The sequence below is a fragment of the Melospiza georgiana genome, chromosome 29 (genome assembly GCF_028018845.1).
Source record: "Melospiza georgiana isolate bMelGeo1 chromosome 29, bMelGeo1.pri, whole genome shotgun sequence".
In the NCBI taxonomy this organism is placed as follows: domain Eukaryota; kingdom Metazoa; phylum Chordata; class Aves; order Passeriformes; family Passerellidae; genus Melospiza; species Melospiza georgiana.
Window position 1 is genome coordinate 5,450,049 of NC_080458.1, and position 69,342 is coordinate 5,519,390.

General features: G+C 57.5%; 4 protein-coding genes across 5 annotated transcripts in view; 1 reads left to right on the forward strand and 3 right to left on the reverse strand.

Moving 5' to 3' along the window:
* Positions 1–350: 350 nt before the first annotated feature.
* Positions 351–6,537, forward strand: NDUFA4L2 (NDUFA4 mitochondrial complex associated like 2). Its single transcript, XM_058042201.1, has 4 exons — positions 351–422; positions 4,110–4,198; positions 5,678–5,738; positions 6,454–6,537. Exons 1-4 carry the CDS (start codon positions 366–368, stop codon positions 6,508–6,510), a joined length of 264 nt encoding a protein of 87 aa, XP_057898184.1. The 5' UTR covers positions 351–365; the 3' UTR covers positions 6,511–6,537.
* A 2,602-nt stretch (positions 6,538–9,139) lies between these two features.
* On the reverse strand, positions 9,140–23,669 carry SHMT2 (serine hydroxymethyltransferase 2). 2 transcript variants are annotated; one of them, XM_058042169.1, is made up of 12 exons: positions 23,571–23,669; positions 22,027–22,224; positions 20,946–21,025; positions 19,651–19,851; positions 17,621–17,702; positions 16,749–16,871; positions 15,992–16,131; positions 14,334–14,499; positions 13,200–13,299; positions 11,862–12,017; positions 11,331–11,438; positions 9,140–9,504 (listed from the first exon to the last, which is right to left on the reverse strand). In XM_058042169.1, the coding sequence occupies exons 1-12, from the start codon at positions 23,592–23,594 to the stop codon at positions 9,377–9,379; spliced, it is 1,506 nt and encodes a 501-aa protein (XP_057898152.1). In that variant the 5' UTR covers positions 23,595–23,669; the 3' UTR covers positions 9,140–9,376. The 2 variants fall into 2 exon arrangements, with proteins under 2 accessions (XP_057898152.1, XP_057898151.1); XM_058042168.1 differs by lacking the exons at positions 19,651–19,851; positions 20,946–21,025; positions 22,027–22,224; positions 23,571–23,669 and adding an exon at positions 18,711–18,785.
* A 5,104-nt stretch (positions 23,670–28,773) lies between these two features.
* Positions 28,774–50,753, reverse strand: NXPH4 (neurexophilin 4). The gene is made up of 2 exons (XM_058042188.1): positions 50,696–50,753; positions 28,774–29,541 (listed from the first exon to the last, which is right to left on the reverse strand). Exons 1-2 carry the CDS (start codon positions 50,744–50,746, stop codon positions 28,774–28,776), a joined length of 819 nt encoding a protein of 272 aa, XP_057898171.1. The 5' UTR covers positions 50,747–50,753.
* Positions 50,754–57,288: 6,535 nt separating this feature from the next.
* The window catches only part of LRP1 (LDL receptor related protein 1), a 129,138-nt gene continuing 117,084 nt past the window's right edge, over positions 57,289–69,342 (reverse strand). The window contains exons 76-89 of the mRNA XM_058042204.1: positions 69,312–69,342; positions 68,084–68,262; positions 67,265–67,371; positions 66,955–67,071; positions 66,679–66,855; positions 65,970–66,110; positions 64,472–64,645; positions 62,669–62,830; positions 61,662–61,836; positions 60,504–60,608; positions 60,259–60,323; positions 58,698–58,785; positions 58,459–58,603; positions 57,289–57,429 (exon numbers count right to left, since the gene is read on the reverse strand). The exon at positions 69,312–69,342 is cut by the window's right edge and continues 241 nt beyond it. Coding sequence (XP_057898187.1) covers positions 57,289–57,429; positions 58,459–58,603; positions 58,698–58,785; positions 60,259–60,323; positions 60,504–60,608; positions 61,662–61,836; positions 62,669–62,830; positions 64,472–64,645; positions 65,970–66,110; positions 66,679–66,855; positions 66,955–67,071; positions 67,265–67,371; positions 68,084–68,262; positions 69,312–69,342 — 1,807 coding nt within the window. The remainder of the gene's footprint in view (positions 57,430–58,458; positions 58,604–58,697; positions 58,786–60,258; positions 60,324–60,503; positions 60,609–61,661; positions 61,837–62,668; positions 62,831–64,471; positions 64,646–65,969; positions 66,111–66,678; positions 66,856–66,954; positions 67,072–67,264; positions 67,372–68,083; positions 68,263–69,311) is intronic.

Here is a 69,342-nt window from a genome sequence, read left to right on the forward strand (position 1 = left end):
GACGAGTGATTTGGATAATGTGTGGTTTTTTTTTTTGTTCAAATAATTTAATTATTTTAAATCAAATTAACGATTTGATTAAAAAATAATTTAATTATTCGAATAAAAAAATAAAAATGTCAAGATTTAAAAAACGCTTAAAATGAAATTTAAATATTAGTTCGTAGTAAACGATAAAATAGTTAATATTTTGTCTGGAATGAATTGGGTGCATCAGTACCAAGTTTGCCACGGCTTTATCAGTGTGACGTTCTGGGTGTCCCCTGGGTGTCCCCTGGGTGTCCCCTGCTGTCCCCTCCCGTCCCTCCCGTCCGGCCCAGCCTCGCTCGGAGCTCGGCAGCGGCCGCAGCGATCGCAGCGCGGCCATGAAGGGTCCCCTGAGCGGGGGGATCTTCTCCCGCCACGTCAAACGGCACCCCGGGGTGAGTCAGCCTTCCTCCTCATCGTCCTCATCCTCCTCATCCTCCTCATCCTCCTCTTCCTCCTCATCCTCCTCCCAGGGACCTCCTCATCATCGTCATCCTCCTCAGCCTTCCTACAGGGACCCCCTCCTCATCCTCCTCATCCTCCTCATCCTCCCCATCCTCCTCATCCTCCTCTCAGGGACCCCTTCATCATCGTCATCCTCCTCAGCCTTCCTCCAGGGACCCCCTCATGATCATCATCCCAGGGACCCCCTCATCATCATCATCCTCCTCATCGTCCTCATCTTCCCCATCCTCCCCATCCTCCTCATCCTCCTCCCAGGGACCCCCTCATCCTCCTCATCCTCCCCATCCTCCTCATCCTCCTCCCAGGGACCCCCTCATCCTCCTCATCCTCCCCATCCTCCTCATCCTCATCCCAGGGACCCCCTCATCCTCCTCATCCTCCTCATTCTCCTCATCCTCCTCATCCTCCTCATCCTCCTCATCCTCCTCACCCTCCTCATCCTCCTCATCCTCCTCTCAGGGACCCCCTCATCATCTTCATCCTCCTCATCCTTCCTACAGGGACCCCCTCATCATCCTCATCCCAGGGACCCCCTCATCATCCTCATCCTCCTCATCCTTCCTCCAGGGCCCCTCATCATCCTCCTCATCCTCCTCCCAAGGACCCCCTCATCATCATCATCCTCCTCAGCCTTCCTCCAGGGCCCCCTCATCCCCCTCATCATCCTCCTCCCAGGGACCCCCCCAGCCCCATTCCTGCTGCTCTGGGACCTTCCTCAGCCTCTTCTTCCTCCCCGTTTTCCTCCTCCCAGGGAGCCCCCGGCCCTCTGGAACACACTGGGAGCTTCTGTTCCTTGTACTGGGATGGACTGGGACATACTGGGAGCTTCTGTTCCTTGTACTGGGATGGACTGGGACACTGATCCGTGTACTGAGATGGACTGGGACATACTGGGAGCTTCTGTTCCTTGTACTGGGATGGACTGGGACACGCTGGGAGCTTCTGATCCTTGTACTGGGATGGACTGGGACACGCTGGGAGCTTCTGTTCCTTGTACTGGGATGGACTGGGACATACTGGGAGCTTCTGTTCCTTGTACTGGGATGGACTGGGACACGCTGGGAGCTTCTGTTCCTTGTACTGGGATGGACTGGGACATACTGGGAGCTTCTGTTCCTTGTACTGGGATGGACTGGGACACGCTGGGAGCTTCTGTTCCTTGTACTGGGACGGACTGGGACATACTGGGAGCTTCTGGATCTTGTACTGGGATGGACTGGGACACTGATCCTTTTACTGGGATGGACTGGGACACGCTGGGAGCTTCTGGGTCTTGTACTGGGATGGACTGGGACACTGATCCTTTTACTGGGATGGACTGGGACATTGTTCCCTTTTACTGGCACACTGTTCCTTGTACTGGGATGGACTGGGACACTGATCCTTTTACTGGGACGGACTGGGACATGCTGGGAGCTTCTGATCCTTTTACTGGGATGGACTGGGACACGCTGGGATCTTCTGTTCCTTTTACTGGGATGGACTGGGACACGCTGGGAGCTTCTGGGTCTTTTACTGGGATGGACTGGGACACGCTGGGAGCTTCTGGGTCTTATACTGGGATTGACTGGGACACTGATCCTTTTACTGGGACGGACTGGGACATTGTTCCCTTTTACTGGGACGCTGTTCCTTGTACTGGGATGCTGTTCCTTGTACTGGGATGGACTGGGACACACTGGGAGCTCCATCCCCTCCTCTCTCCCCCTGCTCCATCCCCTCCCTCCTTCAGGGAGGAACCATAAACCAAGAATTGCTCTGACTGGAGTCACTGGGAGCACTGGGAGTGCTGAAAATTGAGTGTTCAGCTCCAAATCCTTCAGGGAAGAACCATAAACTGGGATTCACTCTGACCAGGGGCACTGGGAGCACTGGGAGCACTGGGAATGGGGGGGTTCAGCCCCAAATCCTTTAGGGAGGAGCCCCAAGCTGAGGCTCAGCCCTGACTGGAGTCACTGGGAGCACTGGGAATGCTGGAAATGGGGTTCCCAAAACTAAATCCTTCAGGGAGGAGCCATAAACTGGGGTTTGCCCTGACCAGGAGCACTGGGAATGCTCGAAATGGGGTGTTGAGCCCCAAATCCTTTAGGGAGGAGCCACAAACTGGGGCTCAGTCAAACTGGGAGCACTGGGAATGCTGGAAATCGGGTGTTCGACCCCAAATCCTCAGGGAAGAACCATAAATAGGAGTTCCCTCTGACCAGGAGCACTGGGAATGCTGGAAATGGGATCCCCAGCCCCAAATCCTCTGGGGACGAGCCACAAACCGAGGCTCAGCCCTGACTGGGAGTACTGGGAACGGGGGGTTCAGCCCCAAATCCTTTAGGGAGGAGCCACAAACTGAGGCTCAGCCCTGACTGGAGTAACTGGGAGCACTGGGAATGCTGGAAATGGGGTTCCCAGAACTAAATCCTTCAGGGAGGAACCATAAACTGGGGTTTGCTCTGACTGGGAGAACTGGGAGCCCTGGGAATGCTGGAAATAGTGTCCCCAAAACCAAATCCTTCAGGGAAAAACCATAAACTGGGGTTTGCTCTGACCAGGGGCACTGGGAGCACTGGGAATGGGGTCCCCAGTCCCAAATCCTTCAGGAAGGAGTCACAAACTGGAGTTTGCTCTGACTGGGAGCACTGGGAATGCTGGGAATGGGCTGTTCAGGACCAAATCCTTTAGGATTTTAGCCTCAAACCGAGGTTTGCTCTGACCAGGGGCACTGGGAATGCTGAAAATGGGATCCCCAGCCCGAAATCCTTCAGGAAGGACCCACAAACCGCGGCTCAGCCCTGACTGGGAGCACTGGGAGCACTGGGAATGGGGTGCTCAGCCCCAAATCCTCCACAAACCGCGGCTCAGCCCTGACTGGGGCACTGGGAGCACTGGGAGCACTGGGAATGGGGTGCTCAGCCCCAAATCCTCCACAAACCAAGGCTCAGCCCTCACTGGGAGTACTGGGAGCACTGGGAATGGGGTGCTCAGCCCCAAATCCTTCACAAACCGCAGCTCAGCCCTGACTGGGAGCACTGGGAGCACTGGGAATGGCGTGCTCAGCCCCAAATCCTCCACAAACCGTGGCTCAGCCCTCACTGGGAGCACTGGGAGCACTGGGAATGGGGTGCTCAGCCCCAAATCCTCCACAAATCGCGGCTCAGCCTTCACTGGGAGCACTGGGAGCACTGGGAATGGGGTGCTCAGCCCCAAATCCTCCACAAACCGAGGCTCAGCCTTCACTGGGAGCACTGGGATTCACTGGGATTCACTGGGATTCACTGGGATCACCAGGAATTCCTCCCCCACCTCCTCAGCAGCCCAGCCCCGGGCAGCCCGAGGCTGAGGGAGCCAATTTCTCATTCCGAGCCCAATTCCTTTTCCGCACGAGGCGATTTTTTTCCTCTCGCCGCTTGCATTCCGTCACTCGGGCTGACAGCTCCAGCTGGAGCTCGGCACTCCTGGGCCACCTCTCCCCTGTAAATCTCGCGGGTGTCAGCTCTGCCTTCGCTCTGCCTGATAAATATTCATTTCATTGGGGCATTTTTCAATTCTCTTTCTCTCTTTTTTTTTTTTTTTTTTTTTTTATTTTTTTCTCTTTTTATTTATTTTTTTTCTCCTTTTTTTTGCAGCTCGTTCCTCTCATTGGCTTCATCAGCGTGGGGCTGGGCAGCGCCGTGCTGTACCTGGTGAGGCTGGCATTGTACAGCCCTGATGTCAGGTAGGGGTTGGCACAGCTGGGCACACCTGGGGGGTCACCTGGGGTACATCTGGGCACACCTGGGCATCCCTGGGCACACCTGGGGGGTCACCTGGGGTACATCTGGGCACACCTGGGCATCCCTGGGCACACCTGGGGGGTCACCTGGGGTACGTCTGGGCACACCTGGGCATCCCTGGGCACACCTGGGGGTCACCTGGGGTACATCTGGGCACACCTGGGCATCCCTGGGCACACCTGGGGGTCACCTGGGGTACATCTGGGCACACCTGGGCATCCCTGGGCACACTTGGGGGTCACCTGGGGTACATCTGGGCACACCTGGGATTCCCTGGGCACACCTGGGGGTCACCTGGGGTACATCTGGGCACACCTGGGCATCCCTGGGCACACCTGGGGGTCACCCCACACTGCCAGAGTGGGGGCCAGAGGTGCCCAGGATGAACCTGGTGAGGCTGGCACTGTACAGCCCCAATGTCAGGTGTGGCTGGGCACACCTGGGGGTCACCTGGGCACCCCTGAGCACACCTGGGGTACGTCTGGGCACACCTGGGCATCCCTGGACACACCTGGGGTACATCTGGGCACACCTGGGCACCACCCCACACTCCCAGAGTGGGGGTCAGAGGTGCCCAGTGTGGCTGGCACTGCACAGCCCTGATGTCAGGTATGGCTGGGCACACCTGGGGATCACCCCACACTCCCAGAGTGAGGAAATGTGGGGCCAGAGGTGCCCAGGATGAACCTGGTGAGGCTGGCACGGTACAGCCCCAATGTCGGGTACAGCTTGGCACACCTGGGGCATATCTGGGGCACACCTGGGGGTCACCAGAGCGAGGAAATGTGGGGCCAGAGGTGCCCAGTGTGTACAGCCCAGATGGCAGGTACACCTTGAGGTGCCCTGGGCACACCTGGGGGTAACCCCACACTCCCAGAGTGGGGAAATGTGGGGCCAGAGGTGCCCAGTGTGTACAGCCCCAATGCCAGGTGCAGCTTGAGGTGCCCTGGGCACACCTGGGGGTCACCTGGGCACACCTGAGCACCCCTGGGGCTCACCCCACACCCCCAGAGCACATCGTGGGGCTCAGCCCAATGGCCAGGCCCAGCTCCAAGCTGGGAAATCCACACACACACACACACACAAAAAAATCTTCCCACACGGAAAATTCTGCTCTTGGCAGCACCAGCAGAACAGGAAGGGGATGGAGAGATGGAAAAAAAGGGGTGGGGATGGAAAAAAGCGGGGGGGGGGAGGACAGAAAAGGGGGGACAACAGGAGCTGCTGCCCCCAGGGACCCCTCCCACGGCCCTGCCGCCCCCCCCCCTCAGCCCCTCAGGGACAGCACGGGACCAGTTTGGCTCCAAGGAGAACTGGGACGGGACTGGGGGCGCTTTTGGGGGGTCCCACGGGGTGGGGAGGGGTCTGTCCCCCCAATTCTCGCAGGTGTTGATGTCCCCCCCCCTGTCACCCCCTCGCAGCTGGGACAGGAAGAACAATCCAGAGCCCTGGAACAAGCTGAGCCCCACAGACCAGTACAAAGTGAGCGCTGGGTGAACTGGGAGGGCTGGGAGTGTCGGGGGGAGGGAATTTTTAGGGCGTTTTTGGGGTAAAACACTGAGTTTTCCTCGTGTTTGTGCTGAAATTTGGGGAGGTGGCGCTGGGTGACACCAAGGCCAGGCCGCAGTGACACTGAGGGGACACTTCAGGGTTTTCCAGAGGTAATTTTGAGGGGGATTCAGCCACTTTTAGGGCACTTTTAGGGTAAAATATTCAGGAAAGGGAAAGGGGGATCAGCCCTGGAGCAGAGACCCCAAAATGTTTGTGCTCAGATTTGGGGAGGGGGCTCCAAGACCACCAAGGCCTCAAGGCTGAAGTGACGCTGGGGGGACTCTTTAGGGTTTCCCAGAGGCAATTTTGGGGTAAGGGAGCAACTTTTAGGGTAAAACACTGAGTTTTCTTCAGGAAAGGGAAAGGGGGATCATCCCTGGAGCAGAGACCCCCCCGCAAATACTCAAATTTGGGGAGGGGGCACTGGGGGGACACTTTAGAGTTTCTCAGGAGGTTGGCAGTGTGTGGGGTGAGGGGGGATTCAGCCACTTTTTAGGGCACTTTTAGGGTAAAACATGGAGTTTTTCCTCACGTTTGCGCTCGAATTTGGGGAGGGGGCACCAAGGCCAGGCCGCAGTGACACTGAGGGGGCTGCAGTGACTCTGTGTGACATTGGGGTGCTGCAGTGACCCCCTCTCTCCCTCAGTTTCTGGCAGTTTCCACCGACTACAAGAACCTCAAGAAGGAGCGGCCGAGCTTCTGAGGCAGCGCTGGGCCGCAGGAGGAGCCTCCCAAAGCCTCCCCAAAGCCCCCCAAAGCTCCCCAGAGCCCCCCAAAGCTCCCTCAGCCCCCCCAATTTGGTGGTCCTGCCCCCCACCCCCAATAAAGCCCCCCTCACCCTTGGCTCCTGCGCTGAACTGAGCATGGGGATGAATTGTGGGGAGGGGGCGGCAAATGGGGGGGGTCCTTTGGGGTTTCCCAAATCCTGGGAGCAGCAAACTGGATCCTTTAGGGTTTCCCAGAACTTGGGGACAGCTTTGGATCCTTCGGGGTTTCCCAAAACCTGGGGGGGGGACAGCACCGGATCCTTTATGGAAGTTAGGGGCAGCAGACTTGATTTTTTTATGGTTTTCCAGAGCCTGGGGTGGATGGGGGGGGACATCACTGGATCCTTTATGGTTTCCCAGAGTTTGGGGGCAGCAAATTGAATCTTTTATGGTTTCCCAGGATCGAGAGGGGATAGCACTGCCTCTTTTGGGGTTTCCCAGAACCTGGGAGCAGCAAACTGGATCCTTTGGGGTTTTCCAGAGCTTGGGGTCAGCAAATTGGATCATTTGGGGTTTTCCAGAGGGGGGAAGCAGAAAACAGGATCCTTCATGGAATCATGGAGACTGGGGGAGCCTGGGAGCAGCAAATTGGATCCTTTATGGTTTCCCAGAACTTGGGGGGGAGCAAACTGAATCCTTTATGATTTTCCAGAGCCTGGGGTGGGAAGGGGCAGCAAACTGGATCCTTTAGGGTCTCCCAGTTCCTAGGAGCAGCAAATTGGATCTTTTATGGTTTTCCCAGAGCCTTGGGGACAGCTTTGGATCCTTCGGGGTTTCCCAAAACCTGGGGGGGACATCACTGGATCCTTTATGGTTTCCCAGAGTTTGGGGGCAGCAAACTGGATCTTTTATGGTTTTGTAGGACCTGAGAGGGGATAGCACTGGGTCCTTTGCGTTTTCCCAGAATCCAGGAGCAGCAAACTGGATCCTTTAGGGTTTCCCAGAGTTTGGGGTCAGCAAATTGGATCCTTTAGGGTCTCCCAGTTCCTAGGAGCAGCAAATTGAATCTTTTATGGTTTCCCAGAACCTGGGAGCAGCAAACTGGATCCTTTGGGGTTTTCCAGAGCTTGGGGTCAGCAAATTGGATCATTTAGGGTTTTCCAGAGGGGGGGAAAGCAGAAAACGGGATCCTTGATGGAATCACGGGGCCTGGGAGCAGCAAACTGAATCCTTTATGATTTTCCAGAGCCTGGGGTGGGAAGGGGCAGCAAACTGGATCCTTTAGGGTTTCCCAGTTCCTAGGAACAGCAAACCGAATCTTTTATGGTTTCCCAGAACTTGGGGACAGCTTTGGATCCTTCGGGGTTTCCCAAAACCTGGGGGGGGGGGACAGCACTGGGTCCTTTATGGAAGTTAGGGGCAGCAGACTTGATTTTTTTTATGGTTTTCCAGAGCCTGGGGTGGATGGGGGGGGACATCACTGGATCCTTTATGGTTTCCCAGAGTTTGGGGGCAGCAAATTGAATCTTTTATGGTTTTGTAGGACCTGAGAGGGGACAGCACTGGGTCCTTTGCGTTTTCCCAGAATCCAGGAGCAGCAAACCGGATCTTTTATGTTTTCCCAGAGCCTTGGGGGGACATCTCCGGATGTTTTCTGTTTTCCCAGAGCCTGAGCACGGGGGTGTTTGTGTGACCCCCCCCGGGGGACGCTCACAGCCCTGGCAGCAGCACAGACCCCGCAAAGCCCCCGAGCCCCCGGGGCCGGTTCCGCTCCCACGGCCCGGGGACCCTCGCGGCCCCTCCGGGGAGGGAAAGGGAGGGGGGTCAGAGAGACACGGGGGGGGACGGGCGGGACCCTCGCGGGGGGGGGGGCGTGACACGGGACAGACACGGGATGGAGACGGGACACGGGACAGAGCCGGGATAGAGCCCGGGACAGACACGGGATAGAGCTGGGATAGAGCCGGGACATGGGACAGAGCCGGGACACGGGACAGACACGGGATGGAGACGGGGACACGGGACAGAGCCCGGGACATGGGATAGAGCCGGGACAAGGGACAGACACGGGATAGAGCCCGGGACACGGGATAGAGCCGGGATAGAGCCCGGGACACGGGACAGACACGGGATAGAGCCCGGGACATGGGACAGACACGGGGAGGGACGGGTGGGACCCTCGGGGGGACCTGACACAGGACAGAACCGGGACAGAGCCCGGGACACGGGACAGAGCCCAGGACAGAGCCGGGATAGAGCCCGGGACAAAGCCTGGGTCATGAGACAGACACGGGACAGACAAGGGACAGGGGACAGAGCCCGGGACAGAGCCCAGACAGAGCCGGGACAGGGGACAGAGCCCGGCTGGACACGAGGAAAAGGCGGGGCAGGGTCCCCAGGCTGTCCCCCCATTGCACCCCAAATGTCCCAGGGCTCAGCATCACCCCCTGCCCTCAGGATGGGGAAACTGAGGCACCAGAGCCTCGCTGAGGGGTTCTATGGACCCCTCCCCAACATCTCCCTGCCCTCAGAGCCCACGGGGGCAGCACCAGCATGGGGAAACTGAGGCACGAGAGCCTGAGGGACCCCTCCCCAACATCCAGCACAGCCCAAACACCTCCAAATCTCTGCCCCCACTTTTATTAGCGACCCCTCCCCATAGAAAAGTGCAAGGTGAGGCTGCAGCAAGCCCAGGAAGGTTCTAGGGGGGTCTCTGTACCCCAATACTGAGAGCGGGACGCGCGCACAAAGACGCAGCACCCAAGGGTGACGAGAGGAGGAAAAGGACAGGCAGGGGTGGCTCTGAGGGTCTCGGTGCCCCCTCCCCAGCGGCCCCAGGCTGGCAGCAGGGCCGTGCCCCCCTCAGTGGTCGCTGAAGCCGGGCATGGGGAAGGCACGGGCGAAGGTCTCCACGCGCTGGCGCAGCTCCTGCAGGCGCTGCTGCGTCCCTGCGTCCTGCAGCAGGAAATTCCTGAAATCCTGGAGCTTACCTGGCGTGGGGAGGGCACAGGTGAGCACCAGGGCAGATCCAGACATGCAAAGGGTACCCACAGCACGGCTGGCATTGGGGTGGGGTGAGGGGTTGGGGGGGGAAATGGGAGAAATGGGGAAAATTGCGGGGAGAAATGGGGGGAAAGGGGTGGGGGAAGAAATGGAAGGAAATGGGGGGATATAAATGGGGGGGAAAGGAATAGGGGGAAAATGGGGGGGAAATAGGGGAAAAATGAGGAAAAATTGGCTGGAAATGGGGGGAAACAAATGGGGGCAAAAAATGGGGGGAAAGAAATAGAAGTAAATGGGGGGAAACAAATGGGGGCAAAAAATGGGGGGAAAATAGAAGGGAATGGGGGAAACAAATGGGGGCAAAAAATGGGGGGAAAATAGAAGGGAATGGGGGGAAACAAATGGGGGCAAAAAATGGGGGGAAAAATAGAAGGGAATGGGGGAAACAAATGGGGGAATAAATGGGGGAAACAAATGGGGGAAACAAATGGGGGGGAGATGGAGAGAAATGGGGTGGAAATGGGGAAAAATTGGGGGAAATGGGAGGAAATAAATGGGGGAAATGGGGGGAAAGAAAGGGGGGGGGAAGAAATGGAAGGAAATGGGGGGATATAAATGGGGGGAAAGGAATGGGGGGAAAGGAATAGGGGGAAAATGGAGGGGAAATAGGGGAAAAATGAGGAAAAATTGGCTGGAAATGGGGGGAAACAAATGGGGGCAAAAAATGGGGGGAAAGAAATAGAAGGAAATGGGGGGGAACAAATGGGGGCAAAAAATGGGAAAGAAATAGAAGGAAATGGGGGGAAACAAATGGGGGCAAAAAATGGGGGGAAAGAAATAGAAGGAATTGGGGGGAAACAAATGGGGGCAAAAAATGGGGGAAAAATAGAAGGGAATGGGGGAAACAAATGGGGGCAAAAAATGGGGGGAAAGAAATAGAAGTAAATGGGGGGAAACAAATGGGGGCAAAAAATGTGGGGAAAATAGAAGGGAATGGGGGAAACAAATGGGGGAATAAATGGGGGAAACAAATGGGGGGGAGATGGAGAGAAATGGGGTGGAAATGGGGAAAAATTGGGGGAAATGGGAGGAAATAAATGGGGGAAATGGGGGGAAAGAAAGGGGGGGGGAAGAAATGGAAGGAAATGGGGGGATATAAATGGGGGGATATAAATGGGGGAAAAGGAATAGGGGGAAAATGGAGGGGAAATAGGGGAAAAATGAGGAAAAATTGGCTGGAAATGGGGGGAAACAAATGGGGGCAAAAAATGGGGGGAAAGAAATAGAAGGAATTGGGGGGAAACAAATGGGGGCAAAAAATGGGGGAAAAATAGAAGGGAATGGGGGAAACAAATGGGGGCAAAAAATGGGGGGAAAGAAATAGAAGTAAATGGGGGGAAACAAATGGGGGCAAAAAATGGGGGGAAAAATAGAAGGGAATGGGGGAAACAAATGGGGAAATAAATGGGGGAAACAAATGGGGGAAATAAATGGGGGAAATAAATGGGGGAAATAAATGGGGGAAATAAATGGGGGGGAAATGGAGAGAAATGGGGTGGAAATGGGGAAAAATTGGGGGAAATGGGAGGAAATAAATGGGGGAAATGGGGGGAAATAAGTGGGGGAAGAAATAGGGGAAAATAAATGGGGGAAAATAAATGGGGGAAAATATATGTGGGGAAATTGGGGAGGAATAGGAAGGAATGGGGATAAATGGGGAAAATGGGGGGGAAATTGGGGGAAAATTGAGGGGAAATGGGGGGTAATTGGGTGAATGGGGGAGATGGAGGGAAACTGGGGGGAAAGGGCTCACTGGTTTTGCTCTTGACGTCCAAGGCCAGGGCGATGCCCTCATCAATGAACTCCACGACCTTCTGGAAATCCTCCTCACGGAACTGGCGGGAGGTCAGGGCAGGGGCACCTGGGGACAGCGGGGACAGCAGGGACAGAGCCCATCAGGGACAGCAGCACTGTGGGGGCACCAGCTCCACAAGGGGCTCCCTCAGTCCCAGACCCCCATGGAGGTCCCTCAGTCCCAGATCCCTCATGGAGGTCCCTGAATCCCAGACCCCCAAGAATCTCCCTCATTCCAAGCCCCACAAGAAGCTCAGAGAGTCCCAGACCCCCAAGAATCTCCCTCATTCCCAGCCCCCCAAGAAGCTCCCTGACCCAAAACCCCCTTCACTGGGGCTCCCCAAATTTGGGGACCAAGATGTCCCCAAATTCTCCCCCTGAGTCCCTGCCCCGCTTTTCCACCAAACCCACCCCCAGATTCCCACTCAGAACCAGCAGGGCTGCTATGGGGTGATGCCCCCCATGCCCCTGGTCAGGCCGTGCCCCTCACCCAGGCGCAGCCCCCCGGGGGTCAGGGCACTCCTGTCCCCTGGGCACGTGTTCTTGTTGGCCGTGATGGACACGAGCTCCAGCACCCGCTCTGCCCGCGCCCCGTCCATGCCCTTGGGCCGCAGGTCCACCAGCACCAGGTGGTTGTCGGTGCCCCCTGGGGAGGGAAGAGAGGGGTGAGGGGTCCCTGAGCGCCCCCAGACCCCTCTGCAGGGCCTGGTGTGCGCTGCTGGTTCTGGCTCAGCCTCACCTCTCTGCCCCCCCAGTCCTCCTGCTGTGCTGAGATTGGGCAGAGCCACTCGGCCCCACCATGGGTCAGCCTTGTCCCCAACCATGGCTCACTCTTGTCCCCACCATGGCTCAGCCTTGTCCCCCACCATGGGTCAGCCTTGTCCCCAACCATGGGTCAGCCTTGTCCCCAACCATGGGTCAGCCTTGTCCCCAACCATGGCTCAGCCTTGTCCCCCACCCATGGCTCAGCCCTGTCCCCCACCATGGGTCAGCCTTGCCCCCCACCATGGGTCACTCTTGTCCCCCACCATGGCTCAGCCTTGTCCCCCACCATGGCTCAGCCTTGTCCCCAACCATGGCTCAGCCTTGTCCCCAACCATGGCTCAGCCTTGTCCCCAACCATGGCTCACTCTTGTCCCCAACCATGGGTCACTCTTGTCCCCAACCATGGCTCAGCCTTGTCCCCACCATGGCTCAGCCTTGTCCCCCACCATGGCTCAGTCCTGTCCCCAACCATGGCTCAGTCCTGTCCCCAACCATGGCTCAGCCCTGTCCCCAACCATGGCTCAGTCTTGTCCCCCACCATGGCTCAGCCTTGTCCCCAACCATGGCTCAGCCCTCCCTGACCCCAAAAACAGCAGGACTGGAGCACCAGGGTGTCCCTTGTCCCCAAAACTGTGGGGTCAGAGCATTACCTGACACCAGGGTATACCTTGTCCCCACCATGGCTCATCCCTCCTTGTCCCCAAAACCAGCAGGACAGAGCCTCACCTGACACCAGGGTGTACCTTGACCCCAAAACTGACACCAGGGTGTCCCTTGTCCCCACCACAGCTCACCTCTACTTGTCCCCAAAACCAGCAGGACTGGAGCACCTTGTCCCCAAAACTGACACCAAGGTGTACCCTGTCCCCAAAACTGCGGGGTGAGAGCATCACCTGACACCTGGGTGTACCAGCAGGACACACAGACAGACAGACAGACAGACAGATTTACCTGACACCAGGGTGTACCTGGGACAGACAGACAGACAGACTCACCTGACACCAGGGTGTACCTGGGACAGACAGACAGACAGACAGACAGACAGACAGACAGACAGACTCACCTGACACCAGGGTGTAGCCCCTCTGCAGCAGTGCCTGTGCCATGGCCTTGGCGTTCCTCAGCACCTGCTGGCAGTACTGCCTGAAGGCCGGGGAGCTGGCCTGGGGACAGGGACACCGTCACCATGGGGACACCCCACAGACACCCCAACACCCCACAGCACAGGGGGACACCCCATAGCACTGGGGACACCCCACAGACACCCCAACACCCCATCAGCATGGGGACACCCCATAGCACAGGGGGACAGGGACACCGTCACCATGGGGACACCCCACAGACACCCCAACACCCCACAGCATGGGGACAGGGACACTGTCACCACGGGGACACCCCACAGACACCCCAACACCCCATCAGCATGGGGACACCCCACAGCACAGGGGGACAGGGACACTGTCACCATGGGGGGACCTCAAAACCCCAACAGAACAGGGGACACCATTGGCATGGGGACACCCCAATAGGACGGGGGGACACCCCTACAGGATAGGGGGGACACCCCAACACCCCATAGGACAGGAGACACCCCATCAGCATGGGGACACCCAATAGCACAGGGGGACACAGGGGGCACACCCCATAGCACAGGGGGACACCCCACAGACACCCCAACACCCCATAAGTACAGGGGGGGGGACACCCCAACTCCCCACAGCACATGCGGGACCACCCCACAGCACAGGTGACACCCCAACACCCCAGGGGGGACACCCCATAGCACAAGGGGGACATAGGGGACACCCCACAGCACGGGGGGACACAGGACACCCCATAGCACAAGGGGGACACCCCAATACTCCATCATGGGGGGACACCCCATCAGGACAGGGGGACACCCCAACACTCCATCGTGGGGGGACACCCCATCAGCCTGGGGACACCCCAACAGGGCAGGGGACACCCCATAGCACAGGGGGGACACCCCATAAGTACAGGGGACACCCCAACAGGGCAGGGGACACCCCAACAGGGCAGGGGGGACACCCCATAAGTACAGGGGACACCCCACAGCACAGGGGACACCCCAACAGGACAGGGGGCGCACAGGACAGCCTACAGCCGAGGGGGGACACCCCAACAGCCCACCCCAAACACAGGGGGGCACACAGGACACCCCGTCCCCAGCCCAGACCTGTTTGAGGGCCACGGCCACGGCAGCGATGGCGTGGTTGTGGGGTCCCCCCTGCAGCGAGGGGAACACGGAGAAGTTGATCCTGTCCTCCAGGTCGTAGAGCGTCTCCTTGCCCGTCTTCTTATCCACAGAGCGCACGCCCTTGCGGTAGAAGATCAGCCCCGACCTGGTGGCAAGGGTGGCAAGGGGACACTGTCACCTCTGCTGCCCGGGGGGACCTTCAAGGGGCTCCTTCATTCCCAGACCACCAAGGGGCTCGCAGCATCCCAAACCCCCATGGGGGTCCCTCAGTCCCAGCCCCCCAAAGGGGGTCCCTGGGTCCCAGCCCCCCAAAAGGCTCCCTCATTCCAGCCCCCCAAGGGGCTCCTTCAGTGCCAGCCCCATAAGGGGGTCCCTCATTCCCAGACCCTAAAGAGCTCACAGGGTCCCAGCCCCCCAAGAAGCTCCTTCATTCCCCACCCCCAAGGGGGTCCCTGGGTCCCAGCCCCCCAAGGGACTCCCTGAGCCCCAGCCCCCCAAAGGGGTTCCTTCATTCCCAGCCCCCCAAAGGGGTTCCTTCATTCCCAGCCCCATAAGGGGGTCCCTCAATCCCAGCCCCCCAAAGGGGTTCCTTCATTCCCAGCCCCCCAAAGAGCTCACAGGGTCTCAGCCCCACAAGGGGGTCCCTGGGTCCCAGCCCCCCAAAAGGCTCCCTCATTCCAGCCCCCCAAGGGGCTCCTTCAGTGCCAGCCCCATAAGGGGGTCCCTCATTCCCAGACCCTAAAGGGCTCAAAGGCTCCCAGCCCCCCAAGAAGCTCCTTCATTCCCCACCCCCAAGGGGGACCCCACATTCCCAGCCCCCCAAGGGGGACCCCACATTCCCAGCCCCCCAAAGGGGGATCCCACATTCCCAGCCCCCCAAAGGGGTTCCTTCAGTCTCAGCCCCACAAGGAGCTCATGGGCTCCCAGCCCCACAAAGGGCTCCCTGAGCCCCAGACCTCCATGGTGGTCCCTGAATCCCAGCCCCCCCAAGGGGACCCCTCATTCTCCACCCCCAAAAGGGCTCACAGGATCCCAGCCTGGGGCACTTTGGGGTCCCCTTGGGGTGCACCTGAGGCTCCCTGGGGCTCTTTGGGGTCCCAGTCCCCCAAGAAGGTCCCTCATTCCCCACTCCCCAAAGGGGGTCCCTCATTCCCAGCCCCACAAGAGGCTCACAGGGTCCCAGCCTGGGGCACTTTGGGGTCCCCTTGGGGTGCACCTGGGGCTCTTTGGGGTCCCAGCCCCCCAAGAAGGTCCCTCATTCCCAGCCCCACAAGGGGGTCCCTCATTCCCAGCCCCACAAGGAGCTCACAGGGTCCCAGCCTGGGGCACTTTGGGGTCCCCTTGGGGTGCACCTGGGGCTCCCTGGGGTCCCAGATCCCCAAGGGGCTCCCTCAGTCCCAACCCCTCAAGAAGCTCCTGGGGTCCCAGCCCTTCAAGGGGCTCACAGGCTCCCAGACCCCCCAAAAGCTCCCAGAGTCCCAGCCCCCCAAGAAGGCCCTTCAGTCCCAGCCCCACAAGAAGCTCCCAGAGTCTCAACCCCCAAAGGGCTCCCTCATTCCCCACTCCCCAAGGGGGTCCCTCATTCCCAGCCCCCCGAGGGGCTCTCAGGGTCCCACCCCCTGCCATGGGGGTCCCACCTGGCCCCCCTCAGTGTCTTGTGCGTGGTGCTGGTGACGACGTCCGCGTGCTCGAAGGGGGACGGGATCACCTTGGCGGCCACCAGCCCGCTGATGTGGGCCATGTCTGCCAGCAGGTAGGCCTTGACCTCGTCACACACCTGGGGGGGGACACCCACGGGGGTCACCTGCTGTCCCCAGAACCTCCCAAAGCCCCCCTGAGCCCCCCAGAGGCCCCCACGACCCCCTGAGCCCCCCACGACCCCTCCTCACCCTCCTGATGCGGGCGTAGTCGATGAGGTGGGGGACACCCACCAGGGACACCCATTGGGGACACTCACCTGGGATCACCCACCTGACACCCACCTGGGGTCACCCACCACGGTCACCTGCTGTCCCCAAAGCCACCCTGAGACCCCCAGGACCCTCCTGAGTCCCCCAGAGCTCCCAGGACCCCTCCTCACCCTCCTGACGTGGGTGCAGTCAATGAGGCAGGAGACACCCACCAGGGACACCCATTGGGGACACCCACCTGGGGACACCCACCAGGGTCACCTGCTGTCCCCAAAGCCCCCCTGAGCCCCCCAGGACCCTCCTGAGCCCCCCAGAGCCCCCAGGACCCCTCCTCACCCTCCTGACGTGGGTGCAGTCAATGAGGCAGGAGACACCCACCAGGGACACCCATTGGGGACACCCACCTGGGATCACCCACCTGACACCCACCTGGGTCACCTGCTGTCCCCAAAGCCCCCCTGAGCCCCCCAGGACCCCTCCTCACCCTCCTGATGCGGGCGTAGTCGATGAGGCGGGCGTAGGCGCTGGTGCCCGCGATGATCAGGCGGGGACGGAACAGACGCGCCGTCACCTCCAGCTGGGCGTAGTCAATGAGGCCTGTGGCGGGCTGGGACGGACAGACGGACAGGTCAGACAGTCCAGGGAGGGACAGACAGACAGACTGAGTGGTCAGTGAGCCCAGGGACAGATAGGCAGATGGGTCAGTGCAGGGATAGCTGTGCGGTCGCCTCCAGCTGGGCGTAGTCAATGAGGCCTGTGGCGGGCTGGGACGGACAGATGGACGGACAGAGAGGTCAGACAGACGAGGGAGGGACAGATGGGTCAGAGAGACCACGGATGGACAGGTCAGTCAGTCCAAGGACAGATAGACAGGTCAGACAGACAGGTCAGTCAGCCCAGGGATGGACAGACAGGTCAGACAGAGCCCAAGGACAGACAGACACATTGGTCAGTCAGTTCTGGGATACACAGATAGACAGACAGACAGGTCAGTCAGCCCAGGGACAGACAGACAGGTTAGTCGGTCCAGCGACAGACAGACACACACATTGGTCAGTCAAGGAACAGGCAAACAGGTCAGTCAGTGAAGGGATGGACAGACAGACAGATTGGTCAGTCCAAGGACAGACAGAGAGGTCAGTCAGTCCATGGACAGACAGACAGACAGACAGATCAGTCAGCCCAAGGACAGACAGACAGGTCAGTCAGCCCAGGGAGAGACAGACAGGTTAGTCACTCCGGGGATGGACAGACATACAGACAGGTCAGTCAGCCCAGGGACAGACAGACTGACAGACAGGTCACCCTGGTGACACCCCGGGCTCCCCCCAGAGCCCCACGTTGTCCCCAGCTCACATCCAGCTTGTAGGGCATGGACTCGAAGAAGATGGAGGTGGCCGAGATCCGCTTGGTGTCCGTCATGTAACCGTGGGTGAGGCTGGGAAGGGAACGGGGATAAAATAAATAGGGGAAAAATGGGGATAAAACTGGGAATAAAATCATGGGATAAAATGAGGATAACACGGGGAGAAATGGGGATAATATGGGGGGAAAATGGGGGGAAAATGCAGAAAAATGGGGGGAAGTGGGGGGAAAACAATGGGATATTCAGGGCAGTTGGAAAGAAAGGCTGGGCCTGGAAAAATATTAGGGTAGGCCCTGGGAAGATGTTCCCTCAATTCCCAACTCCCCGTTCCCCATGTACATCCCAATTCCCCCAATTTCTAATTCCCCAATCCCCAAACCCCCAATCCTCAATTCCCCAATCCCCCATTCCCCCAATTCCCAACTCCCAATCCCCAATCCCCCCAGTGCCCACGCACTGAGCCCCATCGGGCAGGTCCAATTTCCCAATTCTCCAATTCCCAATCCTCAATCCCCAATTCCCCCAATCCCCATTCTCCCAACTCCCAATCCCCAATCTCCAATCCTCAATCCTTAATCCCCCAATTCCCAATCCCCCAATTCCCAATCCCCCAATTCCCCATGTACTGTCCCTACATCCCATTTCCCCAGTTCCCAATTCCCAATTTCCCAGTTCCTCAATTCCCAATCCCCAAGTCCCAACATCCCAATTCCCAATCCCAAATTCCCCAATTCCCAATCCCTCAATTCCCAATCCCCCATTCCCCAACTCCCAATCCCCCCCAGTCCCCATGTACTGTCCCTACATCCCATTTCCCCAGTTCCCAATTCCCAATTTCCCAACGTCCCAATTCCCAATCCCCAAATCCCAACGTCCCAATCCCCAACGTCCCAATTCCCAATCCCTCAATTCCCAATCCCTCAACTCCCAATCCCCCCCCAATCCCCATGAACTGGCCCTACATCGCAATTCCCCAATCCCAAACTCCCCAATCCCCAAATCCTCACGTACTGGCCCTACATCCCAAACTCCCAATCCCCCCCAATCCCCAACCCCAAAACCCCCCAAATCCCCCCTTACTGTCCCCCATCAGGCAGGTCCAGCCCCATCAGGCGCTCGTGGGGCTGCAGCAGGGCCGTGTAGGCCGCCAGGTTGGGCAGGTCCAATTCCCAATCCCCAAATCCCAAACCCCAATCCCCAAATCCCCATGTACTGGTCCTATATCCCAAACCCCCAAATCTCCAGCCCCAAATCCCCCCTTACTGTCCCCCGTTGGGCAGGTCCAGCCCCATCAGGCGCTCATGGGGCTGCAGCAGGGCCGTGTAGGCCGCCAGGTTGGGCAGATCCAATTCCCCAATTCTCAACCCCCAAATCCCAAACCCCAATCCCCAAATCCCCATGTACTGGTCCTATATCCCAAACCCCCAAATCTCCAGCCCCAAATCCCCCCTTACTGTCCCCCGTCAGGCAGGTCCAGCCCCATCAGGCGCTCATGGGGCTGCAGCAGGGCCGTGTAGGCCGCCAGGTTGGGCAGGTCCAATTCCCCAGTTCCCAACCCCCAGATCCCAAACCCCAAATCCCCAAATCCCCATGTACTGGTCCTATATCCCAAATCCCCAAATCTCCAGCCCCAAATCCCCCCTTACTGTCCCCCGTCGGGCAGGTCCAGCCCCATCAGGCGCTCGTGGGGCTGCAGCAGGGCCGTGTAGGCCGCCAGGTTGGGCAGGTCCAATTCCCCAATTCCCAACCCCCAAATCCCAAACCCCAATCCCCAAATCCCCATGTACTGGTCCTATATCCCAAACCCCCAAATCTCCAGCCCCAAATCCCCCCTTACTGTTCCCCGTCGGGCAGGTCCAGCCCCATCAGGTGCTCGTGGGGCTGCAGCGGGGCCGTGTAGGCCGCCAGGTTGGGCAGGTCCAATTCCCAACCCCCAAATCCCAAACCCCAATCCCCAAATCCCCATGTACTGGTCCTATATCCTAAATCCCCAAATCTCCAGCCCCAAATTCCCCCTTACTGTCCCCCGTCGGGCAGGTCCAGCCCCATCAGGCGCTCGTGGGGCTGCAGCAGGGCCGTGTAGGCCGCCAGGTTGGCCGGGGAGCCCGAGTAGGGCTGGACATTGACACCCCAGCGTGCAGGGTCCAGGTCAAACGCCTCCAGAGCCCTCTGCTCGCACAGCAGCTCGATCTGGTCCACCACCTCGGCACCCCCGTAGTACCTGGGGACAGCACAGGGTCACCATTGCCACCCTGACCCCACGGGAGTGATCTGATCCATGGGACCACCTTGGCACCACCACAGTGCCTGGGGACAGCACAGGATCACCCTGACCCCATGGGAGTGATCTGATCCACCACCTCGGCACCCTCACAGTACCTGGGGACAGCACAGGGTCACCATTGCCACCCTGACCCCATGGGAGTGACCTGATCCACCACCTCAGCACCCCCATGGTACATGGGGACACCAGGGGGTCACCAGGGGGTCCCCACTTGTTGCGTTGTGATTTCAGGGTTTACCTCAGAACCTCGGGTCCCTCCCCTGATCATTCCCTGCCAGGTGTGTCAGTCACCTCTCCTTTCCCCTCCCAGCACTGTCTGTCAGTCCTGGCATTCCAGAATTGGCAGATCCAAAGGATGCCCTCTACCCCTGGAGGACATTGGGCCATCCAGGTGTCCTTTGTCCCTCCCCTCCTGTACCTGGTTGGTGGCTCCCTACCCCTTCCCTCCCCCTCTCCCTGGGGTTAAAGGAACAACAACCACAGGGTCAGGGAGTTCTGTTGGAGCTGGTGCTGCATTCAGAGTGGGCCACAACAAAGCTCTGGATCCAAACCCTCCAGCAGAACTCAACTCCTTTCCTTCACCATCGCCTTAAAGCTCCTCCAGTAGAGAAAAACCTGAGCTCCTGCACGCCTGGACTCGTCTCCAAGGGCTCAGCTGCAGCATCCAGCCAGCCAAAAGTGTTTTTGGGGTGAAATCACCACCAGTTGCTGCCTTTTGGTTCAGCACCAAGGGCCAGACAAGCTCAGGCACGTCCTGTCCAGCAACATTGGTAATATTCCAATACCCACTGCCAGCCTGACCCCATAGGAGTGATCTGATCCACCACCTTGGCACCCCCATAGTTCCTGGGGACACCAGGGTATCACTGTGATATGTTCTGACAACTCCTCTTTGCCCAAGGTGGATCTGTTGAGGCCTCTTAATAAATCCCCATTTATTCCTTAGCTCTGTTCCAGGTCAGCCCTCACAGGGCATCACCCCTGGGGAGCCCCCAGCCCGTCCCTGAACCCCAACCCACTCCCCACTTCACCTCTTCCCAGGATAGCCCTCTGAGTATTTGTTGTTCAGGCAGGAGCCCAGGGCCTCCAGAGCTGCCCGGCTGCAGAAATTCTGGAGGGGGGAAAAATGGATGGGAATCAGAGCAGGCAAACCCCCAAAAACAGGGGGCACCCCAAGTATGAGCCCACCCTATGGGCAGGGAACCAAGGCTGGGGACTTTGGGATGGACAGGGGGGACACACAACACCAGGATGGGGGTGAGGAGGAGGATGGGATGGAATTGAGACCCGCAGGGATGATGGAGGGTGGAGGAAGGGGCACACAGGGGGCACTGGGACCCTCCCAGTGGGGACAGGGATGGGAATCAGAGCAGCCAAACCCCAAAAACAGGGGGGTACCCCAAGCCTGAGCCCACCCTGTGGAGGGACCAAGGCTGCTGGTGGTGGCTGTCACAGCCCTGGGGACTTTGGGATGGACAGGGGGGTCGGGGGGGACACACAACACCAGGATGGGGGTCCTGGTGATCAGCCAGGGGTGAGGAGGAGGATGGGGTGGAACTGAGACCCCCCAGGGATGATGGAGGTTGGGGAAGGGGCACACAGGGGCAGAACAGGGCCACCAGGATCCCCCCAACTGGGGACTGGGACAGGGATGGGAATCGGAGCAGCCAAACCCCCCTAAACAGGGGGTACCCCAAGCACAACCCCAACCCTTTCACACCATCCCAACCCTACCCACCCCTTCCCAAGCCCCCCGAGCCCACCCTCACCCCTTTCTAATCCCCCCACGCCCCCAAACCCCTGCCCAACCTCTTTCCCAACTCCTCCAGGCACAACCCCACCCCTTCCCAAGCCCCCCAAGTCCCACCTTCACCCCCTCCCAAGCCTCCCAAACCAAACCCAACCCAACCCAACCCAAACCCTTCCCAACCCCTCCGGGCCTGACCCCACCCCTTCCCAAGCCCCCCAAGTCCCACCTTCACCCCCTCCCAAACCTCCCAAACCAAACCAAACCCAACCCAACCCCTTCCCAACCCCTCCGGGCCTGACCCCACCCCTTCCCAAGCCCCCCAAACCCGACCCCCCACCCCTCCCCACGCCCCCCAGCCCCACCTCGGACGCGATGAGCTCCAGCCCCCGGCACTGCCGATCCTTCTCCTTCTGCAGGAGGCTCCAGAGCTCGGGGTCGCTCTGGGCCAGGCTCTCCTGGCCCGTCCAGCCCGGGCAGTGCCCGGGGGCAGCGGCGGCGGCGGCTCCGTGCTGTGCCCGCAGGGTGCCCGTGCCCAGCCGGGACCCCCAGCGCTGCAGGGTCTGCACCAAATGTGGAGGGGGACACGGTGTGAGACCCCCTGGGACCCTCAGGATGGAAATGGGGAGGGGGACACAGTGTGAGACCCCCTGGGACCCTCAGGATGGAAATGGGGAGGGGGGACACGGTGTGAGACCCCCCTGGGACCCTCAGGATGGAAATGGGGACGGGGACACGGTGTGAGACCCTCTCCCTCAGGATGGAAATGGGGAGGGGGGACACGGTGTGAGACCCCCCCTGGGACCCTCAGGATGGAAATGGGGAGGGGGACAAGGTGTGAGACCCCCAGCGCTGCAGGGTCTGCACGAAATGGGGAGGGGGGACATGGGGCACATGGGGAACCCCCGCCATACCCATCCCGGTAACCCCCGGTGCCCCCCGGTGCTCGGGACCCCCCCGTTGTTGTGGATGCCCCCGTGCCCACCGGCGGTGCCCCCGGTTCGGTTCGCGGGTGATGTAACCGCGGCCGCCCCATTGCATCACCCGCGGGCACCGGGCAGGGGCCAAGGCCGGGGGTGGCGGGGCCGGGACCGGCCCCGGGGACTTTGGGACCGACACAAAGTCCGTGAGGGAGGGGGGGGGGAACCGGGCCGGGGTGGGGGGGGGCACACGGTACCGGGATGGGGGTCCCGGTGCTCAGAGGGGAGGAAGAGGAGCGGGATGGAATTGAGACCCTCCCGGAACGAAGGGGGACACTGAGGGGGAACGGGGGGTACCGGGACAACCCCCGCCGGTAACGGGGAGCGGGACCCCCCCCACACCGGGGACCGGGACCGGTTTGGGGTTTGGGCTGCCGGTGCACCGGGGGACCCCGGTGCGTGTCCCCCAACTGTGTACCGGATACCGGGACCGTCCCGCCGTGTACCGGGACCACTGTGAGCACCGAGAGCCACCGGGAACGGGACCCAGGACCCGTTTGGGGTCCGGGACTCTCCCTCCGGTAACCGGGACTTTCTGTGCAGCGGGAGCCACCGGGGGATGCGGGAACCGGAGATCTTCACTGGGAACCGGGATCCGAGCCGGGGTTCATTACCGGGGATCCTTACCGGGAACCGGGGATCATTACCGGGACCCCTTACCGGGAACCGGGGATCTTTACCGGGGATTATTACCATGATCCCTACCGGGAACCGGGGATCCTTACCGGGAACTGGGGATTCCTTACCAGGATCCTTACCGGGAACTGGGGATCGTTACCGGGGATCATTACCGTGAACTCTTACCGGGGATCTTTACCGGGAACCCTTACCGGGGACCAGGGATCCTTACCGGGGGTCATTACCGGGATCCATCCCGGTAACCGGGCCCCCCCCCCTCACCCCGGCCCGGTTCCCGTTCCCGTTCTCACCGTGCCCAGCCGGAGCGGCCACATCTCGCCCAGCGCCGCACGTGGGTCCGGCCGGGTCCCGGTTCCCGGTGCCGGTGCCGGTCCCGGCCCCCGCCTGGCCCCGCCCCCAGGCGCGCGCTGCCGGGAGGGCGGAGCCACCGGGGCCGCGGGGGCCGACGGGAAAGGGGAGGGGCGAGACCTCCCCCACCCCCCCACCAAACCCGGGGTCAGCCCGGTCCCTGCACCCCCACCCCCGAATTTTGGGGTCCCCCATCTTTGCACCCCCCCATCCCCAATTTTGGGGTCCCTGCTCCCCCATCCCAAATTTTGGGGTCCCTATCCCAAATTTTGGGGTCCCTATCCCCAATTTTGGGGTCCCTGCACCCCCATCCCCAATTTTGGGGTCCCCATCCCGAATTTTGCGCCCCGATCCCTGCACTCCCCATCCCGAATTTTCTGGTCCTTGCACCCCCCATCCCGAATTTTGGGGTCCTCCATCCCCAATTTTGGGGTCCCCCGTCCTTGCACCCCCCCATCCTTGCACCCCCCCCATCCTTAATTTTGGGGTTCTCCACCCCTAATATTGGGGTCCCCCATTCTTAATTTTGATCCTCTATCTCTGCATCCCTATCCCTAATTTTGGGGTCCCCTGTCCTTCCACCTTCCCTATCCCTAACTTTGGGGTCCCCCATCCCGAATTTTGTCCCCGATCCCTGCACTCCCATCTCGAATTTTAGGGTCCCCCATCTTTGCACCCCCCCATCCCTAATTCTGGGGTCCCCCTTCTTTCCACCCCCCATCCCTAATTTTGGGATCCCTCAACATTCCACCCCCATATCCCTAATTTTGGGGTCCCCCCATCCTTGCACCTCCATTCCTAATTTTGGGATTTTGCGCCCCCCATCCTTAATTTTGGGGTCCTTGTACCCCCCATCCCCAATTTTAGCGTCCCCATCCTTGCACCCCCCTTCCCCAATTTTGGGGTCCCCATCCCGAGTTTTGGGGTCCTTTCGCCTCCATCCCTAATTTTGGAGTCCCCCATTCTTGCGCTCCACATCCTTAATTTTAGGGTCCCCCACCCCGAATTTTGAGGTCCCCCCCATTCATGGCAGGACCAACAAACTCCCTTTTCATTTCCCAGCTTTTTTTTTTTTTCTTTATTTTTCCGCTTTTTTTCCATTTTCATTTTCTGTACAAAAAAAAAAAACAACCCCAAAAACCCCAAAAAGATGCAGAAGAAGCCCCCGAGAGGAGGGGGCACAAGGACTGAGACCCCCCCCAAAAAACACCCACATGTGCCCCCCCTGTGCCCCCCTAAAGGTGGCATCGCCCCCCCAGTGCCCCCCAAGCATGGGGGGGTTCCCCGAAGCTGCATTTGGGGTGACCTCGATGGGTGGGGAGGGGTCTCAGTGGTTTGGGGGGGGGGGGGTCGGGACCCCCAGCACCAGTTGTACCCAATGAGGGGGGGGCAGGAGTGGAGTTTTGGGGGGTGGGGAGGGGTCTCAAGGGGTTTTTGGGGGGGGTCTCAAGGGGTTTTTTGGGGGGTCTCAAGGGGTTTTTGGGGGGTCTCAAGGGGTTTTTGGGGGTCCGGGATTCCCAGTGTTGCAGTGATGGGGTGTCGGTGGGGGAAGGGGCTGGGACCACCCCCCAGAAAAGGTGTACCCCAATGATGGGGTCTCAATGGGGGACCCCAAAAAAATGTGTACCCCAATGATGGGGTCTCAATGGGGGACCCCAAAAAAATGTGTACCCCAATTATGGGGTCTCTGGGGTGGTGGAAGAGACCCCCAAAAAAAGGTGTACCCCAGAACAGGGGGCTGCAGTGATGGGTCTCAATGGGGGACCCCAAAAAAATGTGTACCCCAATGATGGGGTCTCAATGAGGGACCCCAAAAAAGTGTGTACCCCAATTATGGGGTCTCAGAGGTGGAGGGGACCCCCAAAAAAAGGTGTACCACAGAACAGGGGGCTGCAGTGATGGGTCTCAATGGAGGATCCCCAAAAACAGATGTACCCCAATGATGGGGACCCCCAGAACAGGTGTACCCCAATGATGGGGTCTCAGGAGTGGAAGGGACCCCCCAAAAACGGATGTACCCCAGTGATGGGTCTCAGTGGGGGACCCCAAAAAAATGTGTACCCCAATTATGGGGTCTCTGGGGTGGTGGAAGAGACCCCCAAAACAAGGTGTACCCCAGAATGGGGGGCTGCAGTGATGAGGTCTCAATGGAGGATCCCCAAAAACAGATGTACCCCAATGATGGGGTCTCAATGGGGGACCCCAAAACAAGGTGTACCCCAATTATGGGGTTTCAATGGGGGACCCCAAAAAAATGTATACCCCAATTATGGGGTCTCTGGGGTGGAAGAGACCCCCAAAACAAGGTGTACCCCAGAATGGGGGGCTGCAGTGATGAGGTCTCAATGGAGGATCCCCAAAAACAGATGTACCCCAATGATGGGGTCTCAATGGGGGACCCCAAAAAAATGTGTACCCCAATTATGCGGTCTCAATGAGGGACCCCAAAAAAGTGTGTACCCCAATTATGGGGTCTCTGGGGTGGTGGAAGAGACCCCCAAAACAAGGTGTACCCCAGAACAGGGGGCTGCAGTGATGGGTCTCAATGGAGGATCCCCAAAAACAGATGTACCCCAGTGATGGGTCTCAATGGGGGACCCCAAAACAAGGTGTACCCCAATTATGGGGTCTCAGGGGTGGAGGGGACCCCCCAAAAACAGATGTACCCCAATGATGGGTCTCAATGGGGGACCCCAAAACAAGGTGTACCCCAATGATGGGGTCTCAGGGGTGGAAGGGACCCCCAAAAAAAGGTGTACCCCAGGGATGGGGTCTCAATGAGGGACCCCAAAACAAGGTGTACCCCAATTATGGGGTCTCATGGGTGGAGGGGACCCCCCAAAAAAGGTGTACCCCAGGGATGGGGGCTCAATGGGGACCCTCAGAGCAGGTGTACCCCAATGATGGGGTCTCAGAGGTGGAGGGGACCCCCAAAACAAGGTGTACCCCAGAATGGGGGGCTGCAGTGATGGGTCTCAATGGAGGATCCCCAAAAACAGATGTACCCCAATGATGGGTCTCAATGGGGGACCCCTAAACAAGGTGTACCCCAATTATGGGGTTTCAATGGGGGACCCCAAAACAAGGTGTACCCCAATTATGGGGTCTCAGGGGTGGAAGGGACCCCCCAAAAAAAAGGTGTACCCCAGAACAGGGGGCTGCAGTGATGAGGTCTCAATGGAGGATCCCCAAAAACAGATGTACCCCAATGATGGGTCTCAATGGGGGACCCCCAGAACAGGTGTACCCCAATTGTGGGGTCTCAGGGGTGGAGGGGACCCCCAAAAAAAGGTGTACCCTAGAATAGGGGGCTGCAGTGCTGGGGTCTCAATGGGGTACCCCCAAAAACAGATGTGCCCCAATGATGGGTCTCAATGAGGGACCCCAAAACAAGGTGTACCCCAATTATGGGGTCTCAATGGGGGACCCCAAAATAAGGTGTACCCCAATGATGGGGTCTCAGGGGTGGAAGCGACCCCCAAAAAAAGGTGTACCCCAATGATGGGGTCTCAGAGGTGGAGGGGACCCCCAAAAAATGTGTACCCCAGAATTGGGGGCTGCAGTGATGGGTCTCAATGGAGGATCCCCAAAAACAGATGTACCCCAATGATGGGTCTCAATGGGGCACCCCAAAACAAGGTGTACCCCAATTATGGGGTCTCAGGGGATGGAGGGGACCCCCCCAAAAACAGATGTACCCCAGGGATGGGTCTCAGGATTGGAGGGGACCCAAAAAAAAAGGTGTACCCTAGAAAAGGGGGCTGCAGTGCTGGGGTCTCAATGGGGGACCCCCAAAACAAGGTGTACCCCAATGATGGGGTCCCAGTGGATGGGTGGGACCCCCAGAACTGCCTGTACCCCATTGTGCTGCAGGGCTGGGATGTCATTTTGGGGTGGAACCCACAAACCCTGGCCCCAACTGAACCCCAATGATGGAACAGCTTCGGGTGGGGTCCTGGACCCCCAGCACCAACTGTCCCACAACCCAGCACGGAGTGAGGAAGAGGAGGCTGCAGAGGGGGTGACAGGGACCCCCAAATGCCACCGAACCCCCCTGCCCTGCTGCCGTCGGCCAAAATTGGGATTTTCTTGCTGGAAGTTGTAACCTTCTGCACCAGCTGGTAGTCGATGCTGAGGAAGGAGATGAAGATGCAGATGGCCTTGAAGGGCTTGGAGTGATGATGAAGAGGAGGCTGCAGTGGGGGTGACAAGGTGCCAAGTGCCACCAAAGTGCCACCAACCCGCCCCTGTCCTGCTGCCATCAGCCAAAATCGGGATTTTTCTTGCTGAAAATGGGGATTTTCCTGCTGGAAGTTGTAGTCGGGACAGACCTTCTGCACCAGCTTGTAGTCGATGGTGAGGAAGGAGATGAAGATGCAGATGGCCTTGAAGGTCAGTGATGAAGAGGAGGCTCCTGTGGGTGCCACCAAAACCGCCCCTGTTCCCGCTGCCATCAACCAAAATTGGGATTTTCCTGCTGGAAGTTTTAGTCAGGACAAACCTTCTGCACCATCGATGCTGAGGAAGATGAAGATGCAGAAGACCTTGAAGGTCACAGTGATGAAGAGGAGACCCCCAAGTGCCACCACATTCACTGCCCCACTGACATCAACCAAAATCGGGATTTTCCTGCTGGAAGTTGTAGTCGGGACAGACCTTCTGCACCATCGGTTCTGAGGAAGGAGATGAAGATGCAGATGACCCTGAAGGTCACAGTGATGAAGAGGAGGCTCTCATGGGGGTAACAAGGACCCCCCAAATGCCCCTGTCCCACTGCCATCAGCCAAAATAGGGGTTATCCTGCTGGAAGTTGTAGTTGGGACAAACCTTCTGCACCAGCTTGTAGTCGATGGTGAGGAAGGAGATGAAGATGCAGATGGCTTTGAAGGTCACAGTGATGAAGAGGAGGAGAGGAGGCTCCTGTGAGGGTGACAAGGTGCCGAGTGCCACCAAAGTGCCACTAAACCCCCCCCCCCTGTCCCTATGCCATCAACCAAAATAAGGATCTTCCTGCTGGAAGTTGTAGTTGGGACAGACCTTCTGCACCTTGATGGTGAGGAAGGAGATGAAGATGCAGATGACCCTGAGGGTCACAGTGATGAAGAGGAGACCCCCAAATGCCACCAAACCCCTGTCCTGCTGCCATCAGCCAAAGTAGGGGTTCTCCTGCTGGAAGTTGTAGTCGGGACAGACCTTCTGCACCAGCTTGTAGTCGATGCTGAGGAAGGAGATGAAGATGCAGATGACCTTGAAGGGCTTGGAGCAGAGCCAGGCCGCGTGGCTCTGCGTGTGCTCGGTGAAGCAAACCTTGGAAGGGTCGTAGAGGCACGGCTTGTTCTTCCTGGCCCTGTTGGTTTTCTCGTACTCCACGTGGCAGTTGAGCGCCTTGGCCGGGCGCCCCTCGGGCAGGGTGCTCTGCTGGGCACGCAGAGCCGGCCCCGGCAGGGCTGGCACCACCACCTCGAAGCCCACGGCCTTGGAGGGCGGCACGATGCTGACGGAGACGTTGCCCAGGCTGGAGGAGTTGTGTCTGAAGTAAACGCTGAAGGTGCCGTTGATGTGGTCGACGATCTTGCCCGTCACCAGGAGGCTGAACTTGAGCGTTTTGATGTTGAAGTAGAAATCGCCCCAGCCGAAAATCTTCTTGGCGCGGCTGGATTTGAGGCTGGGCTTGCGGTGGGCGCGGGGGTTCGGGGCTTCCAGGGATGTTTGGTTCTTCTGCCAGTGCCAGGGGCTGTGGGAGGTGCCAGCCGGGACCCCCGTGCCCACCCTGGGGGGCTCTGCTGGGATCAGGTGCCCGGGGTGGAGCGCCGGGGGGTTCAGGGCACCGTAGGGCACGTCCTTGAGGAGGGCTGAGGTGCCCATCTCCAGGTAGCCCAAGGCTTTGGGGAGGTGGCCGCCGGCGCACACGGTCTGGGGAGAGGGGAGAGGGGGTGAGATGTGCTGGTGGCCTTCCTCACTCTGCCTGCACCCTCCTCATCCTCCCACCTGGACCCTCCTCATCCTCCTGCACGCACCCTGCTCATCCCTCGGCCTGTGCCCTCTTCATTTTCTACCTGCTCCTCCTTCCTCATCTTCTGCCTACAGCCCCTTCTGTCTGCACCCTCCTCATCCTCCTCCATACACCCTCCCCATCCTCCTGCATACAGCACCTTTCTCTCCTCTACCTGCTCCTCCCTCCTCTTCCTCCCACCTGAACCCTCCTGATCCTTCTGCCTGCACCTTCCTCATCCTCCTGCACGCACCCTGCTCATCCTCTACCTCCAGCCCCTTCCTCATCCCTCTATCTGCACCCTCCTCATCTCCTGCCTGCACCTTCCTCATCCTCCCACCTGAACCCTCCTCGTCACTCTGCCGCACCCTCCTCATCCTCTACCTGCTCCTCCCTCCTCATCCTCTTACCTGAACCCTCCTCATCCTCCTACCCACAGCCCCTTCCTCAGCCCTCTGCCTGCACCCTCCTCATCCTCCTTCCTGCATCCTCCTTGTCCTCTCCCTACTCTCCCTTCTCCTCCTCCCTCCTCATCCTCTCCCTACTCTTCCATCCTCATCCTCTCTCCTGCACCCTCCTCCTCCTCCTTCCTGCGCCCTCCTCATCCTTCTACCTACTCCTCCCTCCTCTTCCTCCCACCCGAACCCTCCTCATCCTCCTGCCTGCGCCCTCTTCATCCTCCTACCTACAGCCCCTTCCACATCCTCCTTCCTGCAGCCTCCTCATCCTCTCCTTCCTCCTCCCTCCTCATCCTCTCCCTCCTGCACGAGCTGGGCTGGGACCAGAGGCTCCATCTCCGAGTTGCCCCCCGTCCCTGGCACTGCCACCAGCGCTCAGACCCAGCTGCCAGCCCCACCGCGGGCCCCCACCCCCTGTCCCTCACCCCGGTGCCCCCATCCTCATCCTCGCGGGGTGCCCGCCGTGCCCTCGTGCCCCCATCCTCATCCTCCCACCTGCACCCTCCTCATCCTCCTGCCTGAACCCTGCTCATCCCCCTGCATGCACCGTGCTCGTCGTCTTTCCTGCACCCTCCTCATCCTTCTACCTACAGCCCCCTCCTCATCCTCCTTCCTCCTCCCTCCTCCTCCTCTCCCACCTCTTCCCTCCTCATCAGGGGCCTTCACCCTCCTCATCCTCCTTCCTGCAGCCTCCTCATTCTCCTGCATACAGCCCCCTCCTCACCCTCCTTCCTCCTTCACCCTCATCCTCCTTCCTGCAGCCTCCTCATTCTCTTGCATACAGCCCCCTCCTCATCCTCCTTCCTTCCTCCTTCTCCCTCCTCATCCTCTCCCACCTCTTCCCTCCTCATCAGGGGCCTTCACCCTCCTCTTCCTCCTTCCTGCACCCCCCTCATTCTCCTGCATACAGCCCCCTCCTCACCCTCCGTCCTCCTTCACCCTCCTCATCCTCTTTCCTGCACCCTCCTCATCCTTCTACCTACAGCCCCCTCTTCACCCTCCTCCCTCCTCCCTCCTCATCCTCTCCCTCCTGCACCAGCTGGGCTGGCACCGCACCATCCCCTCCCCCGTCCCTGGCACTGCCACCAGCGCTCAGACCCAGCTGCCAGCCCCACCGCGGGCCCCCACCCCCTGTCCCTCACCCCGGTGCCCCCATCCTCATCCTCGCGGGGTGCCCGCCGTGCCCTCGTGCCCTGCCAGCTGCCGCGGCAGCCCCGGGCTCGTCAATCACTGTCACCCGGAGCTGCTCGGGGTCACCCGGAGCCCCGCAGGGGGAGCGGGGAGGGGGAGGTGGGCACGGGCACCAGCTGGAGGGGCTGGAAAATCGAGGCAGGATCAGGGAATGGCTCCTGACATTGCTGGGGGTGATGCTGGCATCATGGCTCTAAAATGATTTTTTTTAATTTTATAAAATAAAATATTAACTTTAATATTAATTTTAAAAATATCATCAAAATAAATAGGATAAAAATATATGATAAAAATATGAATTTTTATAAAATAAAAATATTAATTTAATACAAATTTTAAAATGTCATCGAAATAAATACAATACAAATTATATAATAAAAGATCAATTTTATAAAATAAAATATTAATTTTAATATTAATTTTAAAAATACCATCAAAATAAATATGATAAAATTATATGATAAGAATATGAATTTTTATAAAATAAAATATTAATTTAATACAAATTTTAAAATATCATCGAAATAAATACAAGTTATATAATAAAAGATCAATTTTACAAAATAAAATATTAATTTTAATATCCATTTAAAATATAATAAAAATATATAATATATAAAATATTTAAAATAGATTAAAATATAATTAAAAATATAATATAATAAAATAAATTTATTATAAATAAATAAATATATAAAAATATAATGAAATTATTATTATATATTATTATATATAATGTTATATATATTATTATATATATAAATTATATAATAAAAATATTGATTTTATAAAATAAAAATATTAATTCATAAAAGAAATCATTTGATTTTTTTAAAGGAGGAGCAGGATGGCTCTAAAATAAATTTTTAAATTTTATAAAAGGAAAGATTAATTTTGATATTAATTTTAAAAAATAGAATCAAAATAAATATAATAAAATAGTATAATAAAATATTAATTTTATAAAATAAACTAATTTATAAAAGAAATTATTTGATTCGAGATTGTTTTATTTTTAAAGAATCTACAATAAAGATTATCTTATTTTTTAAAGGAGGAGGAGGACGCCTCTAAAACAGAGATGATTTTATTTTTTAAAGGATCTTGCACCTTCTTTCAATTGCCCCAAATTCCCTTCGTTACAGTGGATTTTTCCTTGGAGAAGAATTAAGAGTGAAGAGGCTCCATCTGACCCATGCCTGGGACCCCCCCAAGCTGTGCCAGGGTTCCTAAACCTGCTCTGGCAGTGCCAGGATGGGCTCCTAAACCTGCTCTGGTTGTGCCAGGCTGAGCTCCTAAATCTGTTCTGGCTGTGCCAGGCTGAGCCCTTAAACCTGCTCTGGTTGTGCCAGGATGGGCTCCTAAACCTGCTCTGGCTGTGCCAGGCTGAGCCCTTAATCCTGCTCTGGCTGTGCCAGGATGGGCTCCTAAATCTGCTCTGGCTGTGCCAGGCTGAGCTCCTAAACCTGCTCTGGTTGTGCCAGGCTGAGCCCTTAATCCTGCTCTGGCTGTGCCAGGATGGGCTCCTAAATCTGCTCTGGTTGTGCCAGGCTGAGCTCCTAAACCTGCTCTGGCTGTGCCAGGACGGGCTCCTAAACCTGCTCTGGCTGTGCCAGGATGGGCTCCTAAATCTGCTTTGGCAGTGCCAGGATGGGCTCCTAAATCTGCTCTGGCTGTGCCAGGATGGGCTCCTAAACCTGCTCTGAGAGAGGAACCGTGGCAGCGTGTCTGTGGGAAGGAGATTTGGGGTCTCTCAGCCCATTTGGGGTCTCTCAGCCCATTGAGGGGGGCCAGGGGATGGTGCAGAGCATTCCTGCGTCCCCAGATCTGTGCCAGGCTGAGCTCCTAAACCTGCTCTGAGAGAGGAACTCTGGCATCACGTCCATGGGAAGGGGATTTGGGGTCTCAGCCCATTTGGGGTCTCTCAGCCCCTTTGGGGTGTCTCAGCCCCCTCGGTGGGTGCTGCCGAGCCGCAGCTCAGCTCCATCCCATCCCTGGGACCCCCCTGATCTGCCCCTAAATCTGCTCTGAGAGAGGAACCCTGGGCAGTCCCACCACGTCTGTGGGAAGGGGATTTGGGGTCTCTCAGCCCATTTGGGGTCTCAGCCCATTTGGGGTCTCTCAGCCCTTTTGGGGTCTCCCAGCCCTTTTAGGGTCTCCCAGCCCGTTTGGGGTCTCAGCCCATTTGGGGTCTCCCAGCCCTTTTGGGGTCTCCCAGCCCCTTTGGGGTCTCTCAGCCCATTTGGGATCTCCCAGCCCTTTTAGGGTCTCCCAGCCCATTTGGGGTCTCCCAGCCCGTTTGGGGTCTCCCAGCCCCTCGGGGGGTGCTGCCGAGCCGCAGCTCAGCTCCATGCCCGCACCCCCATCCCGGCCATCCCCCGCTCCCCCCGGCTCTCTCCCGGCTCGGCTCTGCCTCTCCCTTATCTATTTTTCAACGCAGCTTCAAAGCCGGGCGCCCTCAGCCAGCCGGAGAGGGAGGGGCAGGACAGGGATGGGGAGATGATAACGAGGGGAGAGGGAGAGGGGGAACCCCCCCCAAGCTGAGAGGGGTGGGGTCTGCACCCCATCTCTGCACCCATCGGGTCTGGGACCCCCTCACACCCCACTGCGAGCCCCCCCCAAATCTGGGGTTCTCGGCTCATCCTGCCGAGCCCCCACCTCCGGGAAGGGTTTCTGGAAGTTTCTGAGCTCTGAATTTCCATCTCAGTCAGGGCTGGGAGCCAAGGCCGTGCCGCAGGTGCCCGTGCCCTTCCTCCGCTGCCTCAGTTTCCCTTTCCAATCCCCTCGGTGTGGGGTGATGGGGTTGGATTGGGAGAGGCTGAGACGGGAATGGCAGGGAAGGGACAGAAGGGGACAGGAAGGGACAGGGAAGGGACAAGGAAGGGACAGGGATGGGAGAGGAGGGGACAGGGATGGGACAGGGATGGGCAGGCAGTGGAAGCAGAGCGGGACAGACAGACAGACACTCGGGGAAGGGACAGGGATGGGACGGGGGGGACAGGGATGGGCAGGCAGTGGAGCAGAGTCGGACAGACGGACAGACTCGTTGTGCGACAGATCCAGGGGCTGGGGGGGGGGGCACGGATAGAGCAAACCCCCCCCATCCCTGCGGGAACAGAGATGCCCAAACCCCCGCGGTCTCGGGGCCAGCCTGGCACCCCCCCAATCCCCCCAACCCCTGCGCAGGAGCTGCCGGGGGATGAAAGGGAATTGCAGAGCAGCGCTGCAGCCCGGAGAGATCGATCGCGGCATCGGCAGCGCGGGGGGACCCCCGCAGCCCCCGCCGAGCCCTGCTGGGCCGGGGGGGGGCTCGGAGCGGGCGGGGGGAGCAGGCACGGGGAGGTTTGGGGGAGCCAAGGTCACCCCCCCTGTCGGCATTCAGGGCAGGTGCGGAACACCTCGCGTTAAATATTCATGTTCGTGTTCCTGCTCGGTGCCTCCTGTCGGGGTGTGGACGTGCCCTGAACCTCCTGGACACGCCTTGGGGGGGATCTCAGTGCTCCTGAACCTCCTGGACACATCCCCTTTGCCACCCTGTCCCCACCCCTGTCCCGTCCCCATCCCCTGTCCCCGTCCCCTCTCCCACTCTGTCCCCATCCTGTCCCCATCCTGTCCCCATCCCTGTCCCCAGTGCCCCTGAACCTCCTGGACACATCCCCTTTCCCATCCTGTCCCCGTTATTAGCATCACCCTGTCCCCATCCCAGTCCCCATCCCTGTCCCCACCCTGTCCCCATCCTGTCCCCACCCTGTCCCCATCCCTGTCCCCACCCTGTCCCCATCCTCTCTCCCACCCTGTCCCCAGTGCCCCAGAACTGCCTGGACGCATCTTGGGGTGGGTCTCAGTTCCTCTGAACCTCCTGGACATGGCTTGGGTGGGTCTCAGTGCCCTCCTAGACACATCCCCTTTCCCATCCTGTCCCCGTTATTGCCATCATCCTGTCCCCATCCCTGTCCCCATCCTGTCCCCATCCTGTCCCCAGTGTCCCTAAACTGCCTGGACACGCCTTGAGGGGGTCTCGGTGCCCTCCTGGACGTGCTTTGGGGGGGTCTCAGTGCCGCCCCCCTCCCGCTCTGTTCTCAGCGTTGGCCAGCGAGCGGCTCTGCTGCCGCACAGGTTACCCGAGATGTTGTTTTTCACTGTCACATGCACGGCTGCATTTACACAGCTCCCTTCCTCACCCCCTGCTCATCCTCATCCTCATTCTCATCTCCACCCCCCTCCTCATCTTCATCCTCATCCTCATCTTTGCCCCCCTCCTCATCTTCACCCCCTGCTCATCCTCACCCCCTCCTCATTCTCACCCCCTACTCATCCTCATCCTCATTCTCATTCTCATCCTCATCCTCTCCCTCTCATCGTCTTCATCCTCACTGCCATCCTCATCCTCATCCTCATATCGCCATCCTCATCCTCATTCTCATCCTCATCCTCACCCCCTCCTCATCCTCACCCCCTCCTCATCCTCATCCTCTCCTCATCCTCATCCTCATCCTCATCCTCATTCTCATTCTCATCCTCATATCCCCATCCTCATTCTCATCCTCATCCTCATCCTCATTCTCATTCTCATCCTCATCCTCACCCCCTCCTCATCCTCATCCTCATCCCCCAGCATCGTTCCGTGCTTTAGCTGCTCTCCACCCCCCCCGTGTGTCCGCAGGCCCCTGTGGCGCCCCCGGGGCGGGCAGGGCTGCGGGAAGGGCCGGAGGCGGCTGCACAGGGACCGGGGAAGGCTCCCGGTGCCTTCGGCATCAATTTGGTTTGTCAGGCCCGGCGCTGATGGCCACTCACATCCCATTTGCTGCCGGGGCCAGGCGCCGTCAGCTGCTCCCCCGAGAGCCTCGGTCACCTTGGTGGAGGGGAGGGCAGCAGCAAAGGGGGGTTCAGGGGGCTTGGATGGGTTGGGATGAGCTCCAGCACCCGAGAGAGGGGCTGGGAATGATGACGGCACCAGCAAAGGCCTCATTGCCACCAACACCTGTCCCTGTGCCAGGTTTGTCCCCATCTCTGCTGCCAACCTGTTCCCATTCCTACAGCCAGCCTGCGACTGTCCCCATGGCCAGTCTGTCTCCATGCCCACCGTCAGCCTCTTTCTGTTCCTAGCACCGCTCTGTCCCCATTATTAGCACCACGCTGCCCCCATTAATGCCACCAGCCTGTTTCTGTCCCTCCCCTGCCCCCATCCCTACCACCACCTTCTCCCCATTATTGCCACCAGCCTGTCCCCACTAATATCACATCCCTGTCCCCATCCGTCCCACCAGTCTGTCCCCATTATTGCCATTGCTGTCTCCCCATCCCTCCTGCCATCCTGTCCCCATCCTGTCCCCATCCCCTTTCCCACCCTGTCCCCATTAATGTCACCACCCTGTCCCCACTAGTACCATCAACCTGTCCCTGTCCCACCACCATCCTGTCCCCATTAATACCATCATCCTGTCCCTGTTCCTACTGCCAGCCTGTCCCCATCCCTGTCCCCATCCCCTTTCCCATCCTGTCCCCATTAATATCACCACCTTGCCCCCATTAGTACCACCAGCCTGCTCCTGTCCCTACCACCAGTCTGTCCCCATTAATGCCACCATCCTGTCCCCATCCCCTTTTCCATCCTACCCCCATTATTACCATCACCCTGTCCCCAACCCTACTGCCATCCTGTCCTCATTAATACTACCACGTTGCCCCCATTAATACCATCACACTTTCCCCATTAATACCACCGTCCTCTCCCCATTATTGTCACCGTCCTGTCCCCATCCCTACTGCCATCCTGTCCCCACCCTGTCCCCATTAATACCTCCACTCTGGACTCATTAATGCCACCACCCTCTCCACATTATTACCACTACCCTATCCCCACCCCTGTCCTCACCCTGTCTCCATCCACGTTCCCCTCCTGTTGCCATCTCCTTTCTCCCCCTGATCCCATCCCTGTCCCCATCTATCCCTGTCCCCATTATTACCACCATCATGTCCCCATTACCATCACCCTGTCCCCATCCTGTCCCCATCCCCTGTCCCCTCCTGTTCCCATCTCCTTTCTCCCCCTGATCCCATCCCTGTCCCCATCCTGTCCCTATCCCCATTATTACCACCATCATGTCCCCATTACCATCACCCTGTCCCCATCCTGTCCCCATCCCCTGTCCCCATCTTGTCCCTATCCCTGTCCCCATTATTACCACCATCATGTCCCCATTACCATCACCCTGTCCCCATCCTGTCCCCATCCCCTGTCCCCTCCTGTTCCCATCTCCTTTCTCCCCCTGAACCCATCCCTGTCCCCATTATTACCACCACCATCGTGTCCCCATTACCATCACCCTGTCCCCATCCTGTCCCCATCCCCTGTCCCCTCCTGTTCCCATCTCCTTTCTCCCCCTGATCCCATCCCTGTCCCCATCTATCCCTGTCCCCATTATTACCACCATCGTGTCCCCATCACCAGCACCCTGTCCCCATCCTGTCCCCATCCCCTGTCCCCATCTTGTCCCTATCCCTGTCCCCATTATTACCACCATCATGTCCCCATCACCATCACCCTGTCCCCATCCTGTCCCCATCCCCTGTCCCCTCCTGTTCCCATCTCCTTTCTCCCCCTGATCCCATCCCTGTCCCCATCCTGTCCCCATCCCTGTCCCCATTATTACCACCATCGTGTCCCTGTTACCATCACCCTGTCCCCATCCCCTTTCCCCGTCCTGTCCCCATCCCCTGTCCCCTCCTATCCCCACCCCCTGTCATCCTCCCCCTCTCCCTCCTCGTGGTTCCCCCTCTCTCCCCACGGCCCCGGGCTCATCCCCTCCCTGTCACCCGGCTCCTTCGTTAGCACCGGGAGATTAATTGGAGGCGCAGAGCGACAATCCCGGCGGGGCCGCTCCCCCCGGCAGCCTCGGCCCGGGGGCGCCGTGGCATTTCCAAAGGTTAGCGGCAAACAAGGTGCCTGTGACAGCTCCCATTCATCTCCCGGCGCTGCCGCTGCGGCTCCGCGGGGCTGCGGGAGCCGCCCGGAGAGCCCAGGCGTGGCCGGCAGGGTGAGGATGGTGCGGGAGATGGAACGGGAAGGACTTGTAAACAGGATTGTCTGGGGAAATATTTGTGAGATTATGGAAATTATATACGTGGGATTGAAATGAAAGCAGCCAGGGGGTCACAGACAGATAGACAGACACACAGACAGACACACAGACAGACAGGTGAGGATGATGGGGGAGATGGAACAGAAAAGACTTGTAAACAGGATTGTCTGGCAAAAGATTGTGAGATTATGGAAATTATGTAAGTGAGATTGAAATGAAAGCAGCCAGGGGGTCACAGACACACAGACACACACACAGACAGGTGAGGATGATGCGGGAGATGGAACAGGAAAGACTTGTAAATATAAGTCTGGAAAAAAAATTTCTATTAATATAAATATATCAAATATATTTATAAGTCCGGAAAGACTTATATTTATAAGTCTGGGGGGAAAAAAAAAATTTGAGAATATGGAGATTGAAATGAAAGCAAGTTTAGGTGAGCCAGGATGGACAGACAGACAGACAGGTGAGGATGTTGGAGAAGATGAAACAGGAAAGACTTATAAACATGATTGTCTGGCAAGAGATTTTGAGAATATGGAGTAGTTTTTAGGGTTTCCAAAGAGGAGTTTTTAGGGTTTCCAAAGAGGAGTTTTTAGGCTTGGCAGAAAGGGCCCAAAGAGGAGTTTTTAGGGTTTAAAATGTAACACACGGTGACATGCACACGGTGACACTCACGGTGACACACACATGGTGACATACACATGGTGACACACACGGTGACACGCACAGGGTGACACACACGGTGACATACATTTGGTGACATACGTGTGGTGACACACAGTGACATGCACACAGTGACACACACGGTGACACACACGTGCACAGTGACACACACGCAGTGACATGCGTGGTGGCACACACATGGTGACACACAGAAGAGGACACACACACATGGTGACACACATACAGTGACATGCACATGGGTGACACGCATATGGTGGCACACACAGAGAAGGGACATTCCAACACTGACCAGGGCACCCCAAACACCAGAACAGGCAACTTCAACATTGGGATGGGCACCCCAAACACCAAGATGGGCACCCCAAACACCAGGATGGGCACCCCAAACACCAGGATGGGCACCCCACCATTGGGATGGGAACCCCAGAACCAGAATGGGCACACCAAATACCAGAACAGGCAACCCCAGCACCCCAATATTGGCCAGGGCATGCCCAGCACTGGGAAGGGGCACCCCAACACTGAGATGGGCACCTCAACACCGGGATGGGCACCTCCAACACCAGGATGGGCACCCCAAACACTAGGATGGGCATCCCAGCACCAGAATGGGCACCCCCAGCACAAAGAAGGGGTGCCCCAATATTGGGATGGGCATTCCCAATGTTGGCCAGGCATCCCCAGCACTGGTATGGGCGCTCCAGCATCAGGACGGGTGAATCTGGCACCAGCAGCAAATTCACCAAATCCAACCAAACCCACAAAATTCACCAGATCCAACTAAACCCACCAAATCCACCAAGTCCAACCAAAGCCGCCAAATCCAGCAAACACAACTAAACCCAACGAAACCCAACCAAACCCAACCAAACCCAACCAAACCCACCCAAAATTGCCAAGTTCACCAAATCCACCAAACACACGCAATCCAGCAATTTCGTCAAATCCTCCAAACCCACCCAAATCCTCCAAACCCACCAAATTCACCAAATCCAACTAAAACCCAACCAAATCCACCCAATCCAACCTAATCCACCAAATCCAATTAAATCCACCAAATCCACCAAGTCCAACCAAAGCCGCCAAATCCAGCAAACACAACTAAACCCAACGAAACCCAACCAAACCCAACCAAACCCACCCAAAATCACCAAGTTCACCAAATCCATCAAACGCACGCAATCCACCAATTTCGTCAAATCCTCCAAACCCACCCAAATCCTCCAAACCCACCAAATTCACCAAATCCAACTAAAACCCAACCAAATCCACCCAATCCAACCTAATCCACCACATCCAATTAAATCCACCAAATCCACCAAGTCCAACCAAAGCCACCAAATCCAGCAAACACAACTAAACCCAACCAAATCCAACCAAACCCACCCAAAATCACCAAGTTCACCAAATCCACCAAATGCACGAAATCCACCAATTTCATCAAATCCTCCAAACCCACCAAATCCAACTAAAACCCAACCAAATCAACCAAATCCAACCTAATCCACCAAATCCAACTAAATCCACCAAATCCACCAAATCCAACTAAATCCACCAAATCCACCAAGTCCAACCAAAGCCACCAAATCCAGCAAACACAACTAAACCAAACGAAACCCAACCAAATCCAACCAAATCCAACCAAACCCACCCAAAATCACCAAGTTCACCAAATCCACCAAACGCACGCAATCCACCAATTTCGTCAAATCCTCCAAACCCACCCAAATCCTCCAAACCCACCAAATTCACCAAATCCAACTAAAACCCAACCAAATCCACCCAATCCAACCTAATCCACCAAATCCAATTAAATCCACCAAATCCACCAAGTCCAACCAAAGCCACCAAATCCAGCAAACACAACTAAACCCAACGAAACCCAACCAAATCCAACCAAACCCACCCAAAATCACCAAGTTCACTAAATCCACCAATTTCGTCAAATCCTCCAAACCCACCCAAATCATCCAAACCCACCAAATTCACCAAATCCAACTAAAACCCAACCAAATCCACCAAAACCCACCCAAACCCACCACAGGGTCCTTCCATCCCACTCCTGGTGACACCAATGTTCCCAAGCCCTGGTGTCACCTGGAGCAGAACCAGGACCTTCAGGGGGATCAGCTCTGGATCAGCTGCGCCCTCACCCCCCAAACATTCACCTCTCTCCTCTCTGACAGAAATAAAAAAAAAAAAAATGCAAATGTTGCAGCTTTATTAACGGGCTCGGCACGCGCTGGCTAATAAATATTTCATAGCCCGAGTAGGACTTTTTTTCTTTTTTTGCTCTCCCTCCTCCTCCTTCTTTCTTTTTTCGTTTTGGTTCCTTTTCCCTGTCACTCGTTTCCTGCCTTTTTCTTTTCCTCAGCCGTTGTTTTATTTATTTATTACTTTTAAGGGCTTCACGGTGAGGTAGGAGCTGGGAGGAAAAAAAAAAAAAATAAATGTACAAGGCGAGTTTCTCCCCCCACGGGTGAAAAAAAAGGGAAAAGTGCTGTTAAGAGCAAAAGGAAAAAAAATATAATAGAAGGGAGGAGACGGCGGCAGGCAAAGGATTCGGGGCTTGTGTGAGTCATTGGGCTGGAGGAGAAAAGGGAATGAATGGGAAAACAGGAGATAAACGGAGAGGGAGGGGAGCAGAGAGGGGACACGGGGGTGGCAGGGGTGGGGACGGTGGGTGTTTGTCACCCTGCAGCTCCCCGAGATGTAAAACAGGCCTGGAACAGCCTTGGTTGGGTTTTGGGGGGGCTCAGCTCCTTGTGGGGGTCAGTGGGGTGGGGGCTCCTCATGGTCACCCCACTGAGGAGGATGTGGGGACTGGGGAAGATCACGGGGATGGTGTGGGGACAAACAGACAGCAGGGGTGGTTTCCACATCTCCAGTGATGGCCCCCAGGATGCTCCTGCCTCAGTTTCCCTCCAGCAGAACAAAATTCCTCTACCCCTCTTGCAGCAGATGAAGCAGCAGCTTCACCCGAGTCCACCCAAAACTGGGGGGACACAGGGAGCTCACGGGGATGGTGCTGGGGACACATGGCCAGCAGGGATGGGTTCCACATCACTCCCACATCTCCTTGGGGTTTTATAAAAGAAAACTTGGGGTTTATTGCAAAGGGATGCCCCCCAGGATGCTCCTGCCTCAGTTTCCCTCCGTCAGAACAAGATTTCTCTACCCTCTTCCAGCTCTTCAGCAGCTTCACCCCAGGCACCCCAAAAATCGAGGGGACATAGGGATCTCACAGGGATGGTGTGTGGGGACAGCCAGATCCCACATCCCTCCCACATCTCCACCACCAGGGATGTTCCTGCCTCAGTTTCCCCCCAGCAGAACAAAAATTCCTCTACCCCTCTTGCAGCAGATGAAGCAGCAGCTTCACCCGAGTCCACCCAAAACTGGGGGGACACAGGGAGCTCACAGGGATGGTGTGGGGACAAACAGCCAGCAGGGATGGGTTCCATGTCACTCCCACACCTCCAGGATGTCCCTCGGGATGCTCCTGCCTCAGTTTCCCTCCATCCAAACAAGATCCCTGTACCCCAGCACATAGGCAGCAGCTTCACCCGAATCCCCCCCAAATCTGGGGCACCCCAAACCCTCCTCAGCTCATCCCCCACCTCCTGCTCCCCCCCAGGCCTTCCCTCCCCGTTTCACTTTATTATTGCAATAAATGCAGCCATAAAAGTGGCAGGTACTGGCGCTCGCCGCCATCGCTGCTCCCGAGCTATGGAAATGTAATTTCCAGTGTGCCCGGGAAATTTTATAAGATCGTATCAGGAGGGATCATAAATCCCAATCCCAGCCCCCCCCCACAACCTCCCTGCATGAGGCAGGGCCACTGAGAAGGTCACCAGAGAGGGGGGAAATGCCAGGTTGTCCCCTTGGTGTCACCCCATTCCCTCCTGGCATCCCCAGTGCCAGCTGGGGTCTGTCACCCTCAGATATTGGGGGGGTACCAGCAAAGCCCCCACAATAAATTTTGATTAAAAGCCTCCAAGAGACCCACCAAGAGCAGGGGACAGAATGTCCCTGCACCCCCTGGGACCCCCAGGGCTGGATTCAGCCCCGTTCTCACCCTACAGCAGATTTTGATTACAACCCTCCAAGAGACACCCAAGAGTGTGGGGACAGGGGGGTCACAAGGAGGGTGACCCCAATCAGGTGGTGGCTGCCACCAGGAGCAGGGCACAGAATGTCCCTGAACCCCCTGGGCCTCCCTTGGTGCCCTCCTGGTGCCCCCTCAGTGTTGAATTCAGCCCCATTTTCACCCCACGGTGGATTCTGATTAAAACCCTTCAAGAGGCCCCCCCAGAATTGCTGGGAGGTCACAAGGACCGTGACCCACCTCAGCCAGGGTCTGGCTGCCACCAGGACTCCCCTGGCACCCTTTGGTGCCCCCCTGGCACCCTCCTGGTGCCCCCCAGGTTTGGACTCAGCCCCATTTCCATCCCACAGTGGATTTTGATTAAAACCCTCCAAAGAGACCCCCCCAGAAACACTGGGGACCCTCTGGGGTCACAAGGAGTGACCAGGTGGTGGCTGCCACCAGGAGCAGGGGAAACAGTGTCCCTGGCACCCCCTTGGTGCCCCCTTGGTGCCCCCTTTGGTGCCCCCCAGGGTTGGATTTTCAGCCCCGTTTTCCTCTCACAGGTGCCAGGTGAGGTTTTGATGCGGCTCCTCTGCCCCGAGGGGACAATGGGGACAGTGAGAGGGTCACCCCTGGTTTGGCACCAACCCTGGGTGGCACAGGGGATCGGGAATTGATTTGGGGTTGATTTGGGATGGATTTGGGATTATTTGGGATTATTTGGGATCGATTTGGGATCGATTTGGGGTTGATTTGGGGTTGATTTGGGGTTGATTTGGGGTTGATTTGGGACTGATTTGGGGTTGATTTGGGGTTGATTTGGGATTGATTTGGGACTGATTTGGGACTGATTTGGGGTTGATTTGGGGTTGATTGGGGATTGGTTTGGGATTGATTTGGGATGGATTCGGGATAGATTCAGGATTATTTGGGATTGATTTGGGACTGATTTGGGATTGATTTGAGATGGATTCGAGATGGATTTGCGATGGATTTGGGATTATTTGGGATTATTTGGGATTGATTTGGGACTGATTTGGGCTTGGTTTGGGCTTGGTTTGGGGTTAATTTGGGATGGATTCGGGATAGATTCAGGATTATTTGGGATTGATTTGGAATTCATTTCGGATTGATTTGGGTTTGATTTTGAATTATTTGGGATTGATTTGGGACTGATTAGGAAGTGATTTGGGATTTTTTGGGATTGATTTGGGATTGATTTGGAATTGGTTTGGGATTATTTGGGATGGATTTGGGATTGATTTGGGATGGATTTGGGATCAATTTGGGATTGATTCGGGATGGATTTGGGATTGATTTGGGGTTGATTTGGGGTTAATTTGGGATTCATCTGGGATTCATTTGGAACTAATTTGGGATTATTTGGGATTGATTTGGGATTATTTGGGATTGATTTGGGATTATTTGGGATGGATTTGGGATTATTTGGGGTTGATTTAGGAATAATTCGGGATTGATTTGGGATCGATTCCCATCCCTGCTCTGTTCCTCCACAATGACTTTCCTTTTGCAACAGGGGAAAAAAAAGAAAGCAAGGAGGGAGGGGAGGGAGGGAATGGGGGGGCACGGGGCTGTGATTATTCCTCCAGCAGCAATCCAAGCGGCGGCACAGGAAGCTTCATCTTTCCTGGGCCATTTCCCTCCAAAGCCGAGCCAGGCACCGCGGCGAGCCTGGAGCTGGGCCAGCCTGGGGGGGGCTGGGGAGGGGGCTCAGCTCGATGTCACCCCCCCAAATTTGGGGTCACCGGCGGCGGGGGGGCTCCTTGAGAGGATGCAGAAAGAGCGGGCAAAGTCATTAACGCCGGAGTGTTAATTGGCAAGGGTGTGATCGGTGATTAGTGATTAGCGGTGGGGGCTCAGCTGTGCTGCCCCCCCCCTCCTTCCCTCCCCATCCCGGCCACCTCTGCCAATCCCCAGAGGAAAAATCGCAATTAAAAATAGGAAAAAGCAATAAAAGCCAAGCAGATCGGCACCGGGGAGGGCAGGGTGGGTGGGTTTGGCTGGGGGGCACCCAGGGGTGCCCCCCCCCTTCCCCATTCTCTGCCTCCCCCCCCCTCGCCGAGGCTGCGCCAGCCACGCTCCAGGCTCCAGCCTTATTGAATCTCCCAGCTTGGGGTGCAAAGGGCACCAGAGGGAAGAGTTATTAAAAAAAGGGAAATGAGTCGCTTGGAAACCTTCTTTCGGAATAACACTGCGTGTTTGTTTGGCGATAGATTAGCTCAGCCATGCTGAGCACACACACAGCACCCGCCGCAACGGCGGCCACGGTACCGGGGGTGCAGGGGGCTCATCCCGGTACCGGGGGGTGTACAGAGCCCATCCCGGTACCGGGGCATGAACAGAACCCATCCCGGTACAGGGACATGCACAGAGCCCATCCCGGTACCGGGGCATGCACAGAGCTCATCCCGGTACCGGGGAGCTGCGGGAACGGTACCGGGGGTGCAGGGGGCTCATCCCGGTACCGGGGGATGCACAGAGCCCATCCCGGTACCAGGGAGCTGCAGGGGGCTCATCCCGGTACAGGGACATGCACAGAGCCCATCCCGGTACCGGGGCATGAACAGAACCCATCCCGGTACCGGGGCATGCACAGAGCTCATCCCGGTACCGGGGGATGCCCAGAGCCCATCCCGGTACCGGGGCATGCACAGGGCTCACCCTGGTACCGGGGAGCTGCGGGAACGGTACCGGGGGGTGCACGGGGCCCATGCCGGTACCGGGACATTTCCAGAGCCCATCCCAGTACCAGGACATGCCCATCCCGGTACCGGGGGGTGCAGGGGGCTCATCCCGGTACCAGGGGATGAACAGAGCCCATCCCGGTACTGGGGGTAACACGGGGCCCATCCCGGTACCGGGATATGCACGGAGCCCATCCCGGCCCGGTGGGCACAGGAACGGTACCGGGGGGTGCAGGGGGATCATCCCGGTACCGGGACATTTCCAGAGCCCATCCCGGTACCGGGGCATGCACGGGGCCCATTCCTGCCCCGGGGAATGCACAGGGCTCATCCCGGTACCGGGGGATGCATGGAGCTCATCCTGGTACCGGGGGATGCACGGAGCTCATCCCAGCCCCACGGTACCGGCCCGGTTCGGGGAGCCACAGGAACGACCCCGGGGGATGAACGGAGTTCATCCCGGTACCGGGACATGCACAGAGCCCACCCCGGTACCGGGACATGAACAGAACCCATCCCGGTACCGGGGCATGAACAGAACCCATCCCGGTACCGGGGAGATTCACGGAGCCCATCCCGGCCCCGCAGGCACCGGGGGTCAGCACCCCCAGGGACCCCCGACCCCACACAAACCCCACACAAACCCCACATCCTCTCTCCTCTGATCCCCAAATACGCCTCACACCTCCGAGCCCGAATTTGGGGTGAATTCCCCCAAAAACAGGAGCTGGAGAGGCGGAATTGGGGTGCCCTTGTGTGGAAAGGGCTGGCAACCTCCAGGGACCCCACAAAAACCCCACACAAACCCCAAACCCTCTCTCCTCTGACCCCAAATACGCCTCACACCTCCGAGCCCAAATTTGGGGTGAATTCCCCCAAAAACAGGAGCTGGAGAGGCGGAATTGGGGTGTCCTTGTGTGGAAAGGGCTGGCAACCTCCAGGGACCCCACAAAAACCCCAAACCCTCTCTCCTCTGACCCCAAATACGCCTCACACCTCCAAGCCCGAATTTGGGGTGAATTCTCCCCAAAAACAGGAGCTGGGGAGGCGGAATTGGGGTGCCCTTGTGTGGAAAGGGCTGGGCAGCAGCTGCCGAGAGCAAAACCATCTGTCACAAACCCAGGTGGCACCTCCGGGGTGACAGCGAGGGACAAAGTGGATGAGTTTGGCATCGCGGGCCACCCGCACGGCAGGATTCACCTGCAAAGGGTTAAACCGGGGAGGAAAAGCTGCGCAAAGGGTTAATTTGGGCAGGAAAAGCTGCAAAGGGTTAATTCGAGAAGGAAAAGCTGCCACAGCCACACTCAGGTGTTCACAGACAGCCCGGATTGGCCCGCGAAGGGTTAATTTGGGCAGGAAAAGCTGCCAGGAACGCTCAGGTGTTCGCAGAACGTGCCAGCAAGGAGGGAAACTGAGGCACGGGGATGTGGCCAAGGCACGTCCTGGCATGGAGCGGGGTGAGGAAGGACAGACGGACAGACAGACAGACAGACAGACATCGCTGTGCCCGTCCTGCTGTGGCACTTAGCCATCCCACCGCGGCTGGTTTTGCCCGATTTTGCCCAATTTTGCCCAATCCCTCCTCTGCTGAGTCTTGCCCAGGCCTGGGTGCGGTCACCCCCATGCCAGGGGCACCCAGGGTGGCACCGGCCCTGCAGGAACCCCCGGGGATGCTCAGAGAACGACCCCGAGGCACAGCCGAGGGTCCTGGGGGTGTCACATATTGGGGGTCCCCACATCTGGGGGGTCCCACACCTCAGGGGTCTCAGACCCTGGGGTCCCCACAACTCGGGGGTTCCACACTTTGGGGGTCCCACAACCTGGGGGTCTCATACACCGGGGGTCTCACACCCTGAGGGTCCCCACACTTTGGGGGTCCCCACAACTCGGAGGTCTCACACCCTGAGGGTCTCCGCATGCTGGGGATGTCACACCTTGGGGGTCCCCACATCCTGAGGGTCCCCACCTCTCGGGGGTCGCACACACCGAGGGTCTCACACATTGGGGATCCCACATCTCGGGGGTCCCCACAGCTTGGGGGTCCCCAAAACTCGAGGGTCCCACACCGGGGCGTCCCCATACCCTGGCGTCCCACAGCTTGGGGGGTCCCCACATCCTGGGGTCCCCCCCACCAATCCAGCCCCCCAAAAGACCCCGGGAAAGTTTCTCCCCAGCGATCCCGCAGAGCCGAGCGGCAGGAACGGCTCCGGTGCCCCCCTGGCACCCGGTGGGCACCGGGCTGGGCAGAGCCCGAACCCCCCCGGACCCCTGGCAAACGGGGGGGGGGGGGGCGGTTCTGGATCCCCACCCCAAATGGATCAGGGGGGTCCTGGACCCTCACCCCAAACGGGTCAGGGGGGTGCTGGACCCTTATCACAAATGGGTCAGGGGGTCCTGGACCCCCACCCCAAATGGATCAGGGGGGCTCTGCACCCCCAAATGGATCAGGGGGCTCTAGACCCTCACCCCAAATGGATCAGGGGGCTCTAGACCCTCACCCCAAATGGATATGGGGGGTCCTGGACCCTCACCCCAAATGGGTCAGGGGGTGCTGGACCCTCACCCCAAATGAATCAGGCTGGCTCTAGACCCCCACCCTAAATGGGTAAGGGGGGCTCTGCACCCCCAAATGGATCAGGGGGCTCTGCACCCCCACCCCAAATGGATCGGGGGGCTCTGCACCCCCAAATGGATCAGGGGGGCTCTGGACCCCCATCCCAAATGGATCAGGAGGGTCCTGCACCCCCACCCCAAATGGATATGAGGGGTCCTGGACCCCCGCCCCAAATGGGTCAGGGGGGCTCTAGACCCCCACCCCAAACGGCTCAGAGCATCTCCCTGGATGCTCCTGCCCCCCTCACACCCACCCCATGCCCCAAACCACATCGGCGCCCCCTCCCCAGCTCGGAGCCCCCTCCCCATCCCCGCCGCCCGGGTGGGTGGGTGGGTGGGGCAGGGAGGGGATGGAGGGGGGGCGGGGGGGGGGCCAGGGCAGCGCCCCGCTCCGGATTCGATCAAAACAAACCCATTTATCTTGAACCGGCTCCAGCAGCGCCAGATGCTCCGCAATGGATGGACACGGGGAAAGGAGGGAAGGGGGGGGTCACGCAGAGCCGCCCCCACACTCCACAGACAGACGGACGGACGGACGGACAAGTTACGGGAGCCTTTGCCTTGGGTGGTGCAGAGAGGAGGAGGAGGGTGAAGGAAAGGGAAGGGGGAAGGGGGGGTCCCTGATGTGCATCCAATTCCCGAGAGGGAATTGACTCGTTTGATTTTATTCATGAAACACAGAAAGTAAAAATGGAGTGTCAGGGAATCAGATCCGCTGGGTGATGAGCGCGACCCCCCCCCCACCTCCCTCCCTCCGGCCAAACTGGGGGGGGGGCTCCATCCAACCCCCCCCCCCCCCCCACTCCTGACCACCGAGGGGTTCCAATGGGGGGGACATTATTTGGGGGGGGGGGTCCCTGCGGCTGCAGCCCACCGAGCAGCAAAAGGGGGGTCCCCCAAACCCCCCAGGCCTGTCCAGACCCCCGTGTGTCCTCCCCATGGTTGGGGGGGGCTCTGGGTGAGGTGGGATAAACCCCCCCCCCCCCCAAAATGGGTGCAGGAGACGGGACAGGGATGAGGCGTCACCTCCGCAGGTGATTTTGGGGTTCGTGTTTGGGGAACCCCTCAAATCCTGCTTGGGGTTCCCCCCAAATCCTGCATGAGGACCCCCCCTCAAATAATCCTGCATGGAGACCCCCACTCAATCCCCAACACTATGGGGGGGTCCCCTTGTTCTCCCTCCCGTTCCAGGTGTGCTGCAGGTGCGGGGTGCGGGACAAGGGGGGTCCCCCAAGCCCCCCCCGACCCCCCCCCCAAATCCGTGGCCGTCCCCCCCCCCCCGGTTCCGTCTCGCTGCCCCCCCCCCCCCGCACCTGCCAGACGGCGCCTCTGCAATGGGGGGGGGGGGGGGGAAGGAAAACAAATCTTGGGGGGCTTCACCAACCACGGGACCCCCCCCAATACCACAACTCCGGGACAGCCCCATCTTGGGCTGGGGGGGGGGGCAGGACCCCCCATAAAACTCTCACATTGACCCCCCCCAAACTCACGTATGACCCCCCCCCCAAACCTCCGTTCTTTTCGTGATTGTCAGAGCCTCCCCAATGCTCGTTACCCCCCCAAAACCGGACCCCTAAATCTGTACGACCCCCCCCCAAAAATCAGCACGACCCCCCCCCCTCACCAGGACCCCCAATTTCTCCTGCACCCCCCAATAACTGCATGGACCCCCCCCAATTCATGACACCCCCCAAACCTCCGTTCTTTTCGTGATTGTCAGAGCCCCCCCAATGCACGAAACCCCTCCAAAAGCGGACCCCTAAATCTGCACCACCCCCCCCCAAAAATCTGTACGACCCCCCCCCCCACCAGGACTCCCAATTTCTCCTGCACCCCCCAATAACTGCAGGACCCCCCCCCAAAGTCGCATTTGACCCCCCCAAACCTCCGTTCTTCCCGTGACTGCCACAGCCCCCCAATGCACGAAACCCCCCCAAAACCGGACCCCTAAATCTGCACGACCCCCCAATAATGCACGACCCTCCTAATTCATGACACTCCCCCAAAAATCTGCACGACCCCCCAATAATGCACGACCCTCCTAATTCATGACACCCCCCCAAAAATCTGCACGACCCCCCCCCGCACCAGGACCCCCCCCGGATTTCTCCTGCACCCCCCAATTGCTGCACGACCCCCCCCCAAATTTCCCGGTAACCGCGCACCCCCCCCCGCCCCGTGCCGGTAACCGCGCACCCCCCCGGTGGTCCCGGTGGTCCCGGTGGTCCCGAACCCCCCCCCGGTACCTGCAGCAGCAGCAGCCCGGGCCCGAGCAGGGGCAGGCGGCGGCGGAGCATCGCGGGGCTCCGGGAGAACCGGCGGCCCCGCAGCTGGTGATGATGATGATGGTGATGATGATGAGGGGCGGCTGGAAGAAAGTTGGAGACTTGCGGGGCCGGGCGGTGCCTCGGCGGCGCCGCCAATCCCGACCGGCGGCGGGCACGGGGGGGGGGGGGGGAAACGGGAGCGGGGGGGGGGCGGCGGCTCCGGGACCCCCGAACCGGCCCCGTGAGCAGCGGAGGCTCCGGTGCTCACGATCCCCCCCCTCCGCATTTTGGGGTGCGCGCCCCTCCTCTTCTCCATCACCTTGGGGTGCTCCCGCTGCGCCCCCCCCCTTCCCCCCTTGGGGTGTCGCTGGTCCTGCCCCCCCATCCTCTTCTTCATCACCTCGGGGTCCCTCTGATCCCCCCCCCAGCTGTTCTCCATCATCTCGGGGTACCCCTGGTCCCCCCCCCCCCCATTTCTCCATCACCTCGGGGTGGCCGTGGTGCCCCCCCAACTCTTCTCTATCACTTCGGGGTGCCCCTGGTCCCCCCCCCAGCTCTTTTCCATCATTTTGGGGTACCCCTCATCCTCCCCCAGCTCCTCTTCGTCACCTCGGGGTCCCTCTGATTCCCCCCCCAGCTGTTCTCCGTCATCTCGGGGTACCCCTGGTCCCCACCCCCCCATTTCTCCGTCACCTCGGGGTGGCCGTGGTGCCCCCCCCAACTCTACTCTATCACTTTTCGGGGTGCCCCCAGATGTGCCCCCCCCCCTTCCTTCTTCTCCATCACGTTGAGGTGCCCCTGGTCCCCCCCCCCCCAGCTCTTCTCGATCACTTTGGGGTGCCCCCGATCCTGCCCCCCCTTTTCTCCATCGCCTTGAGGTACCCCCAGCTGTGTCCCCCCCCCGTTCTCCGGCACTTTGGGGTGCCTCTGATCCCCCTCTCCCTCACCTCGGAGTGCCCCCTGTTCCCCCCACCCCTCTTCTTCATCACCTGGGGGTACCCCCAGCTGTGCCCCCCCACTCTTGCCCATCACCTTGATGTACCCCCGCTCCCCCCCCCTCCCGTTCTCCATCACTTTGGGGTGCCCCCCATCCTGCCCCCCCCCTTTCCCAGAGACCCCCCAGGACCCCCCCGCCGCTCCTGCCCCTCCCTCCAGCATCCTCCGGACCCCATCCTGCCCCCCGATACAGCACCTCGGGGTGCCCCCCCCCCCCCACGTCCTGCTCCCCCAAATGCTCCCCCCGGGACCCTCCCGGTGCTGCGACCCCCGCCCCATTTCACCGAGACCCCAAAACCCTCTGGGGACACCCCCCCCCCCAAAAAACTCCATCGGGAAGGGACGGGGACCCCCCAGACCCCACCACACCCCGGGGGTCCCTTATCCTGCACCCCCCACCTGTGTCACCTGCACGGACACGTGTGTGCGCACGGACACGTGTGTGCGCATGGACACGCGTGTGCTCCTGCCCCGGCTCCGAGGGGTCCCAGGGGTCCTCACCCCGCCCCCCCCAAGAGGGGTTTTGGTCTCCCCCCCCCACGCGATTAATTGATCATTAATTGCTGTTATCGCTGTGATTATCGCGGGGATCGGCGGGGCTGGGGACACTCGGGGGGTTTGGGGACGTTCGGGGTGTTTGGGGACATTTGGGGGCGCTCGGGGGTGGTGGGGGGCACCGCAGAACCGCGTGGACGCGCGGAGATGGAATTAGAAAAGGAAAAACGGGGAGAAGGGAAAGGAGAGGGCGAGGAATGAGGGAGAAGGAGCCGGGGGAGAGAGAGGAGAACCACGAGGAGCGCGGGGTCCGGAGCTGCCGCTGCCATCGCGGGGGTCCCAACCAGCCCCGCAGCGCCCTCATGGGGGTCCTGGGCAGGTGGGGGGGTCAGAGGAGGGACCCCCAATTGAGGGGGAGCCCCTCTAAGACTCCCATCCCTGCTGCTGCTGCCTCGGTGGGTGCGAGACCCCGGAGCCCCCGATCCTCCCTGAGCCCCCAATTCCTCCCAGAGCTCCCCGATCCTCTCTGACCCCCCCAGTTCTCGCAATTCGGGGGTCTCCGAACCCCTCTCCAATCCCGCCGGGGTCCCCCCCTGTACCCAAGGTTGGGGTGACCAAAGCCTGGAGGGGCTCCGGGGGCACCCAGACCCCTCAGGACCCCCCCCAAATCTCCAGGAAAACTCCCCGAGGGGGGGTCCAGAGCATGTGGGGGTCAGAGGAGCGACCCCCGATCCTCCCTGACCCCCCAATTCCCGCATTTCAGGGGTCTCTTTGCCCCCCTCCCATCCCCTCCAATCCCACCCGTGCCCAAGGTTGGGGTGACCAAAGCCTGGAGGGGCTCCGGGGGCACCCAGACCCCTCGGGACCCCCCCAAACTCCCCTCATGGGGGTCCTGGGCACGTGGGGGTCAGAGGAGCGATCCCCGATCCTCCCTGACCCCCAAATTCCCGCATTTCAGGGGTCTCTGTGCCCCCCTCCCATCCCCTCCAATCCCACCCGTGCCCAAGGTTGGGGTGACCAAAGCCTGGAGGGGCTTTGGGGGTACCCGAACCCCTCGGGACCCCCTCAAATCACCAGGAAAATTCCCCTTTATGGGGGTCCCGATGCCCCCCCGATGTCCTCACCCACCCCGGGCTCTTCCAGAGCCCCCTCCCCACTTTAACATCCCACAGGAGGGGCAGAAACAGGCGAGGAGGGGTGGGGGGGGGGATGAATGGGGGGGAAAAAGGGTGAAAAATAGAAAATATCGAAGGGAAAAGATAAAAAGGATTTGGTGAAGGATGGGGGGAGAGGGGAAAGGGAGGGAAAAAACCTCGGGAGGAGATTTAAGGGCCGATAAATGAACAAAGAGCCGCGATTGAAATAGATCTGAGGCCGGCGGCGCCCGGCGCGGGGCTGGGGGGGCTCAAAGGCGGCGGCTGCGGGGGGCCGGGGGGTGATGGTGATGATGGTGATGGTGATGATGATGGTGATGGTGATGATGGTGGTGATGGTGATGATGATGGTGATGATGGGGAGGAGGCCAGGAGAGACCCCCGGGGGGCTCCAGGAGCTGCCGTGGCCATGGGGGTCCCTCACAGCGCCTGGAGACGCCCCGAGCCCCCCAATCCTGCAGGATGAGCCCCCCCCCCCCCCGCACGGGTGGGTACGAGCCCACGGGTCCCTGGGGGTAAAGGGGGGGTCCCAAGGGAGCCCCCCCCACTCACTCGGTGCTGTTCTGGTCACCCCTGGGGTTGTGGCAGGGCGGGAGGGGGCCAGGGGCACCCCCAGGTATAGGGGGAACAGGGGAGGGGACATGGGGGTGCTAACCAGGGGACACGGGGGACAATGGGGGGATACTCTGGGGACGTGGGGGACACAATGGGAGACACAATGGGGGACATGGGGGACATGGGGGACACAATGGGGGGACATGGGGGACACAATGGGGGGACATGGAGGACAATGGGGGACATGGGGAACACAATGGGGGACAATGGGGAGGACATGGGGGACACCATGGGGGGACATGGAGGACAATGGGGGACATGGCGGATTACAGAGAGGGGACATGGGGGACACAGAGGGGGGACAAAATGGGGACATGGGGGATGCTCAGGGGACATGGGGGACACAATGGGGGGACATGGAGGACAATGGGGGACATGGGGGACACAGAGGGGGGACATGGGGGACACAGAGGGGGGACACAATGGGGACATGGGGGACACTGGGTGGACACGGGGGATGCTCAGGGGACATGGGGGACACAGAGAAGGGACATGGGAGACGCAATGGAGGGATATGGGGGGACACTCAGGGGACATTGAGGGTGCTCAGGGGATGTGGGAGACAATGGGGACATGGAGGACACAGAGGGGGGACGTGGAGGACAGTGGAGACATGGGGGACACTGAGGGGACACGGGGGACACAGTGGGGGATACTCAGGGATACGGAGGACAATGGGGGACATTGGGGACACAGAGAGGGGACATGGGGGATACTCAAGGGACATGGGGGATACAGTGAGGGGACACAGGGGACACTCAGGGGACATGAGGGACAATGGGGGACATGGGGGACACAGTGGGGGGACATGGGGGACACAGTGGGGGGACATGGGGGACACAGTGGGGGACACGGGAGATACTCAGGGTGCGCTTACGGGGGGATCCATGGAGGCGTACAAGGGGGACACGGAGGCGGTGACACGTTGGGGGACATGGAGGGGCAGACACGGGAGGGGACACATAGGGGGACACAGGGGGGTCACACTGGAGGGTAACACGGAAGGTGACACGTGGGGGGACAAGGGGGAGTCACACTGGGGGCGAACACCGCTGCCCCCCAGCGCGTTCTCGATGGCGGTGTCGCCATCTGGTGGCGGCTCCTGGGACCGCGCGCGCCGCCGGTGCCGGTTCCCGCTCCTGGTTCCCTTTTCCCCATTCCCCTTTACCATTCCCCATTTCCCCATTCCCCTTTACCATTCCCCTTTCCCTCTCCCCATTTCCCCATTCCCCATTCCTCATTCCCCGTTCCCCTTTCCTTCTCCCCATTCCCCATTCCCCTACTCCCCATCCCCATTCCTCATTCCCCATCCCCCTTTCCCCATTCCCCATCCCCATTTCCCCATTCCCTTCTCCCCATCCCCATTTCCCCATCCCCATTTCCCCATCCCCATTTCCCCATTCCCATTCCCCCACTCCCCATCCCCATTCCTCATTCCCCATCCCCATTTCCCCATTTCCCCATTTCCATTTCCCCATCCCCATTTCCCCATTCCCATTCCCCCACTCCCCATCCCCATTCCTCATTCCCCATCCCCATTTCCCCCTTCCCCATTCCCTTCTCCCCATCCCCATTCCCCATTCCCATTTCCCCATTTCCCCATTCCCTTCTCCCCATCCCCATTTCCCCATTCTCCATTCTCCCTTCCCCATTCCCCATTCTCCCTTCCCCATTCCCCATTCCCATTTCCCCATTTCCATTTCCCCATTCCCATTCCTCATTCCCCGTTCCCCATTCCCCTTTCCCCTCTCCCCATTTCCCCACTGCCATTCTTCATTCCCATCCCCATTCCCCATTCTCCCTTCCCCATTCCCTTCTCCCCATCCCCATTCCCCATTCCCCACTCCCAGTTCCCCATTCCCCATTCCCTTCTCCCAATTCCTTTCCCCTCTCCCCATTCCCAGTTCCCCATTCCCATTCCCGTTCCCCATTCCCTTCTCCCCATTCCCCATTCCCAGTTCCCCATTCCCTTCTCCCAATCCCCCCTTCCCCCTCTCCCCATCCCCATTCCCAAAACTTCCCCCTCCACCCTCTTACCCCCTTCTCCAACCATCAGCCCACGCTTCACTTTTTAAAAATTTTATTTATAACAATATCTGTTTTGTTTAGTTGTAAAGTAATCCAGCAAAAATTATTAAAACATTTCCCCCCAATAAAAGGATGGGGTGTCCCCCCCTCCCGCCCCCCCCACATGCGTTTATTTCTTTATTTCTACTATAAAAGCTAGGTCATTTCCAGGGATTTTTTTTGCATTTTTTGGGGTTTTTTTTATTATTTTTCCTATTAAAAAATGTGCATGTTGGAGAGTAGGAGAGAGGAGGGGGGTGAGGGGTTGGGGACCCCCCCCCATCCCACAGCTCAGTGGGGCTGGGGGCTTCATCCTGACCCCTGTAACAGTCGGGGAGGGAATGGGGGAAAGGGAGGCAGAGAGAGGGAGGAGAAATTGGGAAAATTGGGGAGGGAGGGTGGGGGAAGGAAAATTGGAAAATTGGGGAAGGAAAAGAGGGGAAAATTGGAAAATTGGGGAGGGGGGAAGGAAAAGAAGGGAGGGAGGGAAAAATTGGAAAATTGGAGAATGAAGGGGGAAGGAAAAGAGGGGAGGGAGGGGAAAATTGGGAAAGGAGGGAGGAAGGAAAAAAAGGGAAAATTGGAAAATTGGGGAGGGGGAAGGAAAAGAAGGGAGGGAGGGAAAAATTGGAAAATTGGGGAAGAAAAAGAGGGGAAGGAGGGGAAAATTGGGGAGGGCGGAAGGAAAAAAGGGGAAGGGGAAAATGGGGAGAAAAGAGGGGATGGAGGGGGAAAATGGGGTGAAAAATGGGAGGGAGGAGAATGAGGGGCTGGGGAGGAGCTGCAGGACAAGGGAGCAGCAAATTGAGGTGGGGGAATCAAATGGGGGTCCCTGGGGAGGGGAGCTCTGCACTTAGGGGGGGTTTGGGAGCATGTGGGACCCTCCTGTGCCTCCCCCCAAGCTGTGCCCCCTCCCCAGCAATGACCCCCAAGCGTCCCCCCCCAACCCCCAGCCCCGATGTGTTTGAGGAGGGAAAAACGGGGAGAGGGGGGAAAAGGGGAATGTCAAGAGATTTCAAATAAACCAAATGTAAAGAAATTTCAAATAAACAAAAAAAAAAAAACAAAAAAAACCAAAAAAACAAACCAAAAGCCGGGTCTGGCCTGAAACCAGGGGTGGGGGGGAGAGGGGGGAAATATACAGGTAATAATACTGCTCACATAGAAAAGTAATAATCCTTCATTTGTACATTTATACAGCGGCTCGTGGCCCCCCCACCCCCGGCCCCCTCGTGCCCCCCCCATCTATGCCAGGGGGTCTGCCAGGTCGTCGTCCCCCCCCCGGGCCAGCAGCTCCCGTTTCTCGTCCGTGCTGGCCAGGGAGTTGCGGCTGTTGTGGGCGCCCATGTAGAGCGTGGCGTACACGGGGTTGGTGAAGTTGGTGGGCTGCAAAAAAAAGGGGAAAAAAGGAAAAAAAAGGTGGGAGGGGGCATAGATATCCAAACATGCCCCCCAACTGCCCAGAAATGCCATTTCTGGGGGTGGTCCCCATGCTGGTGAGAGCCCCCGGTAGATGGGACCTACTCGAGGGACATGGGGCAGCTCTGCTGGCTCTGCCTGCCCCAAAAGCTTTGTGGCCCCTCAGAGCCCCCCAGCCCTAAAATCTGAGATCCCTTAGAGCCCCCCAACCCCAAAACCTTCCAGACCCCTCAGAGCCCACCAGCCCTAAAATCTGAGACCCCTCAGAGCCCCCCAACTCCAAAACCTTTGAAACCCCTCAGAGACCCCAAAACCTTTGAGATCCCTCAGAGCCCCCCGGTCTCAAAACCTTTGTGACCCCTCAGAGACCCCAAAACCTTTCAGAATCCTCAGAGCCCCCCAGCCCCAAAATCTGAGACCCCTCTGATCCCCCAGCCCAAAAACTTTGTGACCCTTCACAGCTCCCCAGCCCCAAAACCTTTGTGAACATCCAGTGTCCCCCAGCCCCAAAATCTGAGATCCCTCAGAGCCCCCCAACTCCAAACCCTTGTGCCCCCTCAGACACCCCAAAACCTTTGAGACCCCCCCAACCTCAAAACCTTTGCAACTTTAGAGACCCCAAAGCCTTTGTGCCCCCTCAGAAACCCCACAAAACCTTTGAGACCCCTCAGAGCCCCCAACCCAAAGCTTTTGTGAAGCTTCAGAATCCCCCCCCAACCTCAAAACCTTCCAGACCCCTCAGAGCCCACCAGCCCCAAAATCTGAGACCCCTCAGAGCCCCCCAACTACAAAACCTTTGAAACCCCTCAGAGACCCCAAAACCTTTGAGACCCCTCAGCCCCAAAACCTTTGTGATCCCTCAAAGCCTTTGCAACCTCTCAGAGAACCCAAAACCTTTTGAGATCCCTTCAGTGTCCCCAAAGACTTTGTGACCCCTCAAAGCCCCACGCCAGCACTTTGGGCAGGACCCTGCAGACCCCCCCAGCCCCCCCTCACCTTGTCGGGGTCCAGGGCAAAGTCAGCATCCAGCAGCTCCCCCACGTCGTCGTCGGGCTCCCCCTCGTACATTTTGTACGTGGGGTTCCCAATCTCCACGTTCATGGCACCGTTGGTCATCCTCTGGTGCTGGAAGCCCTTGGCACTGATGGGGAGGGGGCACAGGGTCAGTGACACCCCCCCAGAGTGTCCCCCAAACCCTCCGGGGAGCTCCTGTCCCTGTCCACGGCATCACTCACCCTTTAATTCTCCATTTGTACCACACGAAAGCCACCACGGTGAGGAGGATGAGGAGCAGCAGGATGGGGATGACGATGGAGGCGGTTCCTGAGGGAGGAAGGCACAGTCAGAGCCTTGGGGACATGGGGGGGCAGCTTGGGGTGGGACTGTCCCCCCTTTCACCACAGGATGGAGGGCAGGAGGTGCTCAGGGGTAAACAGGGATCAGCAATACACCCAGGGGTGTGGTGTGGGGTGAAAGGGGGTCACACAGTGCCCCCAAATTAATCTATATCCCCCCCAAAAACCATGGGAGTGGTGTGGAGTGAAAGGGGGTCACACAGTGCCCCTGAATTAACTTATAACCCCCAAAAAACTGCCCAGCAAACTCCTGGGTGTGGTTTGGGATGGAAATGGGGTCACACAGTGCCCCCAAATTAATCTATATCCCCCAAAAAAAACCCATGGGAGTGGTGTAGAGTGAAAGGGGGTCACACAGTGCCCCCAAATTAATCTATATCCCCCAAAAAACCCCATGGGAGTGGTGTGGAGTGAAAGGGGGTCACACAGTGCCCCTAAATTAACTTATATCCCCCAAAAAACTGCCCAACAAACTCCTGGGTGTGGTTTGGGATGGAAATGGGGTCACACAGTGCCCCCAAATTAATCTATATCCCCCAAAAAAACCCATGGGAGTGGTGTGGAGTGAAAGGGGGTCACACAGTGCCCCTAAATTAACCTGCCCCCCAAAAAAAACTCCTGGGTGTGGTGTGGGATGGAAGGAGGGGTCACCCACTGCCTCTAAATTAACTTATATCCCCCAAAAACCTGCCCAACAAACTCCTGGGTGTGGTTTGGGATGGAAATGGGGGTCACACAGTGCCCCCAAATTAATCTGTATCCCCCAAAAAACCCATGGGAGTGGTGTGGAGTGAAAGGGGGTAACCTGACCCCCAAAAAAGTGCCCAAAAAACCCCTGGGTTTGGCACGGCAAGGAAAGGGGAGTGTCTCCCAGAGCCCCCCACTTAAACCTGCCCCCCAAAAACCAGCCCAAAAATCCCCCTGTGTGTGGCATAGCATGGAAGGGGGGTGCCCCCCACTGCCCCCCACTTATCCTATCCCCCATTAAACCCCCCTGTGTGTGGTGTGGGATGGAAGGAGGGGTGTCCACACTGTCCCCCACTTAACCTGCCCCCCAAAAACCAGCCCAAAAAACCCCTTGGGTGTGGTGTGGGATGGAAGAGGGGGGGTCACACACTGCCCCCAAATTAACCTGCCCATCAACAAACTGCCCCCCAAAAACCAGCCCAAAAATCCCCCTGTGTGTGGCATAGATGGAAGGGGGTGTCCCCCAGTTCTCCCCACTTTTCCTATCCCCCATTAACCCCCTGTGTGTGCATAGCATGGAAGGGGGGTGTCCCCCAGTTCTCCCCACTTCTCCTATCCCCCATTAACCCCCCTCAGTGTTGTGTGGCATAGAAGGGGGGTGTCTCCCACTGCCCCCCACTTCTCCTATCCCCCATTAACCCCCCTCAGTGTTGTGTGGCACGGAAGGGGGTGCCCCCCGTTGCCCCCCACTCACGGCCGCTCTGCTGCTCGCCCAGCACCATCTCCTCGCAGCGCGGGCCCGTCCTGCCCGCCGGGCACCTGGGGGAGAGCAGCAGGGAGAGCAGCGGGGTTAGCGGGGCAGGGCCATGCAGGGCGGGAGGGAGGGACAGCTGGGATGGGGCCGGGGCGGGGACACACATCGGGGGGGCGTCAGTGACGTCCGGAGGGACACACGGCCCCTCTGAACCCCCCCTCGAAGCTCTCCCCCTCGTCTCTTACTGGCACTCGGGCAGCTGGCTCTTGTCGCTGATGGAGCAGGTGCCGCCGTGCAGGCAGAAATTGTCACAGGTCAGGCAGCTCGGGGCGATCTTGCCATCGGGGCAGCTGGGGGGGCACAGGGGGTCAGCGCCATGGGTACCCCCGGATGCCCTGTGCCCTCCTCTGGGTGTTCTGTGCCTGCCCTGGGGTGTTCTGTGCCCGCCCTGGGGTGTTCTGTGCCCTCCTCTGGGTGTTCTGTGCCCTCCCTGGGGTGTTCTGTGCCATCCCTGGGGTGTTCTGTGCCCTCCCTGGGGTGTTCTGTGCCCTCCTCTGGGTGTTCTGTGCCATCCCTGGGGTGTTCTGTGCTCCTCTCTGAGTGTTCTGTGCCCACCCTGGGGTGTTCTGTGCTACCCCCACCTGCCCTGTGCCCCCCTCTGGGTGTTCTGTGCCATTCCTGGGGTGTTCTGTGCCCACCCTGGGTTGTTCTGTGCCATTCCTGGGGTGTTCTGTGCCATTCCTGGGGCGTTCTGTGCCCGCCCTGGGGTGTTCTGTGCCATCCGTGGGGTGTTCTGTGTCACACTGAGACACATCCACCTCCTCCTCATCCTCGCAGATTTATCCACCCTGAGTTACCCACCCAGCTCTGGCCATCCCTACCAAGTTTTTTCTGCTTTTCCCTGTGCCCGCCACCCCTTTTTCCCCCTCCACATCCTCCTCATCCTGTGTTCTGTGCCCCCTTCTGGGTGTTCTCTGCCATCCCTCGGGTGTTCTGTGCCATCCCAGGGTGTTCTGTGCCCTCCTCTGGGTGTTCTGTGCCAACCCAGGGTGTTCTGTGCCATCCCTGGGGTGTTCTGTGCCATCCTCTGGGTGTTCTGTGCCATCCCTGGGGTGTTCTGTGCCCCCCTCTGGGTGTTCTGTGCCATCCCTGGGGTGTTCTGTGCCCGCCCTGGGGTGTTCTGTGCCCGCCCTGGGGTGTTCTGTGCCCTCCCTGGGTGTTCTGTGCCATCCCTGGGGTGTTCTGTGTCACACTGAGACACATCCACCTCCTCCTCATCCTCGCAGATTTATCCACCCTGAGTTACCCACCCAGCTCTGGCCGTCCCTACCAAGTTTTTTCTGCTTTTCCCTGCGCCCACCACCCCGTTTCCCCCCCTCCAGCCCCACATTCCCAACACCTACATGCAGGAGACCTCTCCACTCTGCTTGTTGATGCTGCACTTGCCCTCCTGGCAGCGGGAGCACTTGTTCTCCTGGCACTGGGCACCCTCGAACTGAGGGGGGCAGCGGCACTGCTTGGCACCGCTGGCTGTCATCTGGCACACGCCGTCGTTCTCGCAGTAATCAAAGCATTGTCCTGTGGGGGGGACAAGGGGCTCAGGGTGGGCAGCGCCTCCAGAGGAGCCCCCCAACCCCACAGCAAAGAGGGGGAGCTGGAAATCCAACCCCATGGGGGCTGCTCTCAGGGATTCCCACAAACGAGGGGGAGATGGGAGCCCAATCCTTTGGTGTTGTCACCAGAGGGGACGTAGAGGGTGGGAAAAACACAGAAGAGGGTTGGCAGCTCGACACTCTGGCATTGTCCCCAGAGGTGTGACCCCAGGCACCTCCAGGTGAGGGACACCCATCCTTCTCATCCCACACTGATGTTCCCAGACATTCCCAAATGAGGGACACCCACCCTTTTAACATCCCAATTGTTGTCCCCAGATGTCCCCAAATGAGGGACACCCACCCTTTTAACACCCAAATTGTCCCCAGACATCCCCAAATGAGTGACACCCACCCTTTTAACACCCAAATCGTCCCCAGACGTCCCCAAATGAGTGTCCCCCACCCTCCCAGTGCCCCGGTGCTGTCCCCAGATGTTCCCAAATCAGTGACACGCACCCTTTTAACACCCAAATCGTCCCCAGACATCCCCAAATGAGTGACACCCACCCTTTTAACACCCAAATTGTCCCCAGACACCCCCAAATGAGTGTCCCCCACCCTCCCAGCGCCCCGGTGCTGTCCCCAAATGAAAGACACCCACCGTTTTAACACCCAAATTGTCCCCAGACATCCCCAAATGAGTGACACCCACCCTTTTAACACCCAAATTGTCCCCAGACGCCCCCAACTGAGTGCCACCCACCCCCCTGACGTGCCCCCCGCCGTGCCAGCCGTGTCCCAGCGGTGCCACTCACGGTACTGGCAGCGGTCCCCGATGAAGGAGGGCGGGCAGCGGCAGCTGGGCTGGTTGCCCTGGTTGACGCTGCAGCTGCCGTTGTGCTGGCAGTAACGCGAGCACACCTGCTGGTTACACCTGGGGCCCGTGAAACCCGTGGGGCAGCGGCAGGTGGGCATTCCTGGGGAGAAATAACGCGTTAGTTCCTTCTGTAGGACTGTCAGGACAGACAGACACGAGAGATCTCTGTCGCCAGGGTGTGGGATTTGGGGTTTATTGCAAAGGGCCAAGGGCAGGGAGCTGCTGGGAGCTGCCAGGCACAGCTCAGAGCAGCCCCAAGAGAAGAAAGGGGTAAAGAGAGAGGTAAAGAGGGTAAAGAGAGAGGTAAAGAGAGGGGAAAAGAGGATGAGAGAGTGAGTGAGGCTCCCATTACAATACAATAAATCTTCTGGTCGTGGAATTTGGGGTTTATTGCAAAGGGCCAAGTGTAGGGAGCTGCTGGGAGCTGCCAGACACAGCTGGAGCAGGACTGAGAGAGGGAGAGAGAGGTAAAGAGGCTGAGAGAGCGAGGTTCCCATTATAAATCTTCTTTTGGTTGTGGAATTTGGGGTTTATTGAAGTGCAGGGATCTGTTTGGAGCTGCCAACCACAGCTCAGAGCAGGACTGAGAGAAGAGAGGGGTAGAGAGGATGAGAGGGGGAGAGAGTAAGAGGATGAGAGAGCGAGGTTCCCATTCCAATACAATAAATCATCTTCTGTGTTGAATATTCTGATTCTCACTAACCAATCTAGTCCAAGATACAAATCCTACAGCATTTCCATACAGCCTATAAGAATCATTACATCACCATACTGTGCTACATTTTAAACCCTAAAAACTCCTCTTTGGGCCCCTTCTGCCAAGCAAGTATAAACTTGCTTTCATTTCCGTCTCGCTTATATTTTCCATATTCTCGAAATCTTTTGCCAGGCAATCATATTTGCAAGGCTTTCCTGTTTCATCTTCCCCAACACTTCACCTGTCTGTCTGTGTGTCTGTCTGTCTGTCTGTGTGTGATCCCCCCCAGCTCACCTAAACTCGCTTTCATTTCAATCTCGCTTATAGTTTCCATATTTTCAAATTCTTTTGCCAGATCTTCCCTAACATCCCCACCTCTCTGTCTGTGTCTCTGACCTCTCTGTCCGTGTGTCTGTCTGTCTGTGACCCCCTCTGGTTCACCTAAACTTGCTTTCATTTCAACCTGACTTATAGTCTAACTATTCCCAAAAATCTTTTGCCAGGCAATCCTATTTATGAGGCTTTCCTGTTTCATCTCCCCAACACTCCACCTGTCTGTCTGTGTGTCTGTCTGTGTGTCTGTCTGTGACCCTCCCAGCTCACCTAAACTTGCTTTCGCTCCAATCTCACTCATAGTTTCCATATCCTCACAATCTTCTGCCAAGCAATCCTATTTATAAGGCTTTCTGTTTCATCTTCCCCAACATCCTCACCTGTCTGTGTGTGTGTCTGTCTGTGTGTCTGTCTGTCCGTGATCCAACCTGGCTCACCTACACTTGCTTTCACTTCAATCTCACTTATATTTTCCATATTCTCAAAATCTTTTGCCAGACAATCATATTTATAAGCCTTTCCTGTTTCATCTTCCCTGACTGTCTGTGTGTCTGTCCGCCTGGTTCACCTAAACTTCCATTCCATTTCCATCTCACTTATAGTTTCCATATTCTCAAACTCAATCATATTTACAAGGCCTTCCTGTTCCATCTCCCCCAACAGCCCACCTGTCTGTCTGTGTGTCCGTCCGTCCGTGACCCCCTGGCTCACCTGAGGGGGAGGCAGCGCAGGTGCCCCCGTTCTGGCAGAAGCCTGAGCACTGGTTGATCTGGCACCTGTCCCCGCTGTAGTGGGGTTGGCATCGACACTTTGCCTGCTTGCGGGCATTCAGGAAGCAGCTGCCACCGTTCAGGCACTCCAGGTCACACGTGTCGGTGGTGGGCACTGCCAGGGAGGGGTGAAAAAATGTGAAAAATATAAAAAATGTGCGTGGTTTATGCTTGGTTTTTGGTGAATATTCAGGTGAATGTTATATGTGTTGTGTTAGAAAGTGATGGTGCATTAGGCCTCTTAAGTAGTGTGGTGGGGTTAAATATAAATATAAATATAAATATAAATATAAATATAAATATAAATATAAATATAAATATAAATATAAATATAACTACAAATATAAATATAAATATAAATATAAATATAAATATAAATATAAATATAAATATAAATATAAGTATGCAGATATAGATGTATATATAGATATAGATATAGATATAGATAAAAATAAATATAAACAAGGCATAGATATAGATATACAGATATAAATATGGATATAAATTTATAGACATAAATAAATATAAATACAAATAAGATATAGATGATATAGATATAGATGATATAGATATAGATATAAATATACCTAAATATACCTAAATATAAATATATAGATATAGATATAGATATAGATATAAATAAATATAAATAAGGTATAGATATAGATATACAGATACAGATATAAATATGGATATAAATTTATAGATATAAATATAAACATAAATAGATATAAATACAAATAAGATATAGATGATATAGATATAGATGATATAGATATAGATGATATAGATATAGATATAAATATACCTAAATATACCTAAATATAAATATATAGATATAGATATAGATACAGATATAGATATAGATATAGATATAGATATAGATATAAATAAATATAAATAAGGCATAGATATACAGATACAGATATAAATATGGATAAAAATTTATAGACATAAATATAAACATAAAATAAATATAAATACAAATAAGATATAGATGATATAGATATAGATGATATAGATATAGATATAAATATACCTAAATATACCTAAATATAAATATATAGATATAGATATAGATATATAGATATAGATATAAATAAATATAAATAAGGCATAGATATAGATATACAGATATAAATATGGATATAAATTTATAGACATAAATATAAACACAAATAAATATAAATACAAATAAGATATAGATGATATAGATATAGATGATATAGATATAGATATAGATATAAATATACCTAAATATACCTAAATATAAATATAAATATAAATATAAATATAAATATAAATATAAATATAAATATAAATATAAATATAAATATAGATGCACAGAGGCATGGAGGGGATGGAAGCGAGCAGGGCTGCGCTGGCAGGACCCAACCTCCCTCCTCATCCTCATCCTCACCTTCTCTGGTGTCACCTACCTACAGGGGACACGGTGGGCGAGGGGACAACCACACAGGTGCCATTGTCCAGGCGTTTGCCATTGGGGCAGGTGCACACGGGGCCACTGGGGCTGAGCAGGCAGAGCCACTCGCACTTCTTACGGTCACAAGGGTTGGTCACTGCAGGAGGAAAGGGCACAGATGGTGAGGACAGCCAGGTGGTGACCCATAGCCCTTCTTGCTCCTCTAGGACATTCCCCTCCACAGCTCTGTGCTGCCCCATCCATGCTCTGAGGTCCTGAGGTTGCCACCTGGACAGCTGGACTCTCCAAAACCACTTCATCAACCCCCAGCTCTGCCCACCCAGACATCCTCACTTTGGGCAGGAATTTGGGGGTCTGAGTCCCCTCAAACTCAATGTAGGAGGAGAGGGCACAGATGGTGAGGACAGCAGGGTGGTGACAGCATGGTGACCCACAACTCTTCTTGCTCCTCTAGGACATTCCACAGCTCTGTGGTGTCCCATCCATGCCCTGAGGTCACCACCTGGCCAGCTGGACTCCCCAAATCCACCTCACCAACCCCCTGCTCTGCCCACCCAGACACCCCCACTTTGAGTAGAACTTGGGGGTCTGAGTCCCCTCTTCCCAATCCCTCCCTCACCCTCCGGCACCTCACACCCGGTATCACCCCCTGGCACCTCCCCACCACCCCAGGAGCAGGGTGGGGGTCCCAGGCCCTCACCCACCCTCTGGCTGCTTGTACTGGTGGTAGAGCACCACGTCGGTGGCGTGGTTGAGGCCGGAGGTCAGGTTGGTGACGGGCTTTTGCCCAAACTTGTGGATCTTGAAGATGCGGTTGTTGATGTAGGTGACGCCGTAGATGTAGTCCTCAAAGATGTCGATGCTGAACGGGTGGCTCAGCCCTGGGGAAGCCAGCAGAAGACATGTGGAGGCAGGAATTTGGGGATTTGGGGATTTGGGGTGGGTTCTGAGGCCAGGGACCCCCATGGAACATCCCTTACCCTTCTTGTTGTCGATGGCCACCACGGGGTCGGTGCCGTTGAGGCGGATGCTGCCGATGACGGAGAGCTTGGCATCAGCCCAGTACAGCCTCTCATTGTGGTAATCCACAGCCAGACCTGGGGGGACACAGCCCTCAGTGAGCCCTCAAGCCCCTCCTGAGCAGCTGACCCACAGAGCAGCACCCCCACTTGCCCTACACCCTTCTGCCATGGGGCTCTGAGCCCTCAGAACAACCCTCCCCAACAGAAATGGGTTGAATGTGTCCCCATCGTGGCTTTTGTCCCCCTTCCTGTCACCTGTCTGCCTCACCTGTTGGCCACTGGATGTTGTCCTGCACCAGGGTCTCCCGCAGAGTCCCATCCATGGCAGCTGTCTCGATCTTGGGGTGATTGCCCCAGTCTGACCAGTACATGGTTCTGTAAGGACACAGGCAGGTCAATCCCAGGGGAATTGAAGAAACCCTCCCACACCATCCCCACCAGGATGTGGGGGTCACCAGGAGTCACCTGGAGTCACCAGGCAACTCAAGAAGGCACAGAGAGTGATCCTGGGACACATGGGTGGTGAGGCGAGTGCTGTGAGGGATGGACAGAGGGATGGGAAGTCCCAGGGGAACTTTCCATCCACAGTTGTCAATTCCGGACAGCCCAATGACCAAGGAGGAGAAACCCTCCCACATCACCCCCATGGCATCCTGGAGCCACTAGGCAACTCTGGGGCAACTCGAGAAGACACAGAGAGTGACCCATGGGTGGGTTTGTGGTGAAGGGAGAGTGATGAGGGATGGACAGAGGGATAGGAAGTCCCAGAGGAAGAGGACAACCCAATGACCAGGGAGGAGAAACTCTCCCACACCATCCCCACAGCATCCTGGAGTCACCAGGCAACTTGAGAAGACACAAAGCGTGACACTGGGACACACGGGTGGGTGAGGGCTGGGCAGAGGGATGGGAAGTCCCAGAGGAACAGGACAGACCAATAACCAGGGAGGAAAAATCCTCCCACATCATCCCCATGGTATCCTGGAGTCACCAGACAACTTGAGAAGACACAGAGCATGATCCTGGGACACATGGGTGATGAGGGGAGTGCTGTGAGGGACAGACAGAAGGATGGGAAGTCCCTCACCCCCTCAGTGGGTCCACCACGATGGCGTGGGGCTCGTCGATCATCCCCGAGATCAGCGTCTTGCGGTTCTCGCCCTTCATCTGCGCCACCTCGATCACGTCCCGCCCCGAGTCCGTCCAGTAGATGTTCCCGGCCACCCAATCGATGGCGATTCCCCTTGGCATCTTCAACCCTGAGATCTGCGTGGGGCAGTGTTGTGGTGTGATGGAACAGCCTGTCTCAGTCATGCTGGTTCTTTCCCCAGGTGTGCCAATCACCTCTCCCTTCCCCTCCCTTTCCCCTGCTAAGTGCTGTCTGTCAATCTTGGCATTCTAGAAAGGGGTGGAGTGATTGGTGAAGTTCAAAAGAGGCCTCTCAGCCCTGGGGGACATTGGGCCATCCAGGTGTCACTTGTCCCTTTGTCCCTCCCCTCCTCTACCTGTCTGGTAGCTCCCTACCCCTTCCCTGCCCCTCTCCCCGGGGTTAAAAGGAAACAGCAACCACGGGCTCAGGGAGTTCTGCTGGAGCTGCTGCTGCATTCAGAGGCCTGTGGGCCACAACAAAGCTCTGGATCCAAACCCTCCAGCAGAACCGACTCCTTCACCATGGCCTTAAAGCTTCTCCACCAGGGTAAACCTGAGCTCCTGCAAGCCTGGACTTGTCCCAAGCACCCAGCTGCAATATCCAGCTGGCCAAAGGTGTCTCTGGGGTGAAACCACCACAGCTGCTGCCTTTGGTCAAGCAGCAAGGACTGGACAAGCCCAGGCATGTTCCATCCAGCTATATTGGTGTTTAATTCCAATATAATGGCGCCCAATGTGAGGCAGCTCCATCCTGGGGATGGATCAGTCAGGGAAGAGACCCCTGAGGTGAAACCACCACAGCTGCTGCCTTTGGTCAAGCAGCAAGAGCCAGACAAGCCCAGGCATGTTCCACCCATCTATATTGGTATTTAATTCCAATATCTTGGTGCCCAACATGGGACAGATCGATCCTGGGGACGGATCAGTCAGGGAAGACACCTTTGAGGTGGCACCCTCACTTTTGTTGCAATATCCAGCCAGCCAAAGGTGTCTCTGAGGTGAAACCACCACAGTTGCTGCCTCTGGTCAAGCAGCAAGGGCCAGATGAACCCAGGCAGGTCCCATCCGGCTCTATTCGTATTTAATTCCAATAGGGCAGAGTGGGGACAGTGAGAGGAGAGGAAACCACCAGCCCATCCCTCCATGCCCTGGCAGAGCTCGCTCACGTTCAGGTGGGTGACGCCGCCGTCGATCTGG

Bases quoted from the DNA above. Each gene is read 5' to 3' on its own strand.
- NXPH4 (XM_058042188.1), bottom strand. From the start codon at position 50,746: ATGCTCCGCCGCCGCCTGCCCCTGCTCGGGCCCGGGCTGCTGCTGCTG. The intron at 29,542-50,695 runs GTACCGGGGGGG...CCCTCTCCCCAG, and splicing joins CCGGGCTGCTGCTGCTGCAG to ACCGTGTGCGCCGGCGGCCA.
- SHMT2 (XM_058042169.1), bottom strand. From the start codon at position 23,594: ATGTGGCCGCTCCGGCTGGGCACG. The intron at 13,300-14,333 runs GTCTGGGCTGGG...CCCTGTCCCCAG, and splicing joins TGGCCGTGGCCCTCAAACAG to GCCAGCTCCCCGGCCTTCAG. The intron at 12,018-13,199 runs GTGAGTCTGTCT...TTCCCTCCCCAG, and splicing joins GGGCTACACCCTGGTGTCAG to GGGGCACCGACAACCACCTG.
- NDUFA4L2 (XM_058042201.1), top strand. From the start codon at position 366: ATGAAGGGTCCCCTGAGCGGGGGGATCTTCTCCCGCCACGTCAAACGG. The intron at 4,199-5,677 runs GTAGGGGTTGGC...ACCCCCTCGCAG, and splicing joins TTGTACAGCCCTGATGTCAG to CTGGGACAGGAAGAACAATC. The intron at 5,739-6,453 runs GTGAGCGCTGGG...TCTCTCCCTCAG, and splicing joins GCCCCACAGACCAGTACAAA to TTTCTGGCAGTTTCCACCGA.